This window comes from Staurois parvus, unplaced genomic scaffold (assembly GCF_062004578.1).
Source record: "Staurois parvus isolate SC_StPar_1 unplaced genomic scaffold, SC_StPar_1.0 ptg000745l, whole genome shotgun sequence".
In the NCBI taxonomy this organism is placed as follows: Eukaryota; Metazoa; Chordata; class Amphibia; order Anura; family Ranidae; genus Staurois; species Staurois parvus.
Window position 1 is genome coordinate 2038472 of NW_028318541.1, and position 61191 is coordinate 2099662.

The 61191-nt window shown below is 45.1% G+C and overlaps 1 protein-coding gene across 1 annotated transcript; it reads right to left on the reverse strand.

Annotated features, from left to right (window-relative positions):
• Nucleotides 1–2864: 2864 nt before the first annotated feature.
• Nucleotides 2865–57332, reverse strand: LOC149445186 (thyrotropin-releasing hormone receptor-like). Its single transcript, XM_089654126.1, has 4 exons — nucleotides 56820–57332; nucleotides 35746–36276; nucleotides 22284–22707; nucleotides 2865–3323 (listed from the first exon to the last, which is right to left on the reverse strand). Exons 2-4 carry the CDS (start codon nucleotides 36120–36122, stop codon nucleotides 2919–2921), a joined length of 1206 nt encoding a protein of 401 aa, XP_089510252.1. The 5' UTR covers nucleotides 36123–36276; nucleotides 56820–57332; the 3' UTR covers nucleotides 2865–2918.
• Between the last annotated feature and the right edge of the window lie 3859 nt (nucleotides 57333–61191).

Genomic DNA, 61191 nt, shown 5'->3' on the forward strand with positions numbered 1-61191 from the left:
CAATAGCAACCAATCAGCTATTGGAAGGGACCAGAAGTTTTTGTTGCTCGCATACCTTTCAAACTTCTACCCCTTTTGTCTGTAGTAAAAATGTCATCTGTTAATAGATGACTTCCATTGTTAAAGATAGGCTTCTAATCCAAGAGAGTTGCCAGTATGCAAATGAGCCGATCTCATGGGCCCCACCCAAAAGAGTTAGTTGACTGTGCCCACCTTGTATAGCATCACTGGGAGTCAGCCGCCCACTAATGAATCAGTATGACAGAGGTGTGATTTATCAGTGCCCACCCCCACCTATGAATCAGTATGACAGAGGTGTGATTTATCAGTGCCCACCCCCACCTATGAATCAGTATTACATAGGTGTACTTTGTCAGTGCCCACCCCCACTTATGAATCAGTATGACATAGGTGTACTTGGTCAGTGCCCATCCCCCAACTATGAATCAGTATGACAGAGGTGTACTTTGCCAGTGCCCACCCCCCACCTATGAATCAATATGACAGAGGTGTACTTTGCCAGTGCCCACCCCCCACCTATGAATCAATATGACAGAGGTGAGCTTGGTCAGTGCCCACCCCCCACCTATAAATCAATATGACAGAGGTGAGTTTGGTCAGTGCCCACCCCCACTTATAAATCAATATGACAGAGGTGTACTTTGCCAGTGCCCACCCCCCACCTATGAATCAATATGACAGAGGTGAGCTTGGTCAGTGCCCACCCCCCACCTATGAATCAATATGACAGAGGTGTACTTTGCCAGTGCCCACCCCCCACCTATGAATCAATATGACAGAGGTGAGCTTGGTCAGTGCCCACCCCCCACCTATAAATCAATATGACAGAGGTGAGTTTGGTCAGTGTCCACCCTCACCTATGAATCAATATGACAGAGGTGTACTTTGCCAGTGCCCACCCCCCACCTATGAATCAATATGACAGAGGTGAGCTTGGTCAGTGCCCACCCCCCACCTATAAATCAATATGACAGAGGTGAGTTTGGTCAGTGCCCACCCCCACTTATAAATCAATATGACAGAGGTGTACTTTGCCAGTGCCCACCCTCACCTATGAATCAATATGACAGAGGTGCACTTTGCCAGTGCCCACCCTCACCTATGAATCAGTATGACAGAGGTGCACTTTGCCAGTGCCCACCCTCACCTATGAATCAGTATGACAGAGGTACAATTTGCCAGTGCCCACCCTCACCTATGAATCAATATGACAGAGGTGTACTTTGCCAGTGCCCACCCCCCACCTATGAATCAATATGACAGAGGTGTACTTTGCCAGTGCCCACCCCCCACCTATGAATCAATATGACATAGGTGTACTTTGCCAGTGCCCACCCCCCACCTATGATTCAATATGACATAGGTGTACTTAGTCAGTTCCCATCCCCACCTATGAATCAAAGGGGTTGATTTACTAAAGACAAATATACCGTGCACTGCAAGTGCAGCTGCTCCATAGCTTAGTAAATGAGGTAAAGCTTCACTTTGCAAAGTATACCCAATCACATGCAAGCAAAAAAAAACATTTTTTTGCATGCACATGATTGGATGATAGAAATCAGAGGAGCTTCACTTCATTTCAGAGCAACTGCACTTGCAATGCACAGACTATTTGCATTTGGTAAATCAACCCCAATATAAAATAGGTGTGCTTGGTCAGTGTCCACTCCCACCTATGAATCAACATGACATAGGTGTAATTGATCAGTTCCCGCCCCCCATCAATGGATCATCATGACATAAACATGCTTGGTCATCCAATGAGCTGGCACAATTCAATCTTCCTCCAATATGACATGTACAATAGGAGGCTTGGCCATACACAGGTCCTATATTATTCTAATTTTCCAACATGTACGTGACTGTTGAGTCACGAGGACCCTAATAATAGTTTTGTTTTGGGCTGTGCCTAGTGTGACCATAAATTATTGTTATCTTTACTTCTTATCTTTCCAAGTTTTGTTGAAAAAAAAATATTTTACATTGGTAGAGAAGTTCATGGTCACTTCACATCATGGATACAAAATACAAGACTTTGGTAATCAGATGGTCTTTCTTAGATTCCTTATACACAACATTGATTGTTTTTTAAATGCTTCCATAGACACATACATAGAAACGTTTGGAGATTTTAGCAAAGCGGAGGTATACCGAGAATCATATGAAATAATACTGCCTATAGGAAACGGCGGAATTGTGCTTTCATACCACACTTAAAAAGCTATGATCACTCATGGTGCAATGTAGAGTTTGGGGGCTTGTAGGGTGATAAGATCTTCTGTAGAACGATTCACTGATCATAAGCCAATCTCCATCATCTTGTACTTCATTGGATTTACGTTCTTTGTGCTGCTTTACTGTTAAAGAGTGATGGACAAACTAATCTTACATTCTGAAGCCTCACAGTTTATTTTAGGAAAGTCCATCTAGGGAAACGGCCTTTGACTGACATAAACTGATATTACTCAAATATGCTGCCCCCTCTTATTTTTAGCTCTCTGGTTTTAGTAGAGTTTGGTTAGACTTGGCCTAGGACATGTGGTACCTTTAAGGACTTAAGACTGGCTGAGGTTCTGAAGCCTTCAGAAGAAGAAGGTTTAAATAATATTGTTGACAGAAGAACTTAATAGATAGCCAACCAATTACATCTTTGCTCATGGGACCCTGGATAAGAACTTGTTTTTCTGAAGGTCAGCAGCCAACCAGAAGGTCCATTGTCTGTAGCAGGACTGGAAATGTCGCCAAAATTGCCCAGGGTGTATGTATCTTGGTTGTACGATCCAGGCCTGGTCCTCAACACACATTACTTTATTTTCGGTAGTGAGATCTTTGACAGACTCAACTAATGTCAGCACCTTTCTTTAATAACTACACACATATCTAGAGTACTGAATAACCTAAACCACACTGTAGTAAAGTTCGCCTTCCAGACGGGGTTTTTCGGCTTGTTTCGGTACCACCGTTGGGTTGTCTGATGGAGGTTTCTCCTTTTTCTCTGCTCGGGTGTTAGCGTTGTCCCTCACCATGCTGTAGCTTGTGGTGGTAAGGTATATGCTCCTCCTCTGGGTGTCCACCTGGCCACATTTGCACAATTTCTTGAAAGCTGTACGAAATTTCTGCGACATGAGGTTGTAGATGACGGGGTTGATTGCACTGTTGGCGTAGACACAAATTCGGCAAAACAGGAGGAACCAAGGGTCAAGGTAAGGGTTTTCCATGAATGAGTTGACTAGAACCAAAGTCCGGTAGGGCATCCAGAGGAGTGCGAAGAGAACAACTACCACTGCCAACATCTTGGTGACCTGTAAAATGGAAGTGAGAGGAATCAATCAGATGCAAGGGAAAAGTGGAGGTATTTTTGGCATGACTGATGGTGGAAATTCTTTGCATTATTTATCAAGAACCAACCAAAATCCAAAACAAAAACTACAATTCTGGACCAATTTAGGTCTAAGGCAATCTGATTCTCTAGTTTTAAACATTAAATTTGCCATGAACATACACTGAAGGTCTATCAAGCCATCTTTGATTCCCCATCAACAATGTTGATTACTTGGTATTTACAGATATTTATATCGGCTGACTCTTCTGAAGGGATGGAGGGACACATTTTTAGAGAAGAAATAGACAAGGTACCATTGCCACATCTACTGCTCCTGTAGAACAGGGGGTCTCCAAACTTTCTAAACAAATTGGTGGCAAACAGTGGAATAGTGCCCTATCGTTGGTGTCAGTGGGAGGAATAGTCCCCCATCCTTGGTGTCCGTGGGAGGAATAATGCCCCATCCTTGGTGTCAGTGGGAGGAATAGTGCCCCATCCTTGCTGTCAGTGGGAGGAATAGTGCCCCATCCTTGATGTCCGTCAGAGGAATAGTGCCCCATTGTTGGTGTCAGTTAGAGGAATAGTGCCCCATCGTTGGTGTCAGTCAGAGGAATAATGCCCCATCGTTGGTGTCAGTGGAAGGAATAGTGCCCCATTGATGGTGTCAGAGGGAGAAATAGTCCCCTATCCTTTGTATCAATGGGAGGAATAGTGCCTCATCATTGGTATCAGTGGAAGGAATAGTGCACCTTCGTTGGTGGCAAACAGCGGAATAGTGCTCCATCGTTGGTGTCAGTGGGAGGAATAGTCCCCCATCCTTGGTGTCAGTGGGAGGAATAGTCCCCCATCCTTGGTGTCAGTGGGAGGAATAGTGCCCCATCCTTGGTGTCCGTGGGAGGAATAGTGCCTCATTGTTGGTGTCAGTGGGAGGAATAGTGCCCCATCATTGGTGACAGTGGGAGGAATAGTGCCCCATTGATGGTGTCAGAGGGAGAAATAGTCCCCTATCCTTTGTGTCAATGGGAGGAATAGTGCCTCATCATTGGTATCAGTGGAAGGAATAGTGCACCTTCGTTGGTGGCAAACAGCGGAATAGTGCCCCATCGTTGGTGTCAGTGGGAGGAATAGTCCCCCATCCTTGGTGTCAGTGGGAGGAATAGTCCCCCATCCTTGGTGTCAGTGGGAGGAATAGTCCCCCATCCTTGGTGTCAGTGGGAGGAATAGTGCCCCATCCTTGGTGTCCGTGGGAGGAATAGTGCCTCATTGTTGGTGTCAGTGGGAGGAATAGTGCCCCATCATTGGTGACAGTGGGAGGAATAGTGCCCCATTGATGGTGTCAGAGGGAGAAATAGTCCCCTATCCTTTGTGTCAATGGGAGGAATAGTGCCTCATCATTGGTATCAGTGGAAGGAATAGTGCACCTTCATTGGTGGCAAACAGCGGAATAGTGCCCCATCGTTGGTGTCAGTGGGAGGAATAGTCCCCCATCCTTGGTGTCAGTGAGAGGAATAGTGCCCCATCCTTGGTGTCAGTGGGAGGAATAGTGCCCCATCCTTGCTGTCAGTGGGAGGAATAGTGCCCCATCCTTGATGTCCGTCAGAGGAATAGTGCCCCATTGTTGGTGTCAGTTAGAGGAATAGTGCCCCATTGTTGGTGTCAGTCAGAGGAATAATGCCCTATCGTTGGTGTCAGTGGAAGGAATAGTGCCCCATTGATGGTGTCAGAGGGAGAAAGAGTCCCCTATCCTTTGTGTCAATGGGAGGAATAGTGCCTCATCATTGGTATCAGTGGAAGGAATAGTGCACCTTCGTTGGTGTCAGTGGGAGGAATAGTGCCCCATAGTTGGTGTCAGTGGGAGGAATAGTCCCCCATCCTTGGTGTCAGTGGGAGGAATAGTGCCCCATCCTTGGTGTCCGTGGGAGGAATAGTGCCTCATTGTTGGTGTCAGTGGGAGGAATAGTGCCCCATCATTGGTGTCAGTGGGAGGAATAGTGCCCCATCATTGGTGTCAGTGGGAGGAATAGTGCCCCATCGTTGGTGTCAGTGGGAGGAATAGTCCCCCATTGTTGGTGTCAGTGATAGGAATAGTGCCCCATCCTTGGTGTCCGTGGGAGGAATAGTGCCTCATTGTTGGTGTCAGTGGGAGGAATAGTGCCCCATTGTTGGTGACAGTGGGAGGAATAGTGCCCCATTGTTGGTGTCAGTGGAAGGAATAGTGTCCCATCGTTGGTGCCGGTGGGAGCAATAGTGATCCATCAGAGAAGTCAATTGGTGAAATAGTGCCCCATCTTTGGTGTCTGTGGGAGAAATCGTGCCCCATTGTTAATGTCAATTAGAGGAATAGTGCCCCATCATTGGTGTCAGTGGGAGGATTCATGTCCTATTGTTAATGTCATTGAGAGGAATAGCACCCAAAGGGCCAAATAAAGACAAGCCAAGGGTCACCGTTTTGAAACCACTGATGTAAACCATCAAAAATGTATACACAAAACAATAAAGATGGTGGACAAAAATGATAAACAAAGCTAAAAGCTATGTTTCAATAGTAAATTTACAAATACAGACCTAATGCTGGTCCTTTAAAATTACCCATTTGAGATTTCTTTCAGAAAGATCTATTATAAAAATCAGATCAGAAAAAATAAAGCATAAAAAGAAATAACGGGAGGAACAGCAGACAAAAAAAAAGGAAGGTAGTGTGAGAAATATGCCAACCCACTGAACTACTAGCAGAGTCCAAAGAATATTTTTCCTTCACTGGCTTGAGTTAGAACCTAGGAAAGGAAAACAAAGATGAGGTTCTGCTGGGGCCCCTGAGGGCCACACAATAAGTGCCAATGGGTCTCATGAGCCCCCTCGGTGATGTCAGCTTTATGGCTTTTTAATTGATATTAATCGCCTGTATTATCTGTCCTTTTTCCGATCTCATCCTACAAGATCCTCAGGAATTAATGAATCACATCCTCTGCTTATAGAAAATGTATGTTTACTCCAACTGTCACTGATTCTGGGAAATCCTTAAAGCTGAAATTTAATCCGCTAATGTTATGCCTTCCCTGGTTCCCCCCTCCCCCTCATCAACTTGATAATGACATTTTTCAATAAAACCTTTTCTTTTTTTTTACAGCATACCTAATTTTATACTCACTGGGTCACCACTGAGTCTCTGTGTTTTTCTAAGCAATGCAGGCAGATCATGGCCGGTGGAAAGGACCAGCAGGGTGCTATACATAGCTTCCTAAAAACATCCCAGCATCCTGCCTCGGCATTCCTCCCAAGAACCCTCAGCCCTGATGCAAGCAGTGGGAGGAGTTATGCAAATATCAAATGCCTGTTGTATGTCTGGAGAAGTGTTTGTTTCAGGGTAGGCTGTATTTTCATGAAAAATGCCCCAGGTAACGCCCACATGTGACCCTGAACCTCTATGATTGAAAGAACTGATATCCAATGAATGAAAGGATTGGGGAGGAAAGTCCTAGAGCAGGGGTGTCAAACTGCATTTCATTGTGGGCTGTATCAGCATTATGGTTGCCCTCAAAGGGCCGGTTGTATCTGTAAGACTAGATGCCCAGAGCACCCCATTCCCCATTACATCAGATGTCAAGAATCCCACACCCTCCCTAACATCACCCCTTTTGGGGGCAGAGCTGGAAAGCAGAAAGTGCAGGGTCTGGAGGAGGACCAGAGGAGGAGTGGCATTACTAGAATCTGCTGAATGCTGAGACCAGGGGAGGCAGAGATGAGGGGGTGCTGCAGCTGCACTGAGAGGTGCAGGATTTGGCAGAGTTCTATTCTCCTCTCTGCTGAAACAAGGGGGGGGGGCGGAGAGAAGGGGGGGGCAGAGACAAGGGGGTACCTGCAGAAGAGGTGCAAGGGCCACATGAAATGGCCTGGAGGGCCAGATTTGGCCCGCAGGCCTTGTGTTTGACACCTGTGTCCTAGAGGATGCCAGGAAATGAGGTGGACTCTATCTGACTTCCAGCTTCTAATGCACATTGTGGGAAGCTCACAGTGTGCAGTGAAATCAGAGTAAGCCACTTCAGTCCAGGAGAGCAAGACTGAAGGGAAGGCCAGAGGTCGGATCCAGGGGCGGACTGACCATTTGGAAACTCGGGCACTGCCCGAGGGCCCGGGGTCAGTAGGGGACCCCATGAGAAGCCCCTGGTACCTTTTTCATAGGCTTTTTTGAGTTTGGGCAAGGACACAGGGGCCCCATGATCCCCTATTGCCCGGAGGCCCCATGAGTTGTCAGTTCGCCCCTGGTCGGATCTAAGTGCTTCTTTTTATTCTTATAATACTAAAATATAAATTCCTGGCCATGACTGTTCTGTAGGAAGATGAAGGCACCAGACCATGGCGGCCGCATTCCTTTTTTTTCTCCCATGATCCCATGTTATTGTGAGCACAGAGCATCAGCAGGGTTATTACGACCATGTCTCTTATGTGTCCAGGAAGGACTCTCCCCGGTAAATTATAAAATGGAGAATCGATACGTTGTATCTCCGATCGCTGGCTTCCCTCATCTCCCAGCAATTTCTGCTCTTTGATGTTCTGCGCACGGATCTCACTGCCCGCCTTGCTTTTATCTGCTACTCCAAGCTGGATGGAGCTCAGCGGAGTCCCTGTGTTCTCGCCGAGCGGCTCGCTGCATGGAGAGCGTTAAAACGTCATTGGCGGTGAAAAAAATGGAGGAGAGAGGCCCAACAACGTACTCACATCAAACACGCCGCAACAATGTTACTTAATGCTGAGCTCCATATAGAACACAGAGACCCGCAGCGGGGAAATGACACTCTTCACATGAATCAGATGAAGAGCCCAGCGAAATGTACAGGAAAATCAATGACAGCGTGATATACTACTGACACCGCTATTAACCACTTCCAGGCCGGGCCGATTCTGACATTTCTGCCATACATGGAAAAATCGCCATTTTCTTTGCTGAAAAATTACTTTCCAAACCCCCAAACTTATATATCTATATCTACCAGGGGCAGACTGACAACTCATGGGGCCCCCGGGCAATAGGGGATCATGGGGCCCCTGTGTCCTTGCCCAAACTCAAAAAAGCCTATGAAAAAGGTACCAGGGGCATCTCATGGGGCCCCCTACTGACCCCAGGCCCTTGGACAGTGCCCGCGTTTCCAAATGGTCAGTCCGCCCGATATCTACTGTATATTTTTTGTAGCAATTTTTTTATGTCGCATGATATATGCGCAGCGGTTTATCAAATGCAATTTTTTGGGGGAAAAAATACACTTTAACTGCTTTCCCACTGCTCTATATCAGAAATACTGCTGCAGGGCGGCAGGGCTGCGCAAAATCTCATTTATATACGTTATTTCGCATTTCCGGGTAAGTGGCCTCAGCTGTCGATCACCGGGTCCCGAACGCTAATTCCCAGCTGGCACCTGGCGATCGCCGAGTATCACTGACAGGGGAGAGACCTGTATGTAAACAATACAGATCTCTCCCCTGTCAGCTCCTGCACATTGCTTTGTATGGCTCTGCATAGCAGAGCTATACAAAGCAATGTGCTGACACAGTAAAGAACACAGTTAACCCTTTGATCGCCCCAGATGTTAACCCCTTCCTGCCCAGTGCCATTAGTACAGTATCAGTACTTTTTATTAGCACTGATCACTGTATTAGTGTCACTGTGGATGTCATTGACAGTTAGTCAGTTCCCTCCCAATAAGTTGCTGATCGCTGGCATTACTAATATTAAAAAAAATAAAAAATTCCACTAGTATAAAATAAATAAAAATTCCAGTATATATACCACCATTTGTAGACGCTATAACTTTCACGTAAACCAATTAATTTAAACGTATTGGGCTTTTTTTTTTTAGCACAGAACATGAGCAGAATACATTTTGACCTAAATTTATGACAAAATTAGTTTTTTTTACATTTTTTTACAGAGTATATTTTATAGCAAAAAGTCAAAAATACTATTTTTTTCTCAAAATTGTTGTATTTTTTGTTCATAGCATACAACAAAAATGCACAGGCGATCAAGTTCCACCAAAAGAAAGCTCTATTTGTGGGGAAAAAAAGGACATACATTTCATTTGGGTGCAGCGTTGCATGACCGCGCAATTGTTAGTTAAAATAACGAACGCTGTATCTCAAAAAAGGCCTGGTCAGGAAGGGGGGTAAATCTTCTGGAGAGCAAGTGGTAATGAATTTTATAGCAGAGGGGTGCCCACATGTCCCCACCCCATTCCTGGCTAGCCACGCTGCATGCTGCTATGGATTTTTAGGTGCAATTTTTATTTAGAAGACGCTGTCAATGAAATGTCATTTGCTGGCAGTTTTGGATCAATGCTGTATAATACATCACAGAGATGTACCCCTTCAATGGCAGGATTTGTACACCCCCAGACATGGTATTTAAAGGAATTGGACAGTTTTAATGTTTTCCTTTAAGCATTTAAAAAGTAAATCACTGCTCTTGGTTGAATAGAATGTTAGTTCCCTTTAAATGTTTGTACCACAACCTCCAGCAAGCAATGAAACGCTCTGATCCGATTGGCCCCCCGTGACCTGATCTGAGAGGATCAGCCAACTGTCTTTATCTCTTTGTCTTCCAGATCTGACCCCGTATCCCTGCTGGAACTTTGCCTGCCCTCCATTATACAGCTAATCTGTAATTCTAGTGGACCTGTAATCAGCTACAAGTGCAAAACGCTCAGAGATCCTAGTACTCTCCAGAGGGTCGGCGTCATCTTTGTTCAGGCATCATCCAGGGTCACTGTTTACTTCCAGGACTGAGATGCCAGGTTAGAGATCATGAAAATCTTAATGCCTGTGCAGTTCTTAGCTGTGTTCACAAATTTTCGACACAAATCAGCCCCTGATGCAGCCTATCACCTTGTAACTTGCATGAAAATTACAATGTATAGTCTGATCACAGTGGTAGGGGAGACTGATGAAATCTGAGTATAGAGGGTTATGAATTTATTCATAACATAGGATATTAAAACTACTCACAAACATCATGAGTAAGAAAGCATGGTAAGGTAATCCTTTGGTAAGACGTCAATCCACCAGTGGTGTGGGTACGGATCGTTCAGGATGAACGGGGATGGAGCCGTCAGCTGTCAGCAGTGCAGTGAGTTTGAAAATGGCACTGAAACCAGCGTGGACCGCAAGGAAGACAAGGACTCAGCAGGCGACCAATGGCAGAGCAGGAAAATGTCAGGTGACGTGTTTCGAACAGGGGCGGACTGACTATTTGGAAACTCGGGCACCGCCCGAGGGCCCGGGGGCAGTAGGGGGCCCCATGAGAAGCCCCTGGTACCTTTTTCATAGGCTTTTTTGTTTGGGCAAGGACATAGGCCCCATGATCCCCTATTGCCCAGGGGCCCCATGAGTTGTCAGTCCGCCCCTGGTTTCGAAGCAGTAGCTTCTTCAGAGGTCTGAACCCTCTACACTCAGATTGGCGCCCCCTTCTGTCCGTTTTTATCTTCTGCAGAGTACTGCTTCGCTCAATGGGGAGCTGCCTTCACCTGCCATACACCATTTAGGATCCCTGAATTTTGGACTTTTATGCCTCATCTGTCATTTTTTTATTGTATGATCTTTTTATTGTAACATTACTGACTTTTATTATCATTCTATACATATTCTTTTTATTGCCTCCCACCCCCCCTCTATTTTATACTGACCATCCATTACATTTTTATTAATTTATTTTTTAAGTTTGGTCCCCTCCCAGCGCCGATTTGTTCTTTTTTCTCTATATTGAGAGTGATGAAATGCTTCCTCCTGCCTGCAGCAGACCGACAACATCATCTCAGGCTAGGCAAAGTCGCATATCTGTATATTACGGTCACGCTAGGTGAAAACTTTGGCACATAAGCATCTTCTTCATACCATTTTACGTACATGGCTAGCCTTAAAATCAGAACTTTATTGTCCGCAGACCCGACGATGTTTGATAAAGATAAAAACGCTGGGTGAGATGAAGGTAAGAATGGCGCAGACTGCGCGTCAAGCCGCACATGACTCCATCTGATGGGATTCATCTTTTCTTTCCTCCGGCCTCCCGGTGAATGAAGATGAAATGTATCTCCTTCTGTCTCGGCGTTCAGTAATGTTATTCATAAGAGAAGAGACATTAAAGAGCCAAACAATGTAATCTGCCGGCAGGGGGGACATCATTCTGCACTTCATCGCCACTTGAAAGCGCGGCCCTCTCCCGGCACATCAACTAATAAACAATGGCAGCCGGGGGAGAGCGATAATTGGTAATAGAATTCTGCTCGCTCGCAGGGTAACCTGTCACCGCCTGCTTAGACATTCCCATTCTGATTTCTAATTTTACCCAACGCTGAGAAATATGGCCGCGGCTTAAAGGGAAGCTCCACTTACCCTTGTGCTGACACAGCTTAAAGGGACACTTCATTTTAAGACGAGAGCAGGATACTTCCATTTGAATTTCTTCATCTACGTATATTTGCAGAATCCCCTCAGGTAATATGTTAAAAGTAAAAAGTTTCTTAAATCTGGAGTTTAATCTGTTTATATTTTGCTTTCCCTGGTTACTCTCCCCCCCTCCTCCTCAACATGCTAATGACGTCATTAAATAAAACCTTTCCCTTTTCATTATATACCTTATTATAGACCCAGTGATGTCATCACTGGGTCTTGTGCTTCTCTAGGCGATGGAGGCAAGATCATGGTTGGTGGGAGGGGCCAGCAGGGGGCTGTACATAGCTTCCTAAAAACATCCCAGCACCCTGCCTCAGTACTCCTCCCAAGAGCCCTCAGTCCTGATGCAAGCAGTGGGCTGGCTTTTGGGAGGAGCTATGCAAATACCAATAGGTCTTGATGGGTGGGTGTCAGTCTGGAGGAGTGGGCGCTCCTAGGCAGGCTGTATTTCAATAAAGACCACCCTTAGTAATGCTTACATGTGGTGCTGAGTCTCCATGATGTAAAGAACTGATGAAAGACGCAGACCAGGACCAGTCAGGCTGAGGAGGAAAGAGCTAGATGATGCTGTATCTCCTCCAGCCAGGAAATGAGGTGGGCGCTATCTGATTTGCTGCAGCTTATAATGCTCACAGTGTGCAGTGAAATCAGAGTAAGTGATCTCAGTACAGGAGAGGAGCTGTTACAACTGCCAGATAGTGAAAGCACCTATAAATACACTGCTCAAAAAAATTAAAGGAACACTTTTTAATCAGAGTCTAGAATCAAGTCATTGAAACTGCTGGGATATTGATCTGGTCAGGTAAGTTGCAGAGGGGGTTGCTAATCAGTTTCAGCTACTTTGGTGTTAATTAAATTAACAACAGGTGCACTAGATGGGCAAAAATGAGACAACCCCCAAAACAGGAATGGTTTTACAGGTGGAGGCCACTGACAATTTTTTCCCTACTCATCTTTTCTGACTGTTTTTCACTAGTTTTACATTTGGCTAGGGTCAATGTCACTACTGGTAGCATGAGGCCATACCTGGACCCTACAGAGGTTGAACAGGCAGTCCAACTCCTCCAGGATGGCACAGCAATACGTACCTTTTCCAGAAGGTTTGATGTGTCTCCCAGCACAGTCTCAAGAGCATGGAGGAGATTCCAGGAGACAGGCAGTTCCTCTAGGAGAGCTGGGCAGGGCCGTAGAAGGTCCTTAACCCATCAGCAGGACCAATATCTGCTCCTTTGTGCAAGGAGGAACAGGATGAGCCCTGCCAGAGCCCTACAAAATGACCTCCAGCAGGCCACTGGTGTGAATGTCTGTGATCAAACAATCAGAAACAGACTTCATGAGGGTGGCCTGAGGGCCCGACATCCTCTAGTGGGCCCTGTGCTCACTGCCCAGCACCATAGAGCTGGATTAGCATTTGCCATTGAACACCAGAATTGGCAGGTCCACCACTGGTGCTCTGTACTTTTCACAGATGAGAGCAGGATCACCCTGAGCACATGTGACAGACGTGAAAGGGTCTGGAAGGCTGTGGAGAACGTTCTGCTGCCTGTAACATGGTTCAGCATGACTGTTTTGGTGGTTGGTCAGTAATGGTCTGGGGAGGCATATCCATGGAGGGACGCAGACCTCTACAGGCTAGACAATGGATCCCTGACTGGCATTAGGTATCGGGATGAAATCCTTGGACCCATTGTCAGCCCCCATGCTGGTGCAGTGGGTCCTGGGTTCCTCCTGGTGCAGGACAATGCCCGGCCTCATGTGGTGAGAGTATGCAGGAAGTTCCTGGACGATGAAGGAATTGATACCATTGAATGGCCCCCACACTCTCCTGACCTAAATCCAATAGAACACCTCTGGGATGTCATGTTTCGGTCCATCTGACGCTGCCAGGTTGCACCTCATACTATCCAGGAGCTCAGTGATGCCCTGGTCCAGATCTTGGAGGAAATCCCCCAGGACACCATCCTTGGTCTCATTAGGAGCCTCCCCCGACGTTGTCAGGCATACAGTGGGGATCGAAAGTTTGGGCACCCCAGCTAAAAATTTTTTTAATGTGCATAAAGAAGCCAAGGAAAGATGGAAAAATCTCCAAAAGGCATCAAATTACAGATTAGACATTCTTATAATATGCCAACAAAAGTTAGATTTTATTTCCATCATTTACACTTTCAAAATAACAGAAAACAAAAAAATGGCATCTGCAAAAGTTTGGGCACCCTGCAGAGTTAATATCTTGTACTGCCCCCTTTGGCAAGTATCACAGCTTGTAAACGCTTTTTGTAGCCAGCCAAGAGTCTTTCAATTCTTGTTTGAGGTATCTTTGCCCATTCTTCCTTACAAAAGTCTTCCAGTTCTTTGAGATTTCTGGGCTGTCTGTCACGCACTGCTCTTTTAAGGTCTATCCATAGATTTTCAATTATGTTGAGGTCAGGAGATTGTGAAGGCCATGGCAAAACCTTCAGTTTACGCCTCTTGATGTAATCCCCCGTGGATTTCGAGGTGTGTTTAGGATCATTATCCATTTGTAGAAGCCATCCTCTCTTTAACTTCAGCTTTTTCACAGATGGCATCAAGTTACCATCCAAAATTTGCTGAAATTTTATTGAATCCATTTTTCCTTCTACTCGTGAGATGTTCCCTGTGCCACTGGCTGCAGCACAACCCCAAAGCATGATTGATCCAACCCCATGCTTAACAGTTGGACAGAGGTTCTTTTCATTAAATTCTGTGCCCCTTCTTCTCCAAACATACCTTTGCTCATTCTGGCCAAAAAGTTCAATTTTAACCTCATTGGTCCACAGAACTTGTTTCCAAAATGCATCAGGCTTGTCTATATGTTCATTTGCAAAGTTCAAACGATGATTTTTGTGGTGAGGACGTAGAAGAGGTTTTCTTCTGATGACTCTTCCATGAAGACCATATTTGTACAAGTATCTCTTTATAGTGGAATAGTGTACCACAACTCCAGTGTCTGCCAGATCTTTCTGGAGGGATCGTGCAGTCAAACGTGGGTTTTGAATTGTTTTTCTCACAATCCTGCGAGCTGTTCTGTATGATTTTTTTTGGTCTTCCAGATCTTGCTTTAACTTCCACTGTTCCTGATGACTGCCATTTCTTAATTACATTCCGAACAGAGGATATTGACATCTGAAAATGCTTTGCTATCTTCTTATAGCCTTCTCCAGCTTTGTGAGCGTCAACTATTTTCAGTTTCAGTTTTCTAGACAACTGCTTAGAAGAACCCATGGTGCTGATTGTTGGGGCAAGGTCAGATGAGTCTGGGCATTTAAAACCTTTGAGCTTGACATCACCTGGTCTTCCCAGATGATGATTGAGAACAATCCATGACACTGGCAGGTCTCAGCTTTGCAAAGGGGGCAGTGCATGCTATAAATTCTGCAGGGTGCCCAAACTTTTGCAGACGCCATTTTTTTGTTTTCTGTTATTTTGAAAGTGTAAATGATGGAAATAAAATCTAACTTTTGTTGACATATTATAAGAATGTCTAATTTGTAATTTGATGCCTTTTGGAGATTTTTCCATCTTTCCTTGGCTTCTTTATGCACATTAATACAAGTTTTTAGCTGGGGTGCCCAAACTTTCGATCCCCACTGTACATACAAGCACATGGGGGCCATACAAACTACTGAGGACCATTCTGAGTTGCTGCAATGAAATTTCAGCAAAATGAACTCGCCTGCCGCATCATTTTTTCACTTTGATTTTTGGGGTGTCTTTGAATTCAGTCCTCTGTAGGTCGATCATTTTCATTTACATCAAACGATGGGTAACTTGCAATCTGCCCAAAGGACTGCTCCAAAGAAACCTCTAGAAAGGTAAGAATGGTCTAAAAATTATTTTTAGGCATGTTGTGTGAATGGGAACACGACAAACACAATTTGGGGTTTTCGCAAATTTGCAGGCAAAAGTTTGTACACTTTAAGGCTCCGTTCACACCAATACGTTTTTTAGTGCTTTTTGCAGAAACGCACTACAGTCCATTTAACATGGTTTCCTATGGGACGCGTTCACATCTATGCTGTTTTGAGCTGCTGTGTTTTTGGAAAGGATCAGGGACTTTTTTAAAAGCAAAAAGCAGCATTTTTTCTACAATAGAGTTCAATGGAGAATTTGCTAAAATGCATGGTAGTGTGTTTTTGCCGCAATTTTGCCATGTTTTGCATTTTTATACTGCCCAGCCAAAAAAAATTCCACTTAAACAAAAAAGGAAAAAACTGAACAAAACGTGGCAAAAACGTGTGTAGAAAAACACAAAACGAACTGCGAAAAGCACTCCAAATCGGACAAAAAAATGAACTGCATGGGTGTGAACGGAGCCTAAGCCCTGATAAAGAGGGTGGAGCTCAGGTACGGACTGACAACTCATGGGGCCCCCGGGCAATAGGAAATCAAGGTGCACCTGTGTCCTTGCCCACACTTAAAAAAGCCTATAAAAGGTACCAAGAGCATTTCATGGGGCCCCCTACTGACCCCCTAGTGCCCAAGTGCCTGAATGGTCAGTCCACCCCTGGTGGAGCTACAACCCCAGAAAAGTAGTTGCTTTGTAAACAATCACTGGCATGATTTTGTATTTGATATGGACTATCACTGTGTGGTCAGGGGCGGACTGACCATTTGGAAACTCGGGCACTGCCCGAGGGCCCGGGGTCAGTAGGGGGCCCCATGAGATGCCCCTGGTACCTTTTTCATAAGCTTTTTTGAGTTTGGGCAAGGACAAAGGGGCCCCATGATCCCCTATTGCCCGGGGGCCCCATGAGTTGTCAGTCCGCCCCTGAGTGTGGTGCTTCACTTCTAAATGTACTCATCTCCACTACCACTCAAGGTGACCGTGAAAGCCCTTTGGTGTGCAGGAACTGCCAGCCCAGATCATGATCATGTGATAATAGGAAAGGCACACCCTCCCATTTGGGCTCCTAGTACCTCCAGGACAGAAGCAGGTTAGGATGTGATCTAAAGTCTGATAAAATCCTTGCTACACATGTGACCGAAGGGATGTTTTAGTTTTCCTGCACAAAACCTCATTTAAGATGCTGGCCTAGATTACCCATGATGCTTTGCCCGCCATCCATCAACTTGTCAAGCCAAAGCTGAAGCTTAATATAGTAATTAAATCAACGGCTTGATAATTAGAATCTGTCTGCAAGCCAGAGTGTAATCACAATTTAATTATATGTTGTATAACATTAGCTATAATTGGACTTTGACATTTAATTAGAATGCATCCCACCTTGATTACACAAAGCGATAAGATTCGATGTAAATGCTTCATCTCGCCAGTAGGTGTTGGCGGTATTGTGCTGTGCAGGTGCCTGAAACATGTAGGCATGCAGATCATGGATGGTGAGGGGGGGCTGGCAGGGTGTTTGTACATACTGGAGCTTCCTGAATACATATCTTAAGCAGGCCATACATTGGTCGAATTCCGTTCGTTCTGTAATCAGATGGTGCCACCAATGATTTCGAAAATTGGTCGTTTTTCATGAATTTTCAAGCATGCCCGATAAACAAAATGGGGAGGAACCACAAAAATCAGCCGATTATTCTTAGGTCCGATTTTCGAACGAAAAATCGTTAGAAAATCAACCCATGTATACATAACTTATTGAGATGAGAACAAAATACACCTGTTAGTAAAAATACAAAGGCATGGGACACACCCCCTGCCACGCCCCTTATTATTACCAAAATAATGATTAGTTAAACCCACAAGTGCTTTTTTTTTTACTACTATTATTCCTATATATTGGCTTTTGAAATTCACAAATGCAGCAATTCAGAAATTGGATGAAATATTTAGCACTGGGAGACACTTTTTGAAAGATAAAAAGAGCATTTTATATACAACTATACAGATCAGACCAAAATGAGGGACAAATGAGGAGCAATGAGGGACAGTCCCTCGAAATCAAGGACAGTCGGGAGCTATGTGAATACATAAGTCCTGATGCAAGCGTTGGAATGAGAAATGCGGAGAAATACGAACACAGCTGATCACATGACAAGGTAAAAGGCCAATCACAGCGTCCTTTTACCATATGATCCAATGACACAGCTGATCACAAAGTAAATACAGCTGCCGATACCAGCAAGTGTCACAGAGGACATCTGCACTGATAATGAGGGCACTGATTATCTGTGCAGCCCCATCAGTGCCCAGCAGTGCCACCCATCAGTATCCATCAGTGCCTCCCATCAGTACCCATCAGTGCCGCCCATCAGTGCCTCCCATCAGTACCCATCAGTGGCACCCATCAGTGCCGCCTATAAGTGCCCATCATTGCCACCTATCAGTGCCCATCAGTGCAGCATCATCAGTGCCCCCTCATCAATTCCCACCAGTGCCGGCTCATCAGTACAGCCTATCAGTGCCCATCAATACTGCCTATCAGTGTCGCCTCATCAGTGCCCATCATTGCTACCTCTCAGTGCCTATCAGTGCTACCTATCAGTGCCTATCAGTGCTGCCCATCAGTGCTGCCCATCAGTACAGCCTATCAGTGCCCATCAATACTGCCTATCAGTGTCGCCTCATCAGTGCCCATCATTGCTACCTATCAGTGCCTATCAGTGCTGCCCATCAGTGCTGCCTATCAGCTCAGCCTCATCAACGCACATCAGTGAAGGCTAAAATTTACCTGTCTGCAAACGTTTATAACAGAAACAAAGAAAAACTTTTATAACTCGTTTATAGTGCAAAAATTTTAAAAAAACACAGTGTTGATTAAATACCACCAAAAGAAAGCTCTGTTTGTGTGAAAAAAATGATAAAAATTTTGAACGGGTACAATGTTGCATGACCGTGCAATTGCCATTTAAAGTGCAACAGCGCTGAAAACTGAAAATTGGCCTGGGCAGGAAGGGGGTAAAACTGGTTAATATTGTGCTGCCCCGAACCACATGGTACTGCAGCAACATGCAGTCTGGTGCACACAAAAGCGCATGGGTGAGTGTACCAATAGGAATTAATTCATGGCACTCTAAATTAATGGCGCACCCACATGTCTGCTAATGAGCAGCGCAGTTCTGTTTGGGTCAGGAAAGCACGTGATTTTGCACACATTCCTGACCCTCACAAGAGTGAACCTAGCCCAATTGCAATGAATGGGCTGCCCTATGCGCATAGTGCAAAATGCGCACAAAATGTGCATAAATGTGACACCCACCAACGCACGCTCCCCAAATCCTAGGTGTGAATGAGGCCTAAAACCCAGCCTTCATGACCCCTAAGCGAATGCCATCATATGTTAAATCAAAGTGACTTAATATTGTAAACATAAATGCAAATTAAAGTACAAAGTATCTAAAGTTTAATATTTTCGTATAATACCCCGGAGGTCTCCTCATCTCAAATGTCATCAACATGCGACAATGCGATTGGAATCCTGTAAATGATGGACTTTGCCCTCCATTCAATCTCTGTCTAGACTCGTCTAGAGTTGGGAATAAATTCTTTTTGAATGTTAAAACACAAACTTGTATCTGAAATAAGATGATCAGGTGATCGCGGCGCTGACAATGGCACTGCGGAAATAATATCCGATATTATCCATATTCAGATCTCCTCATCCGAATTCCCTGCAATGGATGCGTCGTACCGCGCCGGCCCTGACTCACCTATACAAATGGAAATTTTCACCTACAAAGGCCGTCAATCCCGTGCCGCCGTCTGAATGAATTTGTCGTTTTACAGAAACAATACAAAGAAAAGACTTTTATTTCAGAGAATTCATTTTATATAAATATTCTTTCAAGGATGTTTTTTCCATCGGGAGAAATGGAAATTCGAATCTTTGTAACGAGCTCATGACATAAAATTGTGAATAAAAAGAATGAAAGAGGCACGAGGAGGAACCGGGATGATGAAATGATCGCTGCTTGTGCAGAAAAATATGTGCTGGCGGTAATAATTAGGGAACGAATAAATAAATGAAATTACCAACCATAGTTTTCCTGGAAGCCATAGTGATCACTAATAAGATGAACTTAATTGTTCACGTGTAACAGCGCAAGGTCTCCTCTCACTGACGGAATTTCTGGGTTTCAACTGGAGCATTGGTGTTGTGACCAATCAGGAGACAGCTCTCCTGCTTGGTGCCCCCTTTAATTTGTGAACCAACGCATTTAAACAATGCATCACTATCCTTCAACTGAGCCCCCCTGTTGCAGTGCTTTCCTGTATCCCTGTGTTTCCTGCCTGCCTCCAGCCTCTAGGTATTCTGTGTCTCCAACTGTACTCCCAGTCTCTGTGTCTTCTAGTGACACCAGTATGCCCAGTGACTCTCAGTGTGCTCCCAGTCCCTGTGTCTTCTAGTGACACCAGTATGCCCAGTGACTCTCAGTGTGCTCCCAGTCCCTGTGTCCTCTAGTGACACCAGTATGCCCAGTGACTCTCAGTGTGCTCCCAATCCCTGTGTCTTCTAGTGACACCAGTATGCCCAGTGACTCTCAGTGTGCTCCCAGTCCCTGTGTCCTCTAGTGACACCAGTATGCCCAGTGACTCTAAGTGTACTCCCAGTCCCTGTGTCTTCTAGTGACACCAGTATGCCCAGTGACTCTAAGTGTACTCCCGGTCCCTGTGTCTTCTAGTGACACCAGTATGCCTAGTGACTCCACGTGCACTCCCAATCCCTGTGTCTTCTATTGACACCAGTATCCCCAGTGACTCCAAGTGCGCTCCCAATCCCTGTGTCTTCTATTGACACCAGTGCACCCAATACCTCCAAGTGTGCTCCATATCCCTGTGTCTTCTAGTGACACCTGTACACCCAGTGACTCCAAATGCGCTCCCAGTCCCTGTGTCTTCTAGTGACACCAGTATGTCCAGTGACTCCAAGTGTGCTCCCAATCCCTGTGTCTTCTAGTGACACCTGTACACCCAGTGACTCCAAATGCGCTCCCAGTCCCTGTGTCTTCTAGTGACACCAGTATGTCCAGTGATACTAAGTGTGCTCCCAGTCCACGTCTCTTTTAGTGACACCTGTAAGCCTGTTCCCAGTCACTCTAAATGTACTCCCAGTCCCTGTGTCTTCTAGTGAAAGTATTGTGTCCAGTGACTCCAAGTACATTTCCAGTCCCCATGTCTTCTAGTGATTCCAGTGCGCCCAGTGACTCCAAGCGCACTCCCAGTCCCTGTGGCTTCTAGTCACTCCAGTGTGCCCAGTGACTCCAAAGTATCTGTGAGTCCCTGTGTCTTCTAGTGACTCCAGTCAAGTGTACTCCATGTCCCCATATCATCTACTGACTCCAGTGTGCCCAGTGACTCCAAGGCTGTGCCCTGTAACTTAAAAATGCGTTCCCAGTCCCCATGTCATCTAGTATCTCCAAGTGTTCCCTATAGCACCAAGTGCACCCATATGGACTCCATATTATCTACTTGACTTCAAGTGTGCCCTGTTTGCCCCATGACTCCAAGTGCACTCCTGTGAGCCAAGTGTCTCCACGTGTGCCCCTGTACATCCTGTGTCATCTAGTAACTCCAAACGTAAAAATGTGTGCCCCCGTGTCTGCAAAGGTGCTCCATTCCCTGGCTTATCTAGTGTCTCCAAGTGCTCCCTGTGTGCCTTGTGACTCCAGGGGTGTCCCCCTGTGTCCCATATTATTTAGTGACTTCAAGTGCACCCCTGTGAACCCCATGTGTGCCCCGTGTTCTAGCACACCAGGTGTGGTCTAATGACTCCAAATCCACTTTCTTCCATTGTGTTGCTCTGCACCTGTGTCTTCATGCAGACCCAATATGCTCCGGCATCATCTGGATGGTCTCTCCCTCAGCAGATATGGACTGCTGTCCCCGACAACATTTAGGTTATATACATGTCAGTATACCATTCTGAGCACCACATTTGATGGTGCAGCTGATCGTTTTCTTAGGGTCCAAAGACCATTTTGTATGTGAGCCAACATTTCTTTTAATGTTTGGATGGTGTGGAATGGTCTGAGCTCCTATTGAGGTGAGCTTTACCCTCACTTCCTGTCTCAGAGACCTTGACATCAAAGGGTGTCACCAGGGCAGGATGTGAGAGAGAGTTTCCCCAACAAGGGCACATTATAACCTTCTTTGTTCACTTGTCCTTCACATGTGTAATCTCCTGAAATGTCTGCCATGGGGAACTCCATTACCCCATGCCAGATGAAAGCTGAAATCAGCCTGAAAGTGAATGGGCAGAAATCAGTGGTAGTTAGATAGGCTTGTAGGAGGGAGCTGAAAATGGACATGACCAGTGTGGTAATGTTCATCAGCATCCAACCAGCAACCAGAAGGTGGGGCAGTGACTGGAGTCTGGGAGTTTTGCATAGATTTGGGACAGTTAAACACTTTTGCCAAGTTTTTATTGACCCCCATTGGAGAGATTTTAACTAACTTCCTGTCCCTGTGACAACAGGACAAGAAAGGAGGGGAACAGTTGTCACTGTGACAGGAGATATAAACAACCCAAAGACTCTACAGGTTATTTGTCCTATGAGAGGGCCGAGACTCAGGCCATACCTGCTTCCGCGACGACAATGCCCCTCTGGGCCGACTGCGATTGTTCATCTTGTTGCCATCAGCTTCGGCTGCATTCTTCTCTTTGGAGCTTTTCTCCCTCCATCTCTCTGTGGTGCTCTCGGGGTGGCTGGGGATTGGGCTAAGAAATAAGATTCTTCCGATAAGCCCGTACAGGATGGTGGCCACAAACAGCGGGATCACATAGAAAATGGCAAAGTCCGTCAAATAAATGGGCAGGTAGAGGTTCCGGGAGACCTTGTAGCCACACTCCACTTGTTGGGTTTTGTTCACTTGAATGTCAACCAGGAAAAACCACATCATGCAGTAGATACAAGTGAACACCCAAACGATGGCGATGATGCGCTTGGCGCGGGACACGGTGCACACTGTCTGGGCTTTCATTGGGTGGCAGATGGCGATGTATCTGTAACAGAAAAAATAGCATCAGAGTGTTGTAGTCCATTAGCGGTAAGTTTGGAGGGAGCAATAGTACATATATCTCACATCTCTGACCTAAGTCTCAATGATGTTGTGTCCCGGGCCTTGTCCTGGGATCACAGTGCCAACCTTACTTGAGTTACTGGGCATGTGCAGTACCTCAGTAGTTCCTTTATTAAAATGATTGGGGGTCCCAAGTGGGCAGGCCCTGCATAATTAGAGACAGGGTTTGGGTGGCCCAGTCTGGTAAGTTGGGTCTGGATAGGACTGTCTGTTCACTGGGTGGGCCTGTAGGTGGGGTTAACTGTGTCCTGGGGACCAGGATGGAAATGCTGACAGGCTCGCAGGTTACACTTATCTTACCATGTCTCCCCTCCAATCCATTCACCAGGTATAGGGATCACATGACTCACACAGTTACCCAGCATTGAGTGCAATTGAGAGTTCTCATTTTCCTACAATTTTGGCCAAAAATCAAGACATTTTTGCAAAAATTCTCAATTTTGGCAAAATGGTTTGAAGTCAATGGCTAAGGCTTTTTATTGCACACTTTTAACTCTTACACATTCATCTACCAGGCAAACATTGTCCAGAATATTATTTGTGTGATAACTGTGCCCTAGCACTTACAAATTTAAAAACTTCACTGACCCTGGCTCCAGGTCCCTGGGCACAGCCTCCCTGAACTTCCTGTCCAAGTCACAAGGGACAGCACAATCTTCAGCAGCTGTCCATCAGCACCTTGGAAGAGGCGGGAGGAGGAGCGTGGCCTACCATCTTAAGGCTCCAGGTTGTGGGTTGGAGTTAACGTGCACATAGCTGACTCTAGTCCTGGCCAAGAATGGCTCCATAGAACCCTGCAAGGGAAAGGAGCCACCCTGAAACTAGGAGGGGGCTAGGGCTGAATCAAGGGAAAATCCGGTGAATCAAGGGAGAAGGGACATTTCACAAATTAAGAAGTAGCATTTGTGTATTAATATTATTATTATACAGTATTTATATAGCGCTAAAAGGTTTGCTCAGCGCTGTACATTATAGTGGGGGACAGAACATGAGACAATACAGTAACAAAACAATACACGAGGGGGTCAAGGGCCCTGCTCTTTCGAGCTTACAATCTAGGAGGGAGGGGATAGTGGTACAGGAGGAAGTGGCTGTGGGGGATGGAGTGGTAGGAGGAGTGGAGGAGATCGGCTGTTGGGTGAGGGTGGGGTAGACTTCCCTGAAGAGATGGGTTTTCAGGGTGCGCCTAAAGGTAAGGAGGGTAGGTGACAGTCTGATGGATTGGGGTAGCGAGTTCCGGAAGATGGGGGAAGTCCCGGAGAAGTCCTGCAGCTTTATTTGTAAAGCTTTATTTGTGTAAAGTTTTATTTGCACCAGCATTCAGGGATGGATAGCAAATTCCTGCAGCAGGTATGACACGAGTTTGGGGAACAAAAGCCCCTAGAAAGCAGTGAAAGGCTGACAGGGGCTACAGCTGTCTGCCACAATTCATTAGTATTTGCACTTCCAGCGGTGGCCTGCAATCAGAAATAGGGGACTAGCCTTGCACATAGACAGATTGCAGGACTGATCACCTGTCCCTAACTGCAGGCAACTGCAGGGGACACCTGTTTTGTTGACAACAGTCTTAGATGGGATTTCTCCTCACTTTTGTGAGACTTCCTTTTACATCATGCACACAGGCGCTTTGGTCCATACAGCATAGCAACTGGCCATTTTTGGGCGCCTTGGAGTCAAAAGTGTAGCGTACAGCACCCTGCCAGCAGTCTGTCAAAATCAAAGATTGATATACTGTACACTATATTGCCAAAAGTATTGGTCGGCCGTCCTTTACACACACATGAACTTTAATGGACTCCCAGTCTTAGTCCGTAGGGTTCAATATTGAGTTGGCCCCGCCCTTTGCAGCTATAACAGCTTCACCTCTTCTGGGAAGGCCGTCCACAAGGTTTAGGAGGGTGTCTATGGGAAGGTTGGACCATTCTTCCAGAAGAGCATTTGTGAGGTCAGGCACTGATGTCGGGGGAGGAGGCCTGGCTCACAGTCTCCGCTCTAATTCAGCCCAAAGGTGTTCTACCTCTGTTGAGGTCAGGACTCTGTGCAGGCCAGTAAAGTTCCTCCACCCCAAACTCGCTCTTCCATGTCTTTATGGACCTTGCTTTGTGCACTGGTACGCAGTCATGTTGGAACAGCAAGGGGCCATCCCCAAACTCTTCCCACAAAGTTGGGAGCATGAAATTGTCCAAAATATCTTGGTATGCTGACGCCTTAAGAGTTCCCTTCACTGGAACTAGGGGGCCAAGCCCAACCCCTGAAAAACAACCCCACACCATAATCCTCCCTCCATCAAACCTCACACTTGGCGCAATGCAGTCAGGCAAGTACCGTTCTCCTGGCAACCACCAAACCCAGACACATCCATTGGATTGCCAAACAGAGAAGTGTGATTGGTCACTCCAGAGAACACGTCTCCACTGCTCTAGAGTCCAGTGGCGGCGTGCTTTACACCACTGCATCCGACGCTTTGCATCGCACTTGGTGATGTAAGGTTTGGATGCAGCTGCTCGGCCATGGAAACCCATTCCATGAAGCTCTCTACGCACTGTTGTTGCGCTAATCCAGTGTTTCTCAATTCCAGTCCTCATAGACCCCCAACAGGTCATGTTTTCAGGATTAACATTATTTTGCACAGGTGATTTGATCAGTTTCACTGCCTTAGTAATTACCACAGCTGTTTCATCTGAGGGAAATCCTGAAAACATGACCTGCTGGGGGTCCATGAGGACTGGAGTTGAGAAACACTGCGCTAATCTAAAGGCCACATGAAGTTTGGAGGTCTTTAGTTATTGACTCTGCAGACAGTTGGCGACTTCTGCGCGCTGTGCGCTTCAGCATGCGCTGACCCTGCTCTGTCATGTGACATGGCTTACCACTTGGTGGCTGAGTTGCTGTTGTGCCCAGTTGCTTCCACTTTGTTATAATCCCACTAACAGTTGACCGTGGAACATTTAGTAGCCAGGAAATGTCACGGATTGGACTTATTGCACAGATGGCAACCTATCACGGGACCACGCTTGGAGTCACTGAGCTCCTGAGAGCGACCCATTCTTTCACCAATGTTTGTAGAAGCAGTCTGCATGCCTAGGGGCTTGATTGTATACACCTGGTGCCATAGAGGTAGAGTTAGATATAGTTTAAAATGGTTGTTAACCCTTACATGCACCCAGTGAAGTGATTGGTCTTAGGTGATACACAGAGATGAAACAAATCCTCCTGCACAAGTTGTACCTGTTTATCTATAGACGTTTTTGCCCTACGTCCACTCAAAGTGCACAATTTACACAGGATCTCTCAGCTCTGAAAAGCAGGGTGTAGGCATCTGCAGTTACATCAGTGAGGAGAGCTGATTGGAGGAAAGGGACACCCCCCCTCCACACAGCTCACAGGAACAGAGCTGAATCTGTCAATCTGATGGAGGTCCCTCCCCGTCACCATTTTTCTCTTGGTGTCAGGAACACTTCTCAAAAGTGATTCATGTTGATATCAGAGGAACAAGGCAGCAGAAAGAAGTGACAAATAGTGCTCTTAATTGAGAGACATACACACTATAGAAGGATATGCTTTGTTCATATTTCATGTCTGAGATTTACAACCACTTTAAGGTAGATCAAAGGGCAATACACAAGAAATGTCCCTACAGAATTAAACAAGAATTCCAGGTATGGATATTATTGTAGCACCCTCTAGTGTGCTACTAGAATAGTGTAGAGTATTATAGGTAAAATTATTGTGTATGACTCATGATAGTTGTGTGAGTCATGTGATTGAAGTCGGGTTATTGCAGGTCAGCTGAATGGCTCAACAGGTTGTGGCTCTATCGCCACTTCTTGACTCTGGAGGACCACAGAACCTTCCGAAAGTCGGTAAGAAGGAAGGGGTGGAGGCCTAATCTGCATATTCATGGGGGTCCGGTTATTCCTAGGTTTGGAGGCCCTGGTAGAGTGGTGGACTGGCCTATAAGTATGGGAGAGTCAGGCTGACAGAGGAGTCGGGTGGAAGATGAAGTACTGAGGAGGCTGTTAGCTCCTAGGAGGGGTCCCCTAGGTCTGGGGGGGGCTGGACTCAGGCTGGCTCAGGAGGATACATTCTGTGGAGAGGAGCAGATGGGATCAGGGCCTGGAGCAGTAGGGAGCAAAGAGGACAGTGTCAGTACAGCAGCACTCTTTGGGATCTACAAGGGGAAAGACTGCCACACGTAGCAGCTTTCTAAGGACAGCACTGAGCTCAATCCTTTATCATTGTCCCAGACGATCTTCCGAGAAGCCAGGAGGGCTGGTAGTGCTTGCAGGCTGTGGGGCTGGGAGCAGCGCTGTAGGGGGAGAAAAGATGTCTCTGCATGAGGCTACGAGAAGTAAAGTGATTTGAGGGGCTGCTAGTTCCTCGCCAGTAAAGGGCAGCTGCTACTGATCTGCAATGACTGACGGCTTTCAGGAAAAGAACAGTCCAGGATCTGCTTTTGTACATAGAAGGGAAGTGTCCCCCTTCCATTGATTCAAGCCAAACTGGGCATCCCATTATCCCTATTTCGCTATCCAAGTTGAATTCTCTAATGAAACAACAAAACCAATCCCTTGGACTGGTCATTGTCTTTGGATGCCAGTCTGTGTGAAAAATACCTGTTGCCTGGCTGTGCAGAGGGAAGCCTAGGGATACCCACGACACAGCGGACCTTACGAGGGTAGCACTACATTATTATATAATTACATTCTTCCAGTATGCACCATTGTAACTATTTATGTGCTACACCTGTGTGATCCCTCTAGAAGCTGGAAATCACTGCTACTACACCACTACTACAGTGATCTTCACTTGCTTCCTGGTCCCATGCTGAGCAGCTGGGTGGCTGCATTCTGAACACAGGAAGCGAGTGGCACCATGCAGAGAATGTTTTGCATTCCCTGATTGGATGAGGTGGAGAGGTGGGGCGGTGACATCATGCTCTCCATCTCATCCAGTCAAAGAATGCTTTACATTCTTTTAGAGAATACAAAAAAAAAAATCCCAGCATATATACCGCCATTTGCAAACACTATAAATTTCACGTAAAGCAATTCATTTACAGGTGATATTTTTTAGCAAAGACAGGATATTTTAGGATATTTTTTAGCAGAGACATGTAGCAGAATACATTTTGGCCTAAATTTTGATGAAATTAGATTTTTAAAATGTTTTCTACTGGACATGTTTGATAGCAAAAAGTTAAAAATATAGTTTTTTTTCTCAAAATTGTCGGTATTTTTTTTTTTATAGCACAAAAAATAAAAAACGCACAGGTAATCAAATACCACTAAGAAAGAAAGCTCTGTTCGTCGAAAAAAAAGGACGTAAATTTCATTTGGGTGCAGCATTGCATGACCGTGCAATTGTCAGTTAAAGTAACGCGGCGCCGTAACGCAAAAAATGGCCTGGTCAGGAAGGGGGGTAAATCCTCTGGAGGGCAAGTGGTTAAAAATCACTACATAGATACTTTTTTTATTGTGTTTACTTGCAGCCACATGGCCACAAACCCTCCAGGTAATATACCTCACTCTGGAGGATGGCCAGAGCTTCCGGGTGCCGACAAGGATGATGCACTTTATTATTATTATTATTATACAGTATTTATATAGCGCCAAAAAGTTTGCTCAGCGCTGTACAATGGCATTGAAGGAATGGAGTGTTATTGGCCCAACGACAGAGTTAGTTGCATATACAGCAAACTGGCGAGATTAACTGGTAATTACTAAAGAAAAGCAAAGGCAGTGCAATGTAAGGTTATTATGAATGGTTGGTAAATTATACTTAGTGGAGATGCTTGAGGTGATTGTAGCCGTATTAGTGCACTTGCGACAGAAACAATTGAGTACTGACGTGATACTTTTTTTATTTGCACTAACATACAATTTTGAGGACAAGCTTTCGGGGTATGTCCCCTTCTTCAAGGCCCGAGCAGTACTATTACAATGTTTTAGCAGAATGTTAGAAGTTGGAGATGAGAGAAAAAAAAAAAGTCAGAAAGAAACACAAGCATAAAAGTGGCCACCCGCCCAAGTCTATAACTGGCTTATGAAGCAAGGACACATAAACATAAGCCAGTTATAGACTTGGGCGGGTGGCCACTTTTATGCATGTTTGAGTTTTTGGTACGTGGGTGCACTAGGGCCCTGGTTGCCATTGTGCTACATGCTGGGGTCCAGTGCACTCCTTTGCCTTTAAGAGGGGTGGCTCCCTCAGGTCCACCTGCCCTTGATCTATCCATTAAATGCATGTGCCTCTACTATGGGGACTCATAAATTTTAGAGTTAGGACCACAGATGATCAGGCTGCCGTGTCGTGGCTCTGTGGCTTACGTATGTATTTGCAAATGTGTGCTAACTAAACCCCTGTTATAAACGCATACTGTTAGACAGGTTAATTCGGTTGTTAGCAAGCTGGCTGGCAAGTTGTCCAAGAACATTGTTCTCTCCCCCTTTTTTTCACACAGAAAGAAACACAAGCCTAGGGTTAAACTAGAGATAAGATACAGCAAAGCAAAAGCAAAGTCTGGGGGGGGGGGCCAACAATCACAGAGAGAGTCATAGAAATGTGGGATAATGATTGAGGAATCCCATGTCCAAATTCAGGTCATTATCTCTTGTGGCAAATAGAATTATCATTCTTAGTTCAAACGTTTTTCTTTCTTTGAATGGATTTGAAATTTCCTTTCAGAACTAAAACATTGAGGTCTCCCAAAGTGTGGTCTGGTTGTGCGAAATGGTGTCCCACAGGTGTGCAGACGTTATCTTCTTTATGTTCCTTGATGGTATGTCTGTGCAAATACAAAGACAGACATACCATCAAGGAACTTTTGCACACCTGTGGGACACCATTTCGCACAACCAGACCACACTTTTGGGAGACCTCAATGTTTTAGTTCTGAAAGGAAATTTCAAATCCATTCAGGAAAGAAAAACTTTTGAACTAAGAATGATAATTCTATTTGCCACAAGAGATAACGGCCTGAATTTGGACATGGGATTCCTCAATCATTATCCCACATTTTTATGACTCTCTCTGTGATTGTTGTTCTCCCCCCCCCAGACTTTGCTTTTGCTGTGCTGTATCTTATCTCTAGTTTAACCCTAGGCTTGTGTTTCTTTCTGCCTTTTTTGTTCTCTCATCTCCAACTTCTAATATTCTGCTAAAACATTGTAATAGTACTGCTCGGACCTTGAAGAAGGGGACATAACCTGAAAGCTTGTCCTCAAAATTGTATGTTAGTGCAAATAAAAAAAGTATCACACTTAGTGGAGATATAATTTAAATTTCAAACTATTGTTGTAGGAGAAACATAAACACATGACGTATATCTGCTATAAAGGAACAACTTGTCTCTGTAACAAGGATATTGTCTGTGGTGTGGAGGTTCTAAGGAACCTTGCCTGACCCATTGTCTTACAATATTGTACTTACAATGTTCTTTAAGTCTTTTTTCTGTCAAGGCCAGAGTTGAACAGGCATTGTATGCAGGCCAGCAACACATGAAAAAAAACTCCTGACGGCAACTCACTCAATAATATTTCATGTATTTGTAGCATTTATTGTTAAATAAAGAATTTTACAAAGCAGAAACCTTGACCATTTTTTTTAAATGCGGAAATTGATTCTTAAAAAGCGAAGAACATTGTGACTTGTGAGTGATGGACATTTAAGGAAAATCTCCTGTGTCCTGTCAAGCAGAAACCTACCTCATTCTTTCTATATCTGGGTTATGGGACTTTTGTGGTCTGGGCACAGTCATTAAAATGGTTTATTGGTGTTATTGTCGCTGCCTGAGACTTGGCCTGAAAATGTCTATTGAATGAAATGACTCAACACACATGAGAACCCAGGGAGGAATGTGCTGAACCTTGTGAAATGAATTGGGACTGAAGTGTCATACCTCTGTGTGCATGAGCTTCTTTGTTGTCACATTAAGGAACATCTCACCCAAGTGTTGGGTAGGTACAGCATGGTGCAGTGGCAGCAAACACCCAGAGGCCCGGAGTGCAGTAACCGATGCACTGAAGAACTTGTAACCAGAACAACAACCCTGCGGGGGAGCTCACCTGACTGGGAACTTACAGCAAATGTATTGGACAGTCAGTGGTAGTAGGCCTGAACTGAAGACAGCACTTGCCAAGGGAGGTGGAATATGGCCTGGCCAGTTCCAACCCAAAAGGGAGCTTGTGAAAGCGCAGCCGTAGGCCCTGAGCTATCCCTTCTCCTCCGGAACCTTTCCCTAATGCTAGTGCTGTGACAGATGGGTATGCTCTCCCTACACTAGCCACTTCACAAAATGCACTCCAAAACCTGGGAGCAGGGACTTAAAAAGACTGTGTGACCCAAGATGGCGTCCAGTGTTATCTGGACGCAGCATAGCCAACCAGAACACTGCTCCAGGTAACCGAGGAATTATAGAAAAACCAAGTTTCCTTTGACTTCCCGTCCAGCTCCAGTACCGTTCCTGATAGACTGCACATGCTTACTGTGATTAGTGTCAAGAACCTTCTAAGGTAAATTGGTTAGGTTCACATGGTGCAAGCCTGTCAGCAGATCCAAAAGAAAGACTGGACCGTGTCCGCTCCATTTATGCAGGATAGACATGGACACAGCCCGCTGTCCTCTATGGGTTGTCAAATGGAAACTGACCACCTGTTCATTTCCATCCAACTGCCATCTGATCCGATCAGCTAGATGGTTGGGGAACGGATCCCCATCCGTCTGTTTTTAACGGACAGGATCAGATGCAGGCTGGTGTAAAAGGGCACATGTCCATTTGCACCAGTCGCTCCATAGAGAGCAATGGAGCATCCGATCGGGTCCACTTGAAAAAAGGGACAGGCGGACCCAATCAGTCTGCTCGTGTGAAAGGGGTCTTATAGTGAACCTTCCCATGACCTCTTCCAGGCTACTGAAGAGAATGGCTCAGGAACTCAATTTTGCAGCCAGTTCAAGTATATGTAAAGCATTTTTTTTAGTTTTGGATAAAGTAGTGAATGGCTAAAACTCCTGAAACCTTTTTTTCTTATAATTTTGTCCCATTGGGGTGATAGTCCATTCTCAAATCTTAACAGGACATGAAAGGAGATCTCTACAAAGTCAGTGTCACTTTTAGGATATTTCCCATCTATATTCTTGATCTCATAACAACTCAGAATGTCATATTTTCCCTCACTTTCAGTCCTGGTGACAAAAGATAGCTGAATCTCCAAGGGAACACAGAATACAATGAAAACCCAAAAAAGAGGAAAAAACAGGAGCACCAGAAGGTCAACATCCAAAAGTCTTTATTTCACTAAAAGGATCAAGTGAGATCAGTATATTAAGCCAACATGTGTAGGGTTCTCAAGAAGACCTTCTTCATCAGGGCTTGATCTATAGAGTCTTGAGAAGATACTGTAGTCCCCAAATGTTAGTGCATATTCAGTGCTGCAGTTAGGTGAGCACACTCATCAACAGCTGGCTGTATCTTTTTTGGAATAAACCTTTGGATTTCAACAGCACCATTTGTATATTGCTTGTTGGAAACAAGACCACTTTGGACATCCAGTGCAAGCCTCAAGCAACGAAACACTAAAAACTGTTTTATCTATAGATGCACTTTAAACCAACCATTCTCAACCATGGTTTCATGGAGTCCTAAGATTCCTTCAAAGGTTGCTAGGGGTTCCTTGAGCTCTGGCTGATTGACCTCCCATTTGAGGGTGCTTGGATAGTTCTGGGGCCAATGCTGCTTGTCAAGCCAGCTGCAGTACACCAATGATCATATTAGCTGTCTGCAAGGGTGGCCTTCTGACCACCACTGTAAGGGAGGATTTTTTTCCCCTGGAATCAATGTATGAGATGTACTTCTGCCTAACTCCCAAAGAATTGGTTTCAGGGGTTCCTGAGACCTAAAAATAATTTCATTGGTTACCCAAAGGTAAAAAGGTTCAGGAAGGCTGCTTTAACCATTAACCTCAACCTAATGAAACGGCTGCCCTTAAACCCAATCCAACCCCATAATCTTCAGTTTTAACCTCATAATTATTTCAATGAAAACAGGGGGCCTAACCCTTTCCTACTCCATCCAAAATTAAAAATATATTGGTTTTAGATTCTCTTTAACTACCACCAACTCTTGGATCGATGCCACAGGCTTTAAAGCTAAGTGCCTATTGCATCCTAATTAAAGGATGTATTGAACTTCTTCTGAACCCGATTCATCTTAACAGATGGACTGACTTAGATGAATGTAGAAAAAAAGAGTTTGCACTCAATCTAGGTTGCATAGATATGGGATTTGGTGGTGTTAGAGAAAGAAGATAATTGGTGAACTAATATATATGTCTCAAATGTTCAATGTTATACTTTGTTTCCTCATAAATGACCCAGCAAGAGATATCCATTGAAGTTACATTTATAGCCCAACAACACCATTGTAATGTAAACATTTAGGAGATAAGGACAATGCAACAGAAATTCATGAAAAAATAACTTTATCCCAAACAAATGTCATCAGAAATCTTACCTTAAAACCAGGGGCGGACTGACCATTCAAGCACTTGGGCACTGCCCGAGGGCCCGGGGCCAGTAGGGGGCCCCATGAAATGCCTCTGTTACCTTTTTTATGGGCTTTTTTGAGTGTGGGCAAGGACACAGGGGCCCCATGATCCCTATTGCCTGGGGGCCCCATGAGTTGTCAGTCCGCCCCTACTTAAAACTCAAAGCTATGGTAAATGTGAACTACAGAAATCCCTGTACTGAAATCTAAAACTTCAGCATCTCTAGGCCTTGGCTGTTGTGCTGAATGCCATTAATGAATTTGGGCAAGCTACTTTTGGTTCAGATCACAGTCTGCAATGGCTGGTGAGGTCCTAGCCATATACAGTGGAAGAACTCTCCTGTCCCATGGAAGTTTCCAAGTTTTAGTAGTCTCTCTTCCACACAGTGAAATCACTCATACAATGTAGGGTTAAGCCGGCCATAGAGGGTTCGAATCAGCCGAGATTCGAATTATGTATGGGCAGGCTGAATGTACACAAGTTGATCGATCAATCAACTTGGGTATAACCAGCCTGCCAGATTTTACCTGTGATTGTCGCTAGTGACTGTTAATGTTAAGTAGCTATTTCTATGCATAAATTATTTCAGAATGTTTAATTTTGCCTTTTGTTTATTCTAACTGCCAAATGGAAATGGTTTTGTAATCTTACAACCATTACAGCATCACATATGTTATCTATTCAACTAGATTAGATAGGCTACTCCACACCAGATGAGCTGAAGACACATTAATGTGCGTTGTGTTGTTGTGCATTGCCTTGCCTTCTAAGAGACATTGTATTGTGTTTTTCTAGTATACCACGTGATTACCTTGAATGCAAGTCAGTGCACAAAAAAAATCGTCCTTTTTCCAATAAATTCTAATGCAACACGTTGGTGGGAACAGTTCAAATGAAAAAAAATGTGGATTTTTCCCATGTCCATGAATTTGCCTGTGCTGGAAAATGCCAAATAACCCATCTGGTAAGAACAAGACTTCAGTGCCCATTGCAATCAATGGCTATATACAAAATGACTGCCCATGGTACAAGTCTTCTGGAATCCCTGCCATTATTTCCAATGGTACTCGCAGAATCCCTGCCAGTACTTGCAATGTTACTCACAGAATCCCTGCCTGGACATCCAGAAACACTGCCAGTACTTCCAATAGTACTTGCACAATCCTTGCCATGACTTTCAGAATCCCAGCCAGTACTTCCAGTGGTACTCATAGAACCCCAGCCTAGACTTCTAGAATCCCTGCCAGCTGGGCTGCCCATAGGGGGGGTACAGGCAGTCCTCCTGTACTGGGACTGGATCCCCATCGGGTCAGTAGGGGGGCCTAGTGAGGGCAGTACACACTGCTCGCTGACCATCTTACCACTACATACTGCTCACTGATCATCCTGTCACTCCATGCTGCTCACTGACTTCCCTGCCACTCTATACTGCTCACTGACTTCCCTGCCACTCCATACTGCTCACTGACTTCCTTGCCAATACATATTGCTCCTTGACTTCCCTTCCACTTCATTACTGCACATTGATCACTCTGTCACTTCATACTGCTCACTGACTGCCCTGCCACTACATACTGACTGCTTTGCCACTACTTACTTCTCTCTGACTTCCCTGCCACTCCATACTGCTCACTGACTGCCCTTCCACTACATATTGCTCCTTGACTTCCCTTCCACTTCATTACTGCACACTGATCACCCTGTCACTTCATACTGCTCACTGACTGCCCTGCCACTACATACTGCACACTGACCCCCTGCCACTACATACAGCTCTGTGCCCTGCCACTACATACTGCTTACTGACTTACCTAACACTACATATTGTTCTTTGTCCCACCACTACATACTACTCTCTGCCCTGACAGTACATACTGCCCACTGACTGCCCTGATATTACATACTGCTTGCCGACTACCTTGGCACTACATGTTGTTTACTGACCCCCCCTCCCCCACCACCCCCACCCCCACCACCACTACCACTACAACTGCTTTCTGTCCTGCCACTACATATTGCTCACTGACTGCCCTTCCAATACATACTGCTCACTGACTGCCCTGCACTTTCCTATTGCTATGTACCATACACTCCATGGTTTTGCATTGCCAGTTCTTAATGCCCTGTACTACATACTGCTCATTGCACTTTCCAATGTACTGCTCTGCAATGACACTACAGTGACATCAATCGGGGCAAGGGAGGGGGGCCCTGTCAGGTAGACTGTATGGGGTCCAATGATTTCAAAATTTAGCCCTGCCTACCAATGGTCCATTGGAGTTTCCATCTCATCCACATTATCTAGAGCTCTGGTTAAGATCAACTAGTACTTAGACTCTGCTCCCTGGGAGGGAGAGCCCACATCACCTGCCAGGGGGTAACAGAATAGTACACAACCACAATGACCATAAACCTACCTCTCCACTGTGAAAGCTGTGATTGAGCAGGAGGAAGCATTGATCCCCAAATACTGAAAGTACGTTATGCCGAGACAGCCAGCATTACCATATATCCACGTCCCAGCCAAACTGTCTGTAACATTGGGCAAACCAGCCGCCACCAGGACCATTAAGTCGGCTACAGCCAAACTGACCAGATAGCAGTTGGTCGGTGTCCTCATATCACGAGTTGTGAAAACCACCAAGACTACCATAATGTTGCCTATTATGCCGACACCACAAATGAGAAGAACCGAGAAGACGGAGATGGCCTTGTACTCAATCATACTAAACACCACATCGTTGTTGGCCAAGGAGATGTTGGTTGGGCTGTCCACTTTACTGCCATTCTCCATCTTGGTAGAAAATTGATGGCTTGTGCCCAAGCACCAGTTACAGTGGGGTCGTCATGTCAAGCCGTTTGCATCATGAAGAAATGTAATTTGTGGTGACTGGAAGCCGAAGGAATCAATGAAGCCATGAGGAGCAGATCTCTGGTCAAGCCAACAACTGGAATGAAAAAGAAGAAGATTTCTATAAATATATAGAAAGCATTAACAGTGATATCAGGGCTATGTGTTCCAGGCAAATGACCTGGTATGACATAACTGGATGACATTCACATGCTTTGTGTATTGTGTACCATACATAATTACAGTGTGGCCATGTGTCAGCATGGCCACTTGCAGTCAACATCAAAGAGATATGTGTCAGGGTGACAACACAGAAGCACAATTGGGAGACAGGAATAGAGTGTTGTCACCAGGGGCGGACTGACCATTTGGAAACTCGGGCACTGCCCGAGGGCCCGGGGTCAGTAGGGGGCCCCATGAGATGCCCCTGGTACCTTTTTCATAGGCTTTTTTGAGTTTTGGCAAGGACACATGGGCCCCATGATCCCCTATTGCCCGGGGGGCCCCATGAGTTGTCAGTCCACCCTTGCTCCAGACCCTGCACCTTCTGCTTCCCAGCTCCTCCTCCAACTTCTTTCCGCAAGTGTACTGTGATGTAGGGAAGGATGGGGTGTTCAGGACATCTAGTCTTACAGGTACAACTGGCCCTTTGAGAACAACTGTAATGCTGATGTGCCCGCCATGAAATTGAGTTAAGACTAGATGTCCTGAACACCCCATCCTCCCCTACATCACAGTACACTTGCGGAAAGAAGTTGGAGGAGGAGCTGGGAAGCAGAAGGTGCAGGGTCTGGAGCAAGGGTGGACTGACAACTCATGGGGCCCCCGAGCAATAGGGGATCATGGGGCCCCTGTGTCCTTGCCCAAACTCAAAAAAGCCTATGAAAAAGGTACCAGGGGCATCTCATGGTGCCCCTTATTGACCTTGGACCCTCGGGCAGTGCCCGAGTTTCCAAATGGTCAGTCCACCCTTGGTCTGGAGGAGGACCAGAGGGCTGGAGTCTGCTCAATGCCTAGACCAGGGGAGTTAGAGATGAGGGGTAGGATCTGTAGGAGAAGTTCTGTCCTCCTCTCTGCTGCCAACTGCTGAGACCAGGGATGGGTGCATGGAGAAGTGCAGGATCTGGTGGAGGAGTTCTGTCCTCCTCCCTTCTGCCGACTGCTGAAACAAGGTGGAAATGAGGGGGGTACCACAACTGCAGGGGAGGTCTGAGGGCCACATGACATAGCCTGGATAGCCGGATTCGGCCTTCGAGCCTTATGTTTGACACCTGTGCTCTAGAAAAAAGTACTATAGGGGACATTTCTGTATTGAAGATGAATATTGCAGAAAAATATATTTTTTTTAATCTTGTTATTTTTAGGCTTTTGGTTTTGTATAAATATGAATCACACATGATCACACAACGCTAAAAAAGGCCGTGCCACTGGCTGGACTTGTAGTTTCCCCGCCAATGAATAGAAATGGAGTGCCGTAGTCGCTTTTACTCATTTTTTCTGGTTTTCTATTAATGTGACATTCATTGTGACACTTCCAGGACGAGGACTTGTTACACGTTTCCTCCAGAAGTCTTTGCCTTAGGCTAAAAGTCTAAAACGATTGGATTGTACATCTCTTCACGCCCACGCAGAGCCGTGACCAGCGTTCCATGTACCGATCACATCTATCTATATATTATTTATTGGATGAATCGTCGGCGAAGGGGGCACTGACCTGGTATTTGTCTCCTCCACTTTTATTTCTGGAATGTAACATGGAGGATGGCGGTAACAATATTAATAAGCATCTTCGCCTCGGCTCTGGGGGGGTCGTTAGCCTCGGCTCTGGGGGGGTCGTTAGCCGGGCTGAAGCAATAACTTATCATGGTGTACCATTCCTTAGCATGAGTTCGCACTTGTGCAACATATTGCATGTGATTCGCCCAGGAACCCCATACATTTTGTATGACTCTAATCGCACCGCATCAGCACCAAAAATGTGCAGGACCAGGGGCGGACTGACCATTTAGAAACTTGGGCACTGCCCAAGGGCCCGGGGTCAGTAGGGGGCCCCATGAGATGCCCCTGGTACCTTTTTCATAGGCTTTTTTGAGTTTGGGCAAGGACACAGGGGCCCCATGATCCCCTATTGCCCGGGTGCCCCATGAGTTGTCAGTCCGCCCCTGTGCAGGACCCTTTTATTGGTCCACACTAGAATCAGATCCTTTGAGTATTCACACCTATGCGATCCGATTCTGAACATCGCACCACGTTTTGCTGACTGATTTCGAGGTGTTGTAAACTTAACCTACACACCCGCAGCGGATCGCATAAACGGAGTGCGATTCTGATGCAGTGCAGAATTCACACAGAAAACCCTGCAAATTCCGCACAGTTCAGCCTACCACCATGTTTTACTATGTGATTTTAATGATTTTAGTGAATGTCACTTTTTGTCATTTTCAAATTTCCCGCCAGTTCCGTCCCCCGTACATCCCGACATCGCAGGGAACGGAACCCGGAAGACAAATGCCGGCATCCGCCGGAGGACATTGTCGGGGACACTGCAGGAGGGACATCGCGGGAGCGCAGGACAAAGTAAGTGATCGAGGGATCGCGGAGCAGCACCGCATGGTAAGCCTGAGTGTATCTCGGGGTTACCGCTTTTGATACTGAAACTTTACCCCAAGCTACACTCGGGAATACCGCCAGGGAGGTTAAGAATTAATGGCACCCCTGCATGTCTGCCAGGGGTGGACTGACAACTCATGGGGCCCCCCGGCAATAGGGGATCATGGGGCCCCTGTGTCCTTGCCCAAACTCAAAAAAGCCTATGAAAAAGGTACCAGGGGCATCTCATGGGGCCCCCTACTGACCCTGGGCCCTCGGGCAGTGCCCGAGTTTCCAAATGGTCAGTCCACCCCTGATGTCTGCTAAAGCGCAATGTGTTTCTCTGCGGGTTGGTAACACGTGTGATTTTGCGCACATTCCCTAGACACAGAGATGCAAAACTAGCCTAAGGCTTAGTTCAGACTGCATGTCAGAAATGCATGCAAAATCACATGATTTCCTGACATGCAGAGAAATGCGCTGCCATTTAGCAAATGTGTCCTTAGTTAAGTGCACTCTCACAAATCTGCAAATGCACATGTGCTGCAGCAGCATGCAGTTAGGTGCGGTGCTTTTTCAGATCCTGCAAAGATTCAAATCCAGTGGCAGTACTGCTTCAAGTGAACGGGGCCCCGCCACAACCATGCCTGCAACAACTAAGATCCTCTGAGCGTCCCGTCCACAGTCATTGCCGTGTGCAGACAGCCCGCCCTCGCCAAGAAAGGCTGTTTGTCAGCTTCTCGTGAAATCCTTACTCTTGGCACGCTCTGCGCGACACAGCGGTGGGTAAGAAAGCGATACGGGATTACATGGCAGGAATGGGATCTGACGGACTGTGCAGAATTCGAAAAGCGGTTTTGGCGTTCCTCCAGCGCCCTTGTTTCCCGTCAGCTGTCAGTGCTGACACAAGCTGTCTCCAGAATTTCTAAGAAGTAAAAAGGGTCATTTTCAGTGGGCCCATCCTCTGACACATGGCCATCACTTTAGATAAATAAAAGAAATAAAACACACCATCCACCCATACATGGCGTGAAAAAAATGTATCCACCGACCACAGAGCAAAAAAATCACTAAGCCCGGGTTCACATATATGTGGTGCAATATATCGCATGTGATTCGCACAGGAACTGCACCGCATTCCTGTGCAAATCACATGTGATTTGTATGTGGGGCGATTGGAGCCATGGCTCTATTCGCACTGCACCAGCACCAGAAACGTGCAGGACCCGTTTTTTTGAGTCCACACTAGAATCAGATCGCATTGGTATTCACACCTATGCAATCAAAAACAAATAACCTGTGCTTGGGTAAATAAACTAATCTTAAAAAATGACAGAAAAGCAGCTCGCACATCAGGCAATAAACATAATAGTAAATAAAAATAAAATTGCAGCCCTAATAAAAAAAAAACATAAAGTCCAATAAATCAAAAAAAGTTCCAGTTAAAAAGTCACAATTCCCACGATCCACCATCACCAGGACACCCGAATGGTTCAGCCTTCCACCAGAAACTCTGACCGAAACACACCGGTCAATATATTATTATTATTATACAGAATTTATATATTATTATTATTATTATACAGGATTTATATATTATTATTATACAGAATTTATATATTATTATTATACAGGATTTATATATTATTATTATTATACAGGATTTATATATTATTATTATACAGGATTTATATATTATTATTATTATACAGGATTTATATATTATTATTATACAGGATTTATATAGCGCCAACAGTTTGCTCAGCGCTTTACAATATAACGGGAGACAATACAGCAACAATACAGTTCAATACAAGAGGGAAAGGACCAGGGGCGGACTGACAACTCATGGGACCCCCCGGGCAGTAGGGTATAATGGGGCCCCAGTGTCCTTGCCCAAACTCAAAAAAGCCTATGAAAAAGGTACCAGGGGCATCTCATGGGGCCCCCTACTGACCCCGGGCCCTCGGGCAGTGCCCAAGTTTCCAAATGGTCAGTCCACCCCTAGAAAGGAGGGCCCTGCTCCTTGGAGCTTACAATATAGGCAACTCAAATGGGAGATGGATATGTGTAGATCATGGAACCAGAAACCCTCATCCAGATGGATATCAATCCTCCCCACAAAGATCTGAAAAAGGTCCTAAAAGAAGACTCCCATCCAATATTTAGAGAAGGAATAAAAGAAAAAGGCCACTCATAGTGTAGTATTTAACTAATTAAATCACCCTGTTTAAGTACAAGTTACTCGTACATAGTTTTGAATGGTTACCAGCATTTGAATCAAGTTTCCAACCAGAAAAATGGCCACTGTTCCCTCCAAAAAACGTACTGACGTCACACACCGAAGCTCCACCCGACGCATTTCGTCATCCAACTGACGCCATCAGGGGCGTCATCCTTTGCGATCCGATTCTGCATATTGCACCACGTTTTGCGCACCGCTTTCGGGTGTTACCTTAACATACACACCCGCATCGGTTCGCACAAATGGGATGCGATTCTGATGCAGTGCGGAATTCGCACTGAAGACGCTGAATTCTGCACTGCATCAGTGTGAACCAGGGCTTAAAATGAACGTTCAGATCCCTGATAGATCACAGTATACAGCATGTTTATTCATTCAATAGACATACTTGTGCTCTAGTCACTGACTTTGCCCAGACTGAGATGATGTCATTAGTCTGCTGCAGGCAGGAGGAAGCATTTCTTCAGTCTCCCCTCCCCCAGTGATCAGACTGTACATTGTAACATTGTAGCAAGTCACAAGGTGAGAAGTTGAAGCAGGGGTAGATCGGTGTCAGACATTTGTGAACACAGCCAAGAACTGCACAGACACCAGGTTTTGCATTTTGTATCATCTCTAAGCCGGCATCTCAGTCTAGGAAGTAGATGGTGACCCTGGATGATGCCTGAACAAAGATGGCGCTGTCCTTCTGGAGGTAAAAGCAGATGAAGGCATTGTCAGGGGGAGTACTGTGATAAATAGGTAATAAATACCAGCTCCAGGTGAGCTCAGTAGTGACTTGTTCTCTATAACAGTAAGCTTCTGTGGACAATATTCCCCCTTAAAGGAACAGTGGAATGTTATCCCAGATTAACACGGAATGTAAATGCCTGCAAGCAGAACAAAATGGTGGAGAGCTCGATCAGCTCAACTAAAAACAAACAATAATGCAGCTCTGTAATCATTAATACAGCAATGCAAGCAGCCAAATCTGATCTGGTGTCAGCCTCTTGCAGCCTCTGTATAGCAAAGCTCAGACTGCGGGAGAAAAAAGCAGCACGGGGAGCCAATCAGTTTCTGAAGTATGCTGATAGGAGGAGGAGAGAGCAGAGAGATGAGCTCATCACTGCGCTGCTTCTCCTTTCACTGTCCAGTCACAGGCAGAGAGTTGACTGGTGCTGGCCATCAGACTGAGGGCATCTAGTGGCAGAAGAAGGTACTGCGGAAGAACAATAGGCATTGAAGATGAATATTGAGGCAAATTCACGTTTCGTTATTTTATTTTTTTTAATGAACTCTCCATTTTTATCTTATTTCTGGCCGGAGTTCTGCTTTAATTCTGTTTCATACAGGAATAAGGAAATGATTTATCTGGTGTCAGTGAACTGTGATTATTTCTTATAATGGGTGGAAGAGACTTCAACAGCCTGCGCTGACAAGAGCGCTGATTAGTCTCCAGGTGTGAGATCTTTACATTCAATCTTAGAAATGGGAAATAATAATGAGCATCTGCTCTGGTGTATAGATGATTCGAGGTTCATGCGTCGCCATCTGAGAGCGCCATTTACGCGCACATTCCATCTTGGAGCACCAAACAAACAAATACTTTGTTTAATTGAATACAATATCCTCCTTAAACAGCTGCGCAGAGGTGCGGGGCGTCTCCGCGTTCAATCACCTTTCCGTCGTGCTATTGATTTTCCCGCAGAGCCGAGGACGGCCGTGGAAGCTCATTCCATAGTCTGTCTGATGACACATCTCTTCATAAATACTTTAAAAAGGCCTGAAGTGGCAGCGATCTGACGGGTCGAGCCGCCGACTACCTGCGCCTAGTGACGGGGGCACTTAACTTTCTCCAAGTCAATTAAAAACTGTGCGGCGGTGGAAGGGACGGCTATGGGGCTCATCTATCTTCATTCCACATCCCAAATTTTCACAGCTATTGATACAGGGAGGCGGTGACAGATCCTCACCGGTTAATTAGAGATATTTCAATTTCTGCTTTTCATCGCTCAGCGTGTAGAACTAATCAGAAAAGTTTTATGCTTTTTATTAGACGCGGACGCCTAGCTCTGATCGTCGCTTCGCCGCAGGGTCAGGATCTCGGCTTTTTTCCTACTCCCACACAGGCAGCCGTTTGATAATTAAACGATACATCTACTTAGGATCAGTCAGAGTAAGTGCAGCAGTTGGCGCTCTTCTCCTGGTGCAGAGAGGGAGGGGTGCATCAAAACCCGGCACAGCAAGCAGAAGATAGCTTTAGAATGGCAGAGGTGAACTTAAGAGTCTATTTATTCAAAAATTCACCGAGCTATTTACACAGCTTGCAAGAATATACCTGGTAATGTGTGAAATGTCTTTTTTCTATTTTATTTTCTGTGATCATCAGCTCCATCTAGTGGCCATTATGTGGTATTTTCCTGATTGGGGGTTTGGGAAAAATACTGCATTATGGCCACTAGATGGAGCTGACAATCAGTAGAAATAAATAGAAAATGACACTTCACACACATCATTGGGATTGTAGGCATGCACTGTGACATTTACAAAGTAAATTCTTTAGAACTAGACACCTTAGTGTTGGGGGTTGAAGGAAAAATCGGGACTGTCATTGCTGTTCTCCCTCTAAAAATGCTACATTTTTGGCTGTCTCTGGCTGCAGCACTTTCTCAGTCACTGTCCTGGAACAAGCATGTAAGTCCAATACTTCTTGATGTAATTCATGTCTGTAGCTCAAGAAGCAATGAAGCCAGAGGACCACCATGCCAGCCAGGCCACTTTGTAGTTTCAGATGGCCAGATCATCAGAGGCCGCCTCCAGTTTCACAGGTGTCCCTTTTAAAGGCTACATAACTCTAACAATCAACTTCTCTAAGTTGTTCCCCTTTGGCCTGTTAGACACACCATTGAACGTGTTTCCTTCTATCTGTTCAGTAAATGTAACAACAACAATGGCACACCCCTTTTGACAACGTACGTTGGTACGAAACGCGTTAAGGAGGAGCCGCATGCCATGACGTCATGCCGCTGGATCACGGAGGTCCGGCAGCCATCTTGACTTTCCAGCTGGTCAGTGTATTTGGCAGCTTTGTGCTCCATTTGCTCCTAATCCCATGGATGTGTCCATATTTTATTATTCTAATCTTTGCACAATAAACCTTTTGCATTACCAATTACTACACTATGGGCATCCTTCTTTTTTGCACTGCATAGAGCCTTTAAATCTCCAGGAACCCAGGTGACCATCCCAGTGTCCAGAGGAGGGATATCCACATCAGGCTGTATGCAATCCCACCTTAAAAGGGACCTCTGGCTGACTTCTAACCACCCCAGACTCCAGAGGGGGGATATCCATACCAGGCCGTATTCCATCCCACCTTAAAGGGGACCTCTGGCTGACTTCTAACCACCCCAGACTCCAGAGGGGGGATATCCATACCAGGCCGTATTCCATCCCACCTTAAAGGGGACCTCTGGCTGACTTCTAACCACCCCAGACTCCAGAGGAGGGATATCCATACCAGGCCGTATTCCATCCCACCTTAAAGGGGACCTCTGGCTGACTTCTAACCACCCCAGACTCCAGAGGAGGGATATCCATACCAGGCCGTATTCCATCCCACCTTAAAGGGGACCTCTGGCTGACTTCTAACCACCCCAGACTCCAGAGGAGGGATATCCATACCAGGCCGTATTCAATCCCACCTTAAAGGGGACCTCTGGCTGACTTCTAACCACCCCAGACTCCAGAGGAGGGATATCCATACCAGGCCGTATTTCATCCCACCTTAAAGGGGACCTCTGGCTGACTTCTGACCACCCCAGACTCCAGAGGAGGGATATTCATACCAGGCCGTATTCCATCCCACCTTAAAGGGGACCTCTAGCTGACTTCTAACCACCCCAGACTCCAAAAGAGGGATATCCATACCAGGCCGTACTTCATCCCACCTTAAAGGGGACCTCTGGCTGACTTCTAACCACCCCAGACTCCAGAGGAGGGATATCCATACCAGGCTGTATTTCATCCCACCTTAAAGGGCACCTCTGGCTGACTTCTAACCACCCCAGACTCCAGAGGAGGGATATCCATACCAGGCCAAATTTCATCCCACCTTAAAGGGGACCACTGGCTGACTACAACATATTAATACACTGTGCATTTAAAATGCGCATCTGGTGAGTGTGCATTTTTACCATACCCCGCACGTCACCGGAATGTTTGGTTATATGTCACTGGGATAACAAGATTCGTTTATATCCAAATCACTTACATTTATTGGGATTATTATATATTATGATTCCTTTATCTTGACATTATTAATTATTTATTCATTGATTGGAATGTCAAGTATTATTTTCTATGGTATTGTTTCAGTAAGCACTTTATCTGGATATTAAGCACTTTATTTTGACATTACTAAGCACTTTATTTGGATATTATCCAGTTATTTATCCAATCTTATTATAAGCGCTGCACTTTTACAATTGTACTAAAAGAAATGCCTGTTGATCCTGCCAGAAATCTTGGGAGGTAATAACCTTGTACACTGGACCTTGCTGCATTCCATTACAATTGTACTAAAAGAAATTCCTGTTGATCCTGCCAGAAATCTTGGGAGGTAATAACCTTGTACACTGGACCTTGCTGCATTCCATGTCACAGGTCGCAGAGGCAGAAACCGGTATAAGAATAAAGGAGTTAGGTAGAGGTGGTGCTGTCCCAGATCGCCATCATCTTCTGGACTGCTCAATGCACGTAACTCTTCTTTCTCACATATTCTATTCACAGGTGACTGTCAATGCTCTTTAATTAAAGCTGAAGTTTAATCTTCTTCTATTTTTCCTCTCCTGGTTTCCCCTCCTCAGGGGGAACCTGGAGAGGTTATGAAAAGTTTAAACAAATACCTTCCAGTTTTCATTACATACTTTTTATTATAGACCCACTGTCATCACTGGGTCTCTCTGTTTCTGTATGCCATGCAGGCAGATCATGGCTGGTGGAAGGGCCTGGCAAGGTGCTGTACGTGGTTCCTGAAAACATCACTGCATCCTGCTTCAGTACTCATCTCAAGAGCCCTTAGTCCTGATGCAAGCAGCGGGCTGGCACCAGGGCTGCTAGACTATTTTGCTCCCTAGACAAGACCAGCTACTTGCGCCCCTCCCAAAAAAATAAATAAATAAATAATTTTAAAACAGTAGAAAATATTAAATCAACAAAACATGAAACTGCCAAATTTCTTTTAATTTGCAAAAATAAGTGCCAAAAGATGCCACCAGCACCAATATTGAAGACAAAATCAGTGTTACGGACGGACTGTATCTGTGGCTGGCAGTGGCCGGGTTACAGTTGCAGTGAGTGGAGGATGATGGATCCACACTCTGACAGATCCCAGGCTGGAATTCCCCAGGCAATGGGGATTGGGGGGGGGGGGGTAAAACACTGTGACAGCAGGCAGCCCAGCCCACACATGGAGAACAACTGAACTGAGCGATCCCACACAGTGACATATCAGACACAACACACCACCACCAACACTGACACAGATCAGCAGGCACTAGAAGAGCAGGCTGGGGGATCGTGATGATGTCATCACTCACTGACACATTGCATCCATTGTGATGGATGGCCGGCCTGGTCACACTCACACAGACACAAGACATCAGAGTCAGACATTACCTTCCTCCACAGGCACAGCTCCGCCTCCGCTGATGACTGGGAAGAGAAGGGCTGGAACTCCACAGTGATCAGCAGCTGCCAGCTGGCTTGCAGTAAGGGACTGAGTCTGAGAGGAAGACTGGAAGGAACAGCAGTTCAGCTGCTACACTGGCAAGACACCGGACATCATGTTTTGTCCTTTCTTCCTCCCCTCAGCTGAAGGATCAATCATGATGTGGCAGTATGCCACACAGAGAGAGTGCCAGCCTGTGTTGTGCCCAGGCACCCCTAAGTGGCATTGTGCCCTAGGCGGCTGCCTAGTTTGCCTAGTAATAGCACCGGACCTGGCTGGCACTTGGGAGGAGTTATGTGAATATCAAAATGCCCTGATGGATGGGTGTCAGTGTGGAGAAGTGGGAAGGCTGCTCTACGTAATGCCCATGTGTGATGTAGAGCCTCTATGTCTGAAAGGCCTGAAATTCAGTGAATAAAAAGGGTGGGCCAAAGACAGTCAGGCTAGGAAGAAAAGTACTAGATGATGCTGGATGTCCACCAGCCAGGTAGTAAGGCTGATTCTATCAGACTTGCTGTAGCTTCTAATGCACATTGTGAGAAGCTCACAGTGTGCAGTAAAATCAGAGTAAGTCATTCCAGTCCAGGAGAGGAGCCAGACTGAAGGGAAGGATGGAGGTCAGAATTAAATTCTCATTACACTGGATTTTTATTCCCTGCCTGCAGACACGTGTTCGCACAGAATGATATTTCGTAGCCTTACACTGACGGCTGTACGAGATCCCCCGGAGAATGACCGAGAGGTGAATGCAGAGCACGGCAGGCACATCCTCTCTCCCTAGAATGGGACGCCATGTAAAGTGTCATCGAGATGATTCAATAGACTTGAACCCGGTGAGACACTTCATCAATCTGAGCCAGAATAAACATCGACACCTCGAGGATGAGACATAAAATGTGAAGAGCGATCAATATATAGAATTCATTTGATGGGATACACTTGAAGAACACTAGTTTAAAAAAAAAATCAGTGCCTGAAAGGGCCATTCACACCAGCATGCGTTGGAACATTTGGAGCACATTCACTGTGGTGGCATACGTGTGCTTGTGTGAACATGAATGCTGGCGGATTACTCATGCATAGCCACACCCAGGGGCGGACTGACCATTTGGAAACTTGGGCACTGCCCGAGGGCCCGGGGTCAGTAGGGGGCCCCATGAGATGTCCCTGGTACCTTTTTCATAGGTTGGGAAAGGATACAGGGGCCCCATGATCCCCTATTGCCCGGGGACCCTATGAGTTGTCAGTCCGCCCCTAGCCACACCTTGCATGTAATGCATCTCAATGTGTAAAAATACGCCTCGCCTAGGGACCACATGAACAGGCAGATTTATTCCGTATGCCCAATGTACAGCCCTGGGCCCCAGCCATTATCATGTGTTGTGTTCATTTGAATGGGCTGCCCAATGCACCTCGATGGACCAAAAATCGTGCATGTGGAATGTTCAGCTGCTGCTCTTTGCACTGGGAACCTACCTGTCGGCAGGGCTGCTGTTAGAAATAATGGGGCCCCATACGGCATACCTGACAGGTCCCCCCTTCCATAAAAAAAAAAACTGTTAACTGTGCTTCAGTTAGGAATAAATACAGCGAGTGATCAGTACATATTGTATCAGAATTGTGTTCATTTCGGGTAAAGAAGGGGCTGGTAAATGTTACATTGCCACATGTGACACTCTCCATCCTGAAGGATCTTATTGTGTGCTTGCAGCTGCCGGTGGGAAGGAGAGGAGGGAAGCCAGAAGCACTGTGGTGCAGGGGGGCCAGGGCAGCATGGGGAAACATATGGTGCACGGGGAGGGTGATGGGTGTGGGGGGGGGGGCAATTACTTGAACCGATCCCCTGTATGGCTCTCCCTGCAGCAGTTGAAAGCCAGCGGGAGGGAGAGGAGAAGAAGCCAGCTTTCAGCTGCTGCAGAGAGAACCATACAGGGGATCAGTTCCAGCAATTAACACCCCCCCCCCGCCATTTAGATCACCCTCTCTGCCCACATGTGATTCATCCAGCTGCCTGGGCCCCCTTGCTGGCCTGGGCCCCGTACAGGAGGACTGGTGGTACCCTCTTATCCACAGCCCTGCCTGTTGGCAAGGCGGGTTGAGATGTAAAAGCGTAGTAAAAGCCTTTCTGAGGTTCTAACCCCTATACCAAGATCATTTAAAATCCAATCTATTGGGCTAGAGGAACTAAATTTATTCTCTCTTGAGAAGAGGAGATTAAGGGGGGATATGATCACCATGTATAATACATAAGGGGGGATATGATCACCATGTATAATACATAAGGGGGGTATGATCACCATATATAATACATAAGGGGGGATATGATCTCCATGTATAATACATAAGGGGGGATATGATCTCCATGTATAATACATAAGGGGGGATATGATCTCCATGTATAATACATAAGGGGGGGATATGATCACCATGTATAATACATAAGGGGGGATATGATCTCCATGTATAATACATAAGGGGGGATATGATCTCCATGTATAATACATAAGGGGGATATGATCTCCATGTATAATACATAAGGGGGGTATGATCACCATATATAATACATAAGGGGGGATATGATCTCCATGTATAATACATAAGGGGGGATATGATCTCCATGTATAATACATAAGGGGGGATATGATCTCCATGTATAATACATAGGGGGGGATATGATCACCATGTATAATACATAAGGGGGGTATGATCACCATGTATAATACATAAGGGGGGATATGATCTCCATGTATAATACATAAGGGGGGGATATGATCTCCATGTATAATACATAAGGTGGGATATGATCTCCATGTATAATACATAAGGGGGGGATATGATCACCATGTATAATACATAAGGGGGGATATGATCTCCATGTATAATACATAAGGGGGGTATGATCACCATGTATAATACATAAGGGGGGTATGATCACCATGTATAATACATAAGGGGGGATATGATCACCATGTATAATACATAAGGGGGATATGATCTCCATGTATAATACATAAGGGGGATATGATCTCCATGTATAATACATAAGGGGGGATATGATCACCATGTATAATACATAAGGGGGGATATGATCACCATGTATAATACATAAGGGGGGATATGATCTCCATGTATAATACATAAGGGGGATATGATCTCCATGTATAATACATAAGGGGGGATATGATCACCATGTATAATACATAAGGGGGGATATGATCACCATGTATAATACATAAGGGGGGATATGATCACCATGTATAATACATAAGGGGGGATATGATCTCCATGTATAATACATAAGGGGGGATATGATCACCATGTATAATACATAAGGGGGGATATGATCTCCATGTATAATACATAAGGGGGGATATGATCTCCATGTATAATACATAAGGGGGGATATGATCTCCATGTATAATACATAAGGGGGGATATGATCTCCATGTATAATACATAAGGGGGGATATGATCTCCATGTATAATACATAAGGGGGGATTGATCACCATGTATAATACATATGGGGGATATGATCACCATGTATAATACATAAGAGGGGATATGATCTCCATGTATAATACATAAGGGGGGATATGATCTCCATGTATAATACATAAGGGGGGATATGATCTCCATGTATAATACATAAGGGGAATATGATCACCATGTATAATACATAAGGGGGGGATATGATCTCCATGTATAATACATAAGGGGGATATGATCTCCATGTATAATACATAAGGGGGATATGATCTCCATGTATAATACATAAGGGGGGATGTGATCTCCATGTATAATACATAAGGGGGGATGTGATCTCCATGTATAATACATAAGGGGGGGTATGATCTCCATGTATAATACATAAGGGGGGATATGATCTCCATGTATAATACATAAGGGGGGATATGATCTCCATGTATAATACATAAGGGGGGATATGATCACCATGTATAATACATATGGGGGATATGATCACCATGTATAATACATAAGGGGGGATATGATCTCCATGTATAATACATAAGGGGGATATGATCTCCATGTATAATACATAAGGGGGGGATATGATCTCCATGTATAATACATAAGGGGGATATGATCACCATGTATAATACATAAGGGGGATATGATCTCCATGTATAATACATAAGGGGGATATGATCTCCATGTATAATACATAAGGGGGGATATGATCTCCATGTATAATACATAAGGGGGGATGTGATCTCCATGTATAATACATAAGGGGGGATGTGATCTCCATGTATAAATACATCAGTGGTCCATATAGTGAACTCGGTGTAGTTATTCCCCCTGAGGTCATCACAGAGGACAAGGGGGCACTTTACGTCTGGAGGAAAATAAATGTAATCTTAAAACACGGAAAGGTTTCTTCACAGTAAGAGCTGTAAAAATGTGGAATAGACTCCCTCAAGAGTTGGTTGTGGCCAGCTCAGTGGATTGCTGTAGGAAAGTCCTGGATTCTTTCCTAGATACACAGAATATAACAGGATACTAACATTTTATAGGTAAAGTTGATCCAGGGAATATCCGATTGCCTCTCGGGGGATCAGGAAGGAATTTTCTTCTCCTGCAGGAGCAAATTGGATCATGCTTTGCTGGGTTTTTTTGCCTTCCTCTGGATCAACTGTAGGTATAAGATTATGACTCTTTTTTTAATTATTATTTTATGGTTGAACTAGATGGACTTTTGTTTTTTTTCAGCCAGATTAATTATGTAACTATATATGTGACTATGGAGGAATTTTCCACTGCTAACATAGGAATCGCATTCAGGAATGGTGGGTAATGGCAACCTATGGAAGCGGCTCTTCAACACTTAAAGTGGTTCTAAAGCGAAAACATTTTTTACCTTAACACATTCCCTGCATTAAGGTCAGAAATTTTTAGGACTTGTTGTGCCCCCCTCTCCCTTGTGAACACTTACCTCCTGGATCCATCTAGAGCTGTGCTGGCACTGTCTTTTATCCCCTCTCCCTCTTCTCACAGGGAAGCCATTGGCTTCTGCTGCTGTCAGTCAAACCCTTGAGGCAGAGAGCAGGGTGCGAGGTCAAGTTACACTGTGTGTTTCAATAGAAGCACACAACCTGGCTCAGGAGTGAGCCCAGATGTCTGCCATCATAGTAAGTGGCTTGCTATGGTGGTAGACACAGAAGAGGAGCTGAGAGCCCTGGAGTGGGACCCCAGAAGAGGAGATTCAGGGCTGCTTTATGCAATACCAGGTAGGTAAAACTTGTTTGCTATTTTAGGGAAAAAAAGCCTGTAGAGCCACTTTAGAGCAAACAAAATGAAGCGGGAGCAGGTCATAGTCACACAGACACCTCATTGGATAATTTATTAAATAATCCTTCTCACTAAATAGGGCCGCTGTAATTAATCCATCTCTAATCGCAGCAATGGAAGCAAAGACATAAAACCACCAATGCATTTCACAGCAACAGCATTCTTAGTTATAGCTCCTCCTGGGCGGGGCTCAGGAAGTCACACCCACTTTGCAGTGGCAGAGCTTTAGATGCTGAATTTTACCCAAAGCTTTAAAAATACTTGACACACAGGACGATGGGAACATCAATACAAATTGCACATTTGCTACTTTTATTTTTAGCCTGCCCACCTGATTAAGTAACAGGGCCCAACTGATGACATCATCACTTTGGGTGATGATGTCATCAGTTGGGCACTGTTACTGATGACATCATCACCGTAGGTGATCAGTACCGTCCTCTCATTCCTGTATCTAGGCCAATTCTGGACTAACACTGGGGTCCCGACTACAGTTCCTACCAGGTCTCTGTCTGCATGGAGAGGACACGTTTGTGATTTTCACCTCCAAGGACCCGAAAATATACCGTTGTTTCATTCAGTAATATGTTTCCATGGTAGTTGGGGCTCAGTGTTCCTGTACAGCACTGTGGTCATAAATAAATGACTAATAACTAGCATCTGAAGCCCTTACATTGAGGTTGAGGTGTCACTGGGTCAGATTGTGATTGGTGAAGATTATTGCTGGAGTCCTGTTTTATATGGGTGGTCTGTCCTTACTGGTGGAGTATCCCAGTCATAGGACTCTCCTGTTTGCTTCATCTGTTCAAGCAGATATTTAAAAGCAAACTGGTCCCCTCAACCAGGTCTGGGCAGATTGCCATATTTAAAGTGCTGAAGAATTAGATGAGTTTTGATCCCTCGAAACGCGTAGGAACTCGATGGATTTTTTTTGCAAATAAAACAATACAATTGAATGCCTTCCCTTCAGTCTTGCACAGTTGTGACCAGGGCTGGGACAAGGGGTGGGTAGGAGGGGCGGCTGCCCTGTGCGCACTGGTTTACAGGAGTAGTGATCACAGCAGTGATTTGGACAAGCAAGTGACTGCTGGGCATAGCATCCCTCCCAGGCATGCACATCAAGGTCTGGCTGGGGTTTCATGGGGGGGCCAAGTTTGGCATTTTTGCCCTGGCACTGGATGACCTTTTCCTGGCACTGGTTGTACCGGCTCCTCTCCTGGACTGAAATGGCTTATTCCGATGTCACTGCACACTGTGAGCTTCTCTCAGCAGACTGATCACTCGGGAGAGAAGTGACTGAGGAAATGCACAACAGGACAGGGTAAGAGAGGGTTACATAGTTAGTCTGGCTGAAAAAAGACAAAAGTTCATCCAATTCAACCATTAAGAAAAAAAAAGTTATAATCCTACACCCAAAGTTGATCCAGAGGAAGGCAAAAATAAACCCATCAAAGCATAATCCAATTTGCTCCTGCCGGGAAAACATTCCTTCCTGATCCCCCGAGAGGCAATCGGATATTTCCTGGATCAACTTTACCTATAAACGTAGGGTCAGCATTGTGATCTAGGCTCTGCTGCATTGCATATTGCAAGAAGTCTAACACTGTGAGCTTGCTGACAGGAGCAGGTTCATGTCATCAGTGTGGTGAAGCTTCTTCATTGTCCAGTAGGGGGCCATGCAGTGACCCAACTCTGTTTTTTAAATCTGACCTCCAGCCTTCCCTTCAGTTTTGCAAAGTTGTACCGGCTCCTCTCCTGGACTGAAATGGCTTACTCTGATATCACTGCACACTGTGAGCTTCTCACAATGTGCATTAGAAGCTGCAGCAAGTCAGATAAAACCTGCCTCATTTCCTGGCTACAGGATGTCCTACATCATCTAGCTCTTTCCTCCCCAGCCTGACTCTCCCTAGCCTGCCCTTTCATACATTAGATTTCAGTGCTTTCAATCATGAAGGCTCAGCATCACACGTGGGTGTTACCTAGGGTGGTCTTCATGAAATTACATTCTGCCTAGGAACACCCACCCATCAAGGCATTTGCATTTCTCATTCCAATGCTTGCATAAGGACTTATGTATTCACGTAGCTCCCAACTGTGGGTGTTATCTTGGGTGGTCTGCGTGAAGATACAGCCTGCCTAGGAACGCCCACTCCTCCAGACACCCACCCATCAAGGAATTTTGATACTGGCATAAATCCTCCCACTGCTTGCATCAGCACTGAGAGCTTTTGAGAGTAGATGGGGCAGGGTGCTGTGATGTCTTCAGGAAGCTATGTACAGCAACCTGCCAGCCATGATCTGCCTATATTGCATAGAAAAGCGCAGAGACCCAGTGATGACATAATTGGATCTAAAATAAGGTATGTAATGAAAATGGATGGTTTTATTTAAAAATTGTATTATCATATTGAATGTTTATAATATAACCTCAGCTTTAATTAAAAAAATGCTAGACATAAAAGTTGTCAGAACCAATAATGAAGGGGGGGGGGAACTATTATGAAAAAGGCTGAAGTCACCCCACAATGAACCTGGCTAGGCTAAGGCTAGCAGCTGCTGACAGAAAGGCAGCCTGGCATGGTCCCTCCACAGGTAGGAAGAGTCTGAGAATGACAGACATGAATCACATTCCAGCATCATCTCCATCCTTTGTTACCCCAAATTTTAAAGGAACACTGAGGGGAGGTCGGTGCCTGTCCCTGCCGGCTCGGCTCATTGGAAATCCATCGACACTGGATCTTATCACAGCCAGAGCTCGGAACAATCCTGCCTTTATGTCCGCAGACAAGAGAAGGGGAAGATCAGAGGTAAGATTCATTGTTGGCTCTGACCTGCTTTCCTCTGCAAACCTCTTCCTCCTGTGCAGACAGGCAATCTGAGGATGTGGGTTTGCAGAAAATAGAAAAAAAAAAACCACTAAAAACAAACAAAAAGCCATTCCTTCCAAAGCACAGCGAGGGGAACATGACAAAATAAAGTCGGCTTACACAACCAGAGGCAATGACAGTATGATAAAGTGACCCATTCTAACCAGAACATTCAGAGTTCATGGACGTTGTCACCAAGAACAGTCCTGGGAACATACACAGGACCCGGCTGAATATTGTCATCTATAGACCTGTATCGATAATGCCATACAAAGTATAGAATGTATCTGTAATAGTAGAAACGTACATATAATGCCATACATAATATATACATGTACCTTTGTAATAGTATAAAGGGATGTATAATACCATACGTGATATATAAATGTATGTATAATGCCAAAAATAGTATAAATGTTTCTAAAACGCCATACATAGTGTATCTATAATAGTATAAGTGTATCTATAATGCAATACAAAGTATAGGGATGTATCTAGAATAATATAAATGTATTTATAATGGCATACATAGTGTATAAGTGTATCTATAATAGCATCAGTGCATATATAATGCCATACATAGTATATAACTATATCTATGATGCAATGCATAGTATATAATGTATTTAGAATCACTGTATCTATAATGCAATACATAGTATATAATTGTATCTATAATAGTATCAATGTATCTATAATGCCAATACAAAGTACAAAAGTGTATCTATAATGTCCATACATAGTATATAAATGTATCTATATTGTGATACATAGTGTATAAATGTATCTATAATAGTATCAATGTATCTATAATGCCAAAACAAAGAACAAAAGTGTATCTATAATGTCCATACATAGTATATAAATGTATCTATAATGTCCATACATAGTGTATAAATGTATCTATAATGTCCATACATAGTATATAAATGTATCTATAATGTCCATACATAGTGTACAAATGTACTTATAATAGTATCAATGTATCTATAATGTCCATACCTAGTGTATAAATGTATCTATGATTGTATAAATGTATCTATAATGCCCATACACAGTACATAAATGTATATATAATGTCCATACATAGTATATAAATGTATCTATAATGTCCATACATAGAATATAAATGTATCTATAATGGCCATACATAGTATATAAATGTATCTATAATGTCCATACATAGAATATAAATGTATCTATAATGTCCATACATAATATATAAATGTATCTATAATGTCCATACATAGAATATAAATGTATTTATAATGTCCATACATAGTATATAAATGTATCTATAATGTCCATACATAGAATATAAATGTATCTATAATGTCCATACATAGAATATAAATGTATCTATAATGTCCATACATAGTATAAAAATGTATCTATAATGTCCATACATAGAATACAAATGTACCTATATTGCCATACATAGTGTATAAATGTATCTATGATTGTATAAATGTAATTACAATACCATAAATAATATAGATGTATCTATAATGCCAAATACGGTGTACAAATGTATCCACAATAGTATAAATGTATCTATAATGATGATAAATATACTATAGGAATGTACCCATAATAACATACATAGTATAAATGTATCTAATATGAAATAAACTGAAGAGTGATTTATTCCAAAGGCACAGTTATATTACAAATTCCTATTGCTGCAATGTATTCTGGATTGGATAGATGGTGGCAATGTACAAAATAAAGTTTTACCCTCTTTATATGTGTGTTATATTGCATTGCAGAGCTAGAAGGATAAACTCATTCCAAACCTTTGTATATGTGGAGTGGGGGGGAGGGGGGTGCTCTATCCCCTGGATATCCCAGGATCCCAGCTTGGAGAAGGAAGCCTGTTGCAGAGACATATGGAGGAAAGTTGGGTGTCACTCACCTGTAGGTGGATGCTGCTGGTGCTGGAAGATAGTCCCTCTCTTCTCCTCTCCACTCTTCTCTGTCCTCTCCAGCTGATGCTACTGCCAGTTATAAAGGGGCTCCTCACTCTCCTGCAGCCTATGAGAGCTCAGAGCCCCTCCCCAGCCCGGGTCACCAGCACAGATACAGGGAATGAATGGGAGTGATGGGGGCACACTGTACAGACTGTATCCAGGATGAAGCTGTTCCTGCATCAGATCCCCACACAGACCATAGGGAGCATTCTGCAGGGATCAGCTCTGGAACAGTTCTGTCACCACCATGCAATGGATAGGACCCCCCTGATGGCATATACAGCATATGCCAGTCTTTGCAGGGCGGATGGAGAGCTCCCACAAGAGGTTCTGCAGCAGTTGCTTGTGAATCTGTCTGTAGCTGTACCTGGCTTCCTATAGCAACCTCTAGTACAGTATAGAAGTTCCATGATATGGTATTACATTGGTGGCTTTCTGGGACTGCTGTCCATGGTGCTGAACTGTCATCAGGAAGGCTCAGCAACAGTGAGACTGGTCCTCTTAGATTGTCAGCTCCTGCTCTGTATTCTGTAAACTTTGACCATTCCCCCTCCCATTAACCCTTCCCTTGCCCCATTTCTGCCCGGTGCTGACTGACAATTTCCAGGACAGGCTTTTATTCTGCTGGGATGTGAGTTGGTGCTCAATGATTCTCCAGTCCCCAGAGGAAGGAAGAGCTGTCTGTCTGCAGGCAGCACAAGGGGGCGCCACAGCCCAGATGGATTATTATTATTCGCAGTCCTGGCTGCCAATGTCATTCATGAAATGCTTTGGCTGTGCCTTGGGACTCTAACATACTGTCAGTGCTGATATCAAAGCCAGCTACTGTTTCTTGGAGTGAAATAGAACCCACAAAAACAAAAAAAAATTCTAATTTTTAAAGAGGAATTCAACAACTACATTTTTTCTGAGCTAAGACCATTTTATTTCAGAAAAACAGCTTTTCCACAGAGAAGCATAAATGAAGGCAATATCACAAGATTATGGTATCTCACAGTACTTTAGAGGTGGGATTTTTGCTTTCTTTTGTACCACCATCCCATGACCCTAAGGCCTCTTGCACACTGGGTGTTCATGAGATCCCAGCTTTTTGGTGCGCACAAAAGGCGCATGCGCACCGTCCAGCCCCACTGACAGTGGCCTGTTAAGCCCTATGAGAGGCTGAAAGCTTCTGTGGCTCAACAGAGCTGGATGGGGCACTGAGTGATACTAACATTTAGGGCAGTACGCACCCAGGACTCAATGCCTGGAATGCAAGCAGTCTGTGTTCTGGACATTAGTCCTGGAGTTTTCCTCTAGACCAGGGGTCTCCAAACTTGCTAAACAAAGGGCCAGGTTACTGTCCTTCAGACATTAGGAGGACTGGATTGTGGTTAGTAGGAGTAGTTACTTCCAGGGGCAGACTGACCATTTGGAAACTTGGGCACTGCCCGAGGGCCCGGGGTCAGTAGGGGGCCCCATGAGATGCCCCTGATACCTTTTTCATAGGCTTTTTTGCGTTTGGACAAGGACACGGGGCCCCATGATCCCTTATTGCCCGGGGGCCCCATGAGTTGTCAGTTCACCCCTGGTTACTTCATTTTTGGTATTATAGGAGGAATAGTTGGTATCATTGGAAAGAATAGTGCCCCATCATTGGTGTCAATGAAAGGAACAGTGCCCCGTCATTTGTATCAGTGGGAGGATTAGTGCCGCATCGTTTTTGTCAGTGAGAGGAATCATGCCTCACTGTTGATGTTAATAGGAGAAATAGTGCCCCATCATTAGTAGCAGTGGGAGGCATAGCACCCCATCATTGGTATCAGTGGGAGGAATAGTGCCCCATTGCTGGTATCTGTGAGAGAAATAGTGCCCCATCATTAGTAGCAGTGGGAGGCATACACCCCATCGTTGGTATCAGTGGGAGGAATAGTGCCCCAACTGCTGGTATCAGTGGGAGGAATAGTGCCCCAACATTGTTGTCAGTAGAAGGAATAGTGCCCCATTGTTGGTATCTGTGGGAGGAATTGTGCCCCAACATTAGTATCAGTGGGAGGAATAGTGCTCCAACATTGTTTTCTGTGGAAGGAATAGTGCCCCATTGCTGGTATCAGTGGGAGGAATTGTGCCCCAACATTGGTATTAGTGGGAGGAATAGTGCTCCAACATTGTTTTCTGTGGAAGGAATAGTGCCCCATTGCTGGTTTCAGAGGGAGGAATTGTGCCCCAACATCGGTATCAGTGGGAGGAATAGTGCCCCCTCATTGGTATCAGTGGGAGGAATAGTGCCCCAACATTGGTATCAGTGGGAGGAATAGTGCCCCATCATTGGTATCAGTGGGAGGAATAGTGCTCCATCATTGGTATCAGTGGGAGGAATAGTGCCCCATCATTGGTATCAGTGGGAGGAATAGTGCCCCATCATTGGTATCAGTGGGAGGAATAGTGCCCCATCATTGGTATCAGTGGGAGGAATAGTGCCCCATCATTGGTATCAGTGGGAGGAATAGTGCTCCAACATTGTTGTCAGTGGAAAGAATAGTGCCCCATCATTTGTATCAGTGGGAAGAATAATGCCCTGTTGGAGTCAATGGATGGAATGGTGCCCCAAGGGCCGGATAAAGGCAAGCAAAGGGCCGCATCTGGCCCCTGGGCCACAGTTTGGAGACCACGGCTCTAGACTCACAGGCTCATCACCATACAGTCAGTAAAGCTATAGCTTGCACTGATGAGGGTTAAGAAGCAACCCAACCTATAACTAGCCTTTGCAGCAAGGAGCACATGGAAGGGCAACTCACATCAGTAACAAACAAACATTTCCAGCTCACTTACCAGCTAGCCTGCAACAAAACCACATTGATTCTGTCTAACAATTAAAAAAAAACAAGGGGTTTAGTCACACACATTTGCAAATATACGAGTAAGCTGCAGTGGCCACATCAAGGCTCCCCATTGTACTGCAGTCCTAACTCTATAATTTGAGAAACTCGTAAGTTGGAACACATATAGCAGTGGATAGATCAAGGGCAGGTTTGCCTGGAGGGAGCCCACTTCTCCATAAAGGTAGAGGGGCACACTGGACATCCAGCGAGGGCACGATGGCAGCTGAAGGTATCCAGTATGTCCCTGCATGTGCTCTGTGCTGCAAAGGCTAGTTATAGGTTGGGGTAGTTGTCATTTGTTTGTATAGTTGAATTGGTGTGGGGACGCACTGGATACCTTCAGCTGCCATTGTGCCCTTGCTGGGTGTCCAGTGCATCCCTGTACCTTTTAAGGAGGGGTGAGCTCACTCCAGGCAAACCTGCCCTTAATCTATCCACTGCTATATGTGCTCCAATATACCGAAAAAGACCTGAAAATGGGGACTTTTGAGGTACAACATAGACATAAAAACATGATTTATTTTGTATCAAAGTCCAATGTATAAAACAACATTCTATTTCACACCAACAATACTAAAGCGTGTAGAAAATAAAAAGTTTGCAATATCAAGGAACAGCAAATCTCTTCCCATGGGATCCAAATTCCTTGTAAACTTTAGGCTCATTCTTATCGGCTTGGGCTCAATGCGTTGCATGGACTTAATCCACTTCTTCAGGAGCCATCACCTGGGGCGTCCCTAGGGTTGGTGTCACCCGGTGTGGTAACACTTGGTGACACCCTCTCTGATGATCCCCCAGTAGCAGTGGCGGGGTTCCACCAGCCATTTCACCCAAACACTGAACTGGTGAACTTTTTCTTCCTGCCCCTGTTATAATAAGTGTCCCAATCTAAAGGAAGGTTTGAGTTCACCAAATTTTTTACAAAAGGTAATGGGGGAGAGGGGTTGCTTTTTTCCAATACATGGTGATCGCCTTCCTGGCATAAAAGAGTAAAAGACATTCTTTCAGCTACAATAGGAGCCATGTCTTCCACCAGGCCCAACAAGCAGATTTCAAGAGTAAGAGTATGGAAGTCCATAGATCTCTGATGGGAAAAGGTATTTAGCAGTTTATATTTACTAAACTAATTGCACTTCCATGTTGTGTGTACTGTGGGAGACCAGATATAGTGAATGCTGGGTCCTGGGTTTAGTAACACTTTTAACTGCAGGCAACTACCCCCCCCCCACACACACACACCACAAGGGTTAAATGCGTGTTAGGTAGCTGAAGAAGCTGCACTACTTACCTTATCCCTGTTCTCTTCCTCCCCTCCTCTCCTTCCAGTGCTTTGGTCTGTGTTCCATTGGTATTGTCATGTACAATGCAAGGCAAGGAGTACGACTGGCAGTAGCGCCGAAGAGAGGAGACTTTACAGGACAGGTAGCACTGGAGAGATCCCACCTGAGCAAAGGAA

Coding starts and splice junctions, on each gene's coding strand:
- LOC149445186 (XM_089654126.1), bottom strand. CDS start 36,122: ATGGAGAATGGCAGTAAAGTGGACAGCCCAACCAACATCTCCTTGGCC. Junction 22,708..35,745: donor ACAGCTTTCACAGTGGAGAG/GTAGGTTTATGG, acceptor TTTCTGTTACAG/ATACATCGCCATCTGCCACC. Junction 3,324..22,283: donor CATTGTCGTCGCGGAAGCAG/GTATGGCCTGAG, acceptor TCCATTTTACAG/GTCACCAAGATGTTGGCAGT.